The 72,089-nt window shown below is 38.4% G+C and overlaps 1 protein-coding gene and 1 pseudogene across 1 annotated transcript; one reads left to right on the top strand and one right to left on the bottom strand.

Annotated features, from left to right (window-relative positions):
- The first annotated feature begins 13,244 nt into the window (after positions 1-13,244).
- On the top strand, positions 13,245-15,775 carry GSPT2 (G1 to S phase transition 2). The gene is made up of 2 exons (XM_081794174.1): positions 13,245-13,349; positions 13,456-15,775. The coding sequence occupies exon 2, from the start codon at positions 13,467-13,469 to the stop codon at positions 15,348-15,350; it is 1,884 nt and encodes a 627-aa protein (XP_081650300.1). The 5' UTR covers positions 13,245-13,349; positions 13,456-13,466; the 3' UTR covers positions 15,351-15,775.
- A 47,600-nt stretch (positions 15,776-63,375) lies between these two features.
- LOC145713792 (pleckstrin homology domain-containing family A member 1-like) lies at positions 63,376-71,045 on the bottom strand (annotated as a pseudogene).
- Positions 71,046-72,089: the final 1,044 nt, after the last annotated feature.

Here is a 72,089-nt window from a genome sequence, read left to right as displayed (position 1 = left end):
ATTGCTGGAGATGTCTCTAGTAGCAGAAAAAAATGCTTCCATGGGCCATGGATGTCATTAGGTGGGGGTGTGGGATTCAGGACCTAAGGAACATAGAGCATTTCCCCCTTGCCTGTTCTTCAGTCAGTCAGTACCACTGGCTTTCCTACTCTATATCTGCCAGTATACCCAGGGGAGGGAGGCATCTACCACGGCACGAACCGCTGCTGTTGGGAGGACTAGGAGCCCTGGCTCTTAATTAAACCACCTGGCACAACAACGCCTGGCACTTAATTAAACCACCAGACATATCAAGAAACAGATTAAGAGAAAGAGGAAGAGAAAAACATCCCCAGAATATCCCAATAGCATAATTGTCAGACATGGGCTGTGAAATAATTATCATTAATATGTTCAAGAATATGGCTGACAAAATTGAGATTTCATCAGAAAACTAGAACTTCAAAATCAACCAAATGGATACACCAAGAAATGAAAAACTAAAAAAAAAAAAATACAAATCACTGACATTAAGAATCGTACATTGGAGTGTAAAAGCATATCAGAATCAGCAGAATGGAGGGGAGAAAGGGAGAAAAGGTCAGGGAAAGGCCAAGCAGAAGGCTGACAGGTGCATAGGTTTGTCCATGAGACCTCAGAGATACAACTTCCGCATGAAAGGAAAGGGACAGACAGTAGTTTAAGTAGCAGCTAATACCTATGGAACCCTTGCTGGATACTGGGCCCTCTGCCTGGCTCTGCAATTGTTATCCAGAGACAGACTTAGAATCCCCTTCTAGATGGCTGCCTCTGGCCCTTAAGAGAGATTTCTGCCTCCTGATCAAATGCCCTCACCATTTTTTATTGTGGTAATATATATATATATATATATATATATATATATATATATATGTATAGTGTGAAATGGTCATTTGAATCACTTTACGTGTACAATTCAGTGGCATTAATTAGGTTCACAATATTGTGCAACTATCACCACTCCTGTCAAAGTTCTTATTAGTATGAACAGAAACTCTGTACGCATTGAACAGTAGCTCCCCCCTCTACTCCTCCCACCCCATCCCTGATATCCTCTAATCTACCTTCAGTCTCTATGATTTTGCCTAGTATAGACTTTCCATATCTGTAAAATCATGTGATAGGTGTCCTTTTGTGTCTGGGTTATTTCACTTACCATAAAGTTTTCAAGGTTAACCACCCTTGTAGCATGTATCCTGAAGACACTTTAAAGGTTAGAAGTAACAAGGTTTCCATTTCTTTCAGTTTGGTAAGAAAAACTTGGAACTAACCTCTGTCATCTCACTGTCGGCATGTGCATGATTCCCCGCATGCCTCTTCAGGCACAGCTCTGAGAGTTTAGGGGAGAGTTTAGGCAAAGATCAAGTAACATTCCCCTTCCTCGGCAAGGTGCCAGTAATAGATGTGTTGTTCCAATAAACGAGTGAGTGAAGTGTTCTCAATTCTATAAGACAGAAAAGAATTAAAAGGGTTCTTCACCACAGACCCTTTATTTTCTATTCAAGATTAAACTAAGTGAGGTAAGAAATTATCTACACCGGTTTCTCAGACCTCTCATGGTGAAGTTTCATTTCTTAGTGGATGAATTACTTCAAGATTACAGCAGAGAAATTGTACACTCTTTTCTAACTTTCAGCAAAGAAACCGAGCCATCTTAGATGGGAATGAAAAACAAACAAACAAACAACAATAACAACAAAATGTTTATTTTCCCAGGGTCAGTGTTTGTGGACACAACCTGTTCACTGTTTCTTTCACGTTAGATGACTCTTTTCTGGCACACACACGCAAGTATAATTGACAGAGATAGCACCCAGCCAGCACACTACTTCTCCTTTCTCATTTGGATATCTGAAGGGTTTGCTTCATCTATTGCAAAACAGATTTTATAACTAATTGGCAAGCATGGGACAATCAACAGGGTGATAATAGGATTAATAACGATGGGGCATCCTGCTGTGTCCTCGCTCTTACTTGCCTACAGTATCTACTTTGAGCAGGTAGGTTTCATACTTTCAGTGCCTTGATTTTCCAGGAAGAGTTGAGTAAATCTACAATAAGTTTTCAGAGGAAAGAGGAAATGTCACATGTTAACAGGTGAGTCTTCAGGATTATGATGTCTCAATTGAGTTTCACATGACATATGAAAACATGATCGAAATTTTTTTTTTAATTTTTAAAATGTCTATTTATTTTGAGAGTGAGAGAGACAGGGCATGAGCAGGGGAAGTGCAGAGAGAGAGGGAGACACAGAATCCAAAGCAAGATCCAGGCTCTGAGCTGTCAGCACAGTACGTGATGTTGAGGCTCGAACTCACAAGCTGTGAGATCATGACCTGAGCCGAAGTCAGAGGATTAACTGACTGAGCTGCCCAGACACCCCAGATGGAATATTTTTCAATCATCCGAAGACTAGATCCTGAGGTGTTTACATAATGGGAATTTCCCTCTCCCTGGTACTCTTCACACAAGAACCCATCAATCTACAAATGCTGTTGAGCCACATGCATCTACCTAGCTAGAAAATAGTGAGCGTCCAGATGGCAGGATCTGCATCTCAGGAAACATGAGTCTTAAAGGATGGACATTAAGGACAGATGAGAATTGAGTCACAACCTTCTGGCATTGGGTAAAACATGGTAGGGTAGCAAAGTTGACATTAAAAAGAACATCTATTTTCCTTCCTGAATGGAAACGTATTATTAGCCCGAAATGGCACATGGGGTTTAAGAAAGGCCTTCTAGGAAGTTTCTTTGATTCTCTGGCAGGACATCAGCAGGCTTATGATGTTAATGTCATGGCAGGGGCTCATGGAACCAAACGCACATCAGACTCATTCTTTGTGATTACGGCCCGACGTGCTGGCAACACAACCAGTGTGGCAGCTACCTCTGAGTATGGTAAGATTGCTAAGACTCTAACACAGTTTCCGTGGTAGTTTGTTAGGCCTTGAACTCTGATGTCAGTGTGTGGCTGAGTTCATGTGATCCCACACATCACCTTTGATCAAGATGTGCAGATGCGTTGCAAGGAGAGCATGGGGTAGTGCATTAGTTTACAAGAGCTGCCATAACAAAATGTCACCCACTGGGTGGCTTTAAAAGTAAAAGTTTATTTTCTCACAGTTTCAGAATTAGAAAGGCCAAGATTAAGGTACTGATATGGTTGGTTTCCCTTGAAACCACTCTCTTGGGCTTGCACATGGACAGCCTCTCGCTGCCTCTTCACATGCTGTCCCTCCGTGTTCACACACCTCTATTTTCTTACCGTGTGTCCTAATCTCCTCTTCTCACAAGGACACCAGTCAGATTGGAGTAGGAACCTCCCTAACAGCTTCATTTCAACCTAATGACACATTCAAGAGCCTGATCTTCAAATACAGCCGTATTCTGAGGTACTGGGGGTTAAAGTCTTAATATATGTATATTGAGGGTACACAATTCAGCCCATAAGAGGCAGGATCATCTCTGAGACACCCTGTCAGCCCCATTTGGGCCACCATCTCCCATCATCAGAGAAGTGGCCAGAGTTAAAAGTATGCCCCCTTCCTGACATGCAATATGCCTTGTGCTGTGCTGAGGCGATAGTGGACCTCTTTCTCTTCCCCCTGTTTATGTGTCCCATGCTAAATGTAGTAAGTCAGAGATGGAACAATGATCCATGACAGAGGGAAAATAATGTGTCATAGAGGGACTAGTCAGTACCCTGAACAAGCCACCTCAACCCTTCTCTAGGGGTCTGTGTTCCCTCATCATAACATGGAGATAATTCTGGCTACCTGTGTTATAGGACAGAACAAGGTGGCAGTTATGCAAGTGCCTGGAAATGGAATGTGGCTCAATCTTTATGAGTTTATCCCTTCCAGTGCATAGTCAATCCTTACTCTTGATTATGTTTTTTGGTCCTAGGAGCCCTGCCTCTCCTTCTCACTGGATTTGTTGATTTCTGATCCAAGAGTCTTTCTTACCAATACCCTATGGTAAGAAAAACTGATTTTGCTTTAAAAAAGTATATTCTCCTAAAAGGCTTCCGCACAGGGAAGGAAACAATCAACAAAACTAAAAGGCAGACTATGGAATGGGAGAAGGTATTTTCAAATGACATATCTGATAAAGGGTTAGCATTCAAAATCTATAAAGAACTCATCAGGGTGCCTGGGTGGCTCAGTTGTTTAAGCACCTGACTTTGGCTTAGCTCATGATCTCACTGTTTGTGAGTTCAAGTCTTGCATTGGGTCAGCTCAAGCCCCACTTTGAGTGAGCATGAGCCCCACGTCGGGTGAGCTTGAGCCCCACTTCAGGTGAGCAGGAGCCCCGCTTTGGGTGAACTCAAGCACCCTACTGGTGAGCCCCACTTCACTCTCCCTCTCTCTCTGCCCCTTGGTCACCTACGTCCCATCTCTCTCTCTCTCTGTCTCTGTCTCTCTCTCTTTCTCTCTCTCTCAAAAAAGAACTTATCAAACTCAACGTGCAATAAAACAAACAACACAGTGAAGAAATGGGGAGAAGACATGAATAGACACTTTTGTAAAGAAGACATCCAGATGGTGAACAGACTCAGGTAAAGATGCTCAACAATACTCATCATCAGAGAAACACAAATCAAAACCATGATGAAATATTCCCTCACACCTGTCATAATGGCTAAAATTAACAACAGAAGAAACAACGCATATTGGCGAGAATGCGGAGATATGACAACACTCTTGCACTGCTGGCGGGAATGCAAACTGGTGCAGCCATTCTGGAGAACAGTTTGGGGGTTCCTCAAAAAACTAAAAAAAGAACTACCCAAATGATCCAGAAATTCCACTATTAGGTATTCACCAAAAGGATACAAAAATACAGATTTAAAGGAGTACATGCACCCCAATATTTATAGCTGCATTATCAACAATAGCCAAACTATGCAGAGCCCAAATGTCCATCGACTGATGAACGGATAAAGAAGAAGTATTATATGTATATATAAGGGAACATTACTCAGCCATCAAAATCAATGAAAGCTTGCCATTTGCAACAACATGGATGGAGCTAGAATGTATTAGGCTAAGCGAAATAAGTGTATCAATGAAAGAGAAATATATGATTTCACTCATATGTGGAATTTAAGAAACAAAAGAGATAAAATTGTGGGAAGGGAGGGGAAGAGAAGAAAGGGAAACAAACCACAAGAGATTCTCAACAATAGAGAACAAACTGAGGGTTCATGGGGGCAGGTGGGTGGGTGATGCGCTAGATGGGTGATGGGTATTAAGAAAGGCACTTGTTGTGGTGAGCACTGGGTGTTGTATGTAAGTGATGAATCACTGAATTCTACTCCTGAAGCCAATATTGCACTGAATTATTAACTAATTGAAATTTAAATAAAAAAAAATATACCTAATCCCAAAAATGGGACTCTGGACTTCTCCAATGCAGTCATGGCTCTCTCATTCTCCTCTGCCGGGTGATGGTATTTTCAACCTCCCCTACACCTAACAGTGGTGGTCATGTGACCAAGTTCTGCCCACTAAAGTTGATGGGGCATATGTAGGGGTCCCCTGTGAAAGATTCTGTTTCTTGATAAAAAGGACATATGTGCAGAGGAATGTTAATTCAGCCATGAGAAAGAAGGATATCCTGCCATCTGTGACAGGGAATTAGAGGTAGAGTCTTCTTCTGGGTCAGTCTTCATATTTTAGCAAAAAAGCCTCAGAGGAGTGTTGCATTATTCCCTGAGGAGGCACATACTGTATGCCTGTCCCTCTTTTTATATTGCCAGCATAGATCGCTGGTGTCCTTTGAAGCTTAAAGTTGAGATATTTTGGGGTGCCCGGGTGGCTCAGTCAGTTAAGCTTCTGACTTTGGCTCAGGTCATGATCTCACGGTTCATGGGTTCGAGTCCCACGTCAGGGTCTGTGCTGATAGCTCAGACCCTGGAGCCTGCTTTAGACACGCTCTCTCTCTCTCTCTCTCTCACTCACTCAAAACTAAATAAACATCAAAAAATTAAAGTTGAGATATTTTACTTCTATTTACCCTTCTTTGTTTACTGGATGGAATTCTTCTCTGATGAGCAGCTTCCCTCATCCACTCTTTGGGAACCAATGTTACAGTTCATGTGCCAAACATGGCATGGGATAATTGTTTCATTATTTGTCTCTGCTCACCCAATTTCAAAATAACGAGTTTATTTCATAGCATTTCATAATAGTGACTAGGAAGTCTTTGTTTCTTTAGAGTCGCTATGGACTCGATATTTAACCACACTTGATGTGTTTAGGTCCATCTTAGTTCTCATTCTCACTGACACTCACTTTGGCCCTAAGTGATGCAGACTCAATCTGAATCTGCCTACACAGGAGTGAACACAAGCAGGTGCTTAGTAAATGTGTGCTTTAAGTATGTCAAATAACTGAGTGAGGTGTATTGCTATCATAACTTGATTGTTTTGTCATAACAATATATTTCTGTGCCCGCCTCGCCATCAGATGTTTGAAATTGACACTATGCCTTTGCCCTCTTTGGTGTTATTCAAGTATTACTACACTGGGATTCAGAAAATGTAACACTCACTCTCCTTCATTGGATACTTCTAGTTTCATGGGGTGTGGTGGGAGACAAGTGACCTCAACTCATGAATTTCATTATCTTTTGGCTTCCAAAATTCATTCCCTCACATGACCATTAATCCTCACTCACGCTGTTTTCTCTGTGCTCATCTGTGCCATCACCTGCTATTGCTCTACTTCCCAGAAACTTGCAGAGCCCAAATTTCCCTCTTTCCCTAACACAGCTCCTCCTTACCGCTGTCCCAGCACTCTTATGGAAGTACCTTGTCAGCACATCAACAAGTGTCTTTCTTTATTCTGCTTCTTCATCTCAGTAGTTTGTCCAATTATGTCCGTGCATCTTGGATGCTGTTTGGACTTGGTCACATCAAAGACCATCTGGCGACCGGCCTCCTTTTCCTCAAACTTCAATTTTCTGATTTCAAACATGGGGCCAAGAGCTAGCTCTCCTATGTCGATGTGAAATGAGTTCCGCAAAAGATTGTTAGAACATTATAAATCATACAACGTCCGGATGTGTAAATTTTTGTACCCACAATTACTTGAATACAGGCTGCTGTATAATAAATGTTGGATTAAGTGTAGGGGAATTAGATGACACCTTGAACTTATTCCATTACTCTTAGAAATGACAGTAATATTTACACATGGATCACTGGATTATATGCAGGAATTGGTTGGCCATCATGTTTACATATAGGGAAACTTTTTTTTTTTTATCCCTTTTACCCCCATGGTGGGCTCTTTTCAAGGTGGCGGGAGGCTACTATGGCAATTGACTATCAGGGAATTCAATTCTAGCTGAGGGTGATTCCCCAAATTTTATTTTATTTTTTGCTTTTAATTGAGATAATAGATGTATAATATTGTGTAAATTTAAGATGGGTGTGTTTATTTGATGCATATGTATATGATTTATGTGTACATACACATATATGATTACAACCTATTGTTAACTAACATCTACATGATGTCACGTAATTATAGTATTATTTGTACGCTTCACCAAATTTTACTGTAGCAGTTATTACTACCGGTGTAAAATCAGTAACACTGAGTGCATAATATCCTAGTTTTTGGAGTTCTTCAGATTCCCATAATTGTGTTCAAAATATTCTAAAAATAACAGGATTACCTCATTAGCTTTGGTTTTGTACTTCTGTTCTCACCTAGTATTTGAAACATTGGAGAAATAACTTCCCAGTGTGTGGTATGGACATTGCAGGCAATAGAAACTGCCTTAGCATGGAGATATGTTTTTCCCAGTTTAACCTCAAAATTAGGCTATTTTCTCTGTGCATACTCCAAGGCCTGGCTAGTAGGCATTTTAACCCGGATTGATGTTGCTGTCCCATACTTTATATAGTAGTGGTATATGAGTAATAATGAATCTGCTGAAGTATTTTGTAATTTCATTCTCTGTGTTTCTTTGTACCCATCATGCATCCTTGCACCTAGCAACCCAAGGTGTACATATGAATGTGGATTCATCTCCACTTATCAAATAAGGAAACTGAGGCACAGAGCAGTTAAAGAAATTTAACAAAGAATTAGTTTCAAATGCTAGGCCTTGAAATGAGCCTCAGCTATTTGGCACTTCTACTATTCGGTGTTTGGCTGTTGTTAACAGAAAACAGTCTATGTTAATTAGGGCAGGGATAATTGGGGAGTTAGGGGCTTTTAAATACTGTCCTTCTATAGGGCCTGGATATACAGGTCTATTCATGGCCTCCCAGAATTATTATTGCATACAGCAGAATTGGCTCCCAAGGGGATTTGTCACTGCTGCCACATTTTGGGAGCAGGGAAATGAGTATGTTTTCAGTGCAACTGTGGCTTTAGGCCTATGGTACCTTAGTTGCCTACCTGGATGCGGGAAAGTTTACCAAACTGTTAGCTCAATGAAGATACTTCTTCAGCTGGATTCACAACTCCAAATCAAGCCTGCCTTACCCCACATCTCTCTACATTTAAATGGGCTTTAAAATAAATCTGATCTGTGTGTGTCAGATTGGCAGGAGGTAAAGAGCATCTGAAATCTTAGTAGCAAAAACTTTAGGAAGTGGAGTGGCTTTCCATCTTCCTTAGAAGAGAGAGTCAAATTTATGTACAGAGCTCAAAGACATCCTGAGAGAACAAATATGAGGCTCCAACACAGTCTTCTTAACCCTGTGTTCACTAGCTCCTAGATATTTTTCTGTTCTCATTTTAGCCAATCTAATACTACTATTCCTCGACTGTAGATGAATTTTAAGACTCTGTTTGTGCTCCAGCCTGCTCAGTTATGCTAAGCATATGTTGGGAGGAAAGGGGAATCTCAAAACCTGGAGTACTGTATTATGTTTTCCAGTCTAAACTGTTTTTGTTTAATTGGTATTTTTTTATTTTTATTTATTTTTTATTTAAGATAAAGAGAGAGTGAAAGAGAGCTCATGAGTGGGGGAGAGAGGCACAGAGAAAGAGAGAGAGAGAGAGAGAGAGAGAGAGAGAGAGAATCCTGAGCAGACTCCATGCTGAGCTGATATCGGGCTTGATCCCACGACCTGAGATAATGACCTGAGTTTAAATCAAGAGTCAGATGCTTAACTGACTGGGCCACCCAGGTGCCCTAATTGGAATTCTAAAAAAAAAAAAAAAAAAAAAAAAAAATGATGTTACTACTCCCAAGTTAGCCACCTTAACTATACTCCAAAAGTCTATTCTGTATCTTCCCCCATTCCCCATTTTTAATATTGCAATCTGCAATCTTCCCTCAGAATCTCCACAGGATTATCTCTTACTTCGGGAAAAAAAACATAAGTCCTCATAAAGGAACTCAACTGCATTATCCTTTCTCTCAAGTTCATCCATATTTCCGTTCTCTGCAAATAACCTAAGACTTTATCCTCTTCTTCCATTTGTGACTTACACCCACCAAATCTCCCAATTCCTTTCTTAATATATAATAGATGCTACAAGTCAGTATGGCCTTAGCATCTTTTTGTCCGTGTTTGAACTCCAAGTCCACTATTTACTAGCTATGTGACCTTGGATAATCCAATCAGCTCCTCTAAACATCCATTTCTTATCTATAAAAGAGTGATAGATTACCTTCTTCACAGAATGGTAGGGAAAACAAAATGAGAGAATCCATAGAAAATAATTGAAATATGACCTGCTACTAAAAAACACTCAACAAAAGTGAATTATTATCAGATAGATGTAGTTTAACTATAATGTACTGGATGATAACATGGAGAACATGAAAAAATCTGTTTTCTCTATCATATTAGTTCTGGTAGTACTGACACTACTATATGTACAGATAGTATAAGTCATATGAGTAATTATTTTATTTTCTAATTTTATTATCCCCTGTTCTCATTGAGAACCAGTATTCCTGGTTTCATAGAAATGTATAAAATTGAGCTGGTACATTTTGTCATACCAGATAATGAATAAACCATCAAGGACTACTAGCATAGTCTCAAAACGATTCAGAACTCATCCTGAAGTGGCTTCCACTGGCCAATGAAGGACCATCTTAACATCAATAAGTATAGTAAGGAAATGTTCAAAACACATCAAATATATATAAATCCAATAATTCATAATTATTCTTTTGAAATATCCTTATTTGTCATCTGTGAACAATTATAGGCAACCAAGTCATTGTTTTGAAAACTCAAATAAATAGAAATAATCAATCACTTCCATGTGTTTCTGTTACAATTCATACCTCAGAGTAACAAAATTGCTGATGAAGGAAAATTGTTTTAAAACTATATTACAGTTAATAAAGAAAAAAGGGCACCTGGGTGGCTCAGTTGGTTAAGCATCTGACTTGGGCTCAGGTCATGATCTCACAGCTCATGGGTTCGAGCCCAGGGTCGGGCTCTGTAGCTGAGAGCTCGGAGCCTGGAGCCTGCTTCAGATTCTTTGCCTCCTTCTCTCTGTCTCTGCCTCTCCCCCGTTTGCACTGTGTCTCTCTCAAAAATAATAAACATTAAAACAAAGAAATGACAGAAGTACAATATCACGTTTTGCAACCTCTAATGACATGTTTCTACACAATCATCATTAATTCCTTCTAACTGTAAAACAGCCTGATCTTATCTGAAACGTTTTGAAAATACTCAAAATGCGAAAAAAAATTGTACCTATCTCTGATCAAGCTCATAGATCCAATTATTGATATACAAGAAATAGAAAAATATTCTAAACTATACTACAGAAATATAATCAGCAAACTCAAGAATGCAGAAAATTCCACAATTCACATCATTCATTTTCCCATTAATGTGATAAAGCTATACAGGAAATCATGGATAAACCATAAATGTCATGATAGTGGTTACATTTAAGGTTAGCGGGAGTAGGTTGTGACTGGAGAGGGTACTGAAAAGTCTTTTGGGTTGACCAGCAAATTTCTAATTATTGATTTGTGTGGTGGTTACAAGTGCGTTTCCCTTATTTAAAACAAAAAAAGTTTATTTATTTATTTTGAAAGCAAGGGAAGAGAGGCATTAAGGGAGGGAGAGAGAAAATTCTAAGCAGGTTCTGTGCTGTCAGCATGGAGCCCAACTCAGGGCTTGAACTCACTAACCATGAGATCATGACCTCAGTTGAAACCAAGAATTGAACGCTTAATTGACTGAGCCACACAGGTGCCCCACATGTGTTTTCCTTCTAAGTCAATAAACAATAATTTTTTGTTATGCAATTTTCTATATTTGTGTTATATTTCACCAAAAAAATTTTAAGAAGAAATGATTAGGCAATGGCCAAATATTGCCTACACTTAAAAAAAAATGGTGAAGACATTTCTCTCATTTATTGATACACTCTTTCAAAGTTCTAAGTAGATAATCTTGAGACATTCACCCCATCACACAAACTAAATTAATTTTGTCCAAAATTAGTTTCTGTCTATATAGCCCTGTCAATGTTTCTCTCTCTTGGGTGGACCTGCCTCCCCCTAAACCCCAAGGGTGTGGGCTTGTCAGGACATTCTCTCACTGTTTCTCATTTCTTCTTTAAGGTTTTAAAAGTGAAGCATCCTCTGTTCTAAGTAGCAGTCATGTTAGCATTCTCATGATCTCATGTTAGCAATTGACCTAGGCAAAGGAAACATCCCAGGTCTGTCCTGCTTCCTTGCTAATGCTAACCTTATGTGAACACATCTGCCTATCCCTTGATTAGCTCTCTCAGAGACATTTTAGAAAGTCTATCCTAGGTTTATAGAATGCTGGAGAAAGGCTCTAGCATATGTATGCAGTATTGTCCAAGGGTTTCTGCACATTCAAACTCTCAATTGTTACTATTCATTGTGAATAAGCATGCACATTCTTTTTATGTGACAAAAAATAATTAAGCCATTACCACAGGCAAAAAACAATGAAGGGGTTTGATATCTAATGGCTTGGAAATAGCACAGAAGTAGTAAAATAGTGGCAGCCTCAGACTGAAACCATGAACGTCCAGGTCTATTAGACATAGAACATCTTTTCTACTCCTAAAGTCTGGAGAACAAAATTGTTAAGTTATAAACCAGTGACCAATTTTTCAAGTATTTTGAGTTGTTGGATTTATTTAATATCCAACTTTATGACCTCATCTTGTACTAGCAAATTGTATTTTCCCAAGATCTTTTTTTCTATTTCAGTTTGATCTAAATTAAGATAATTTACAGACTAACTCTTCTAAGCTTTGGGTCAAATATTATAAAGTCTTTCTGAAGGTGAGATTCTATTGATTAGTATCTATGGACTTTGTTCATCTCAGAGGTCTCAATCAGTTTAAATAGGCTGACATCCACACCCTGTCATTACCACTAACTGGGGAAGGTTCCAACATGACACTGATTTGTCCTTAGACAAACCCAGTGCCAGAAGTATGAGCAGTGAATAGGGTTCTAAGCCTCCAGAATGGGACAGGAAATACTGAGGACCCGGGGTGTATTCTGAGGAGGTGCTGGTGAGTGAGGCAGGAATACTCAGAATATAAATTGGTTAGAAGAATACAAGTGATCTGGGGCCAGTGCCTGTCTATGTGATCCATCACAGAATTTTGGGCTAGCCATTGTTCAGGCACCAGCACAACTACTGTAAGTTGGGCAGGTTCAGTGGGACAATGTTCTCCTTGGCAATTCCTTTCATGGACACAGTCAGAGTACTTAACATGAAAACAAGTTATAACCCCATCCTTACACCACAGAAGTCATCAACAAAAGTTACAGGCTTATGGGGTCCTCTGGATGAGGGAAAATCAAAAAGCCTCTGGGTTTCAAATTAAATGAGTGATTTCAAGTTGCATTTCCTGGGTTCAACTACATCTTCATGTATTTCATGAGTGCCTTTCTAGTCAGTAATTTCTTCCTTTGGTTGCTGGGTTTCTGGGTAGTTAACCCATCTCCTGCTTCCATTTGTCCAATAGCAATTCTCATTTTTACTTGAATCTTTGAGTAGAATTGTAAATCAGCCGTGCCAGTCTAGGTTTAATTATTACACTGTCAAATTGCTCTTCCAGATCCTGTGAACAAAAATGAATGGACAATTTCTTTTTACAAATCCTACTTTCGGACTTGGTCCATGGCTGAGAACTAAGCAGGCCCAGCGTACGGATGGCAGCGAGGGGTCAATCCACGCCCCGCGTTGGGTCGGCTGTGGAGGAGTCGGAAGTGGTTGGGGTTTGGGGGAGGAGATCCGCTCACACACAAGAGGAGAGGGTTGAGCCGCCATATCTGCTGCTGCTGCCGCAGTTGCGAATGCGGTGTTGGGACTTAGCTGCTGCCGCTAAGGTTCGTGTCGCTCCCCCTTGCCCCTTCGCTCTTGCAGCCTTACCCCTGGCGGCGTAGCCCGCTCTTTCTGGCGTGTTAATCCCGCTCCCTCCCCGCCACCCATCAGGTCCTCAGACCATGGATCTGGGCAGCAGCAGCAGCGATTCCGCGCCCGACTGCTGGGACCAGGTGGACATGGAAACCCCGGGTTTGGCCCCAAGCGGAGACGGAGCCTCCTCCGCGGTGGCTGAGGCCCAACGGGAGCATCTCAGCTCGGCATTCAGCCGTCAGCTCAACGTCAACGCCAAACCCTTCGTGCCTAATGTACACGCCGCGGAGTTCGTGCCGTCCTTTCTGCGGGGCCCGGCCCAGCCGCAGACCCCCCTGGCCGACATCACCAGCATCGATGAAACCTGCACCGGCGCGGGCGACCCTCAAGGTAAAAGGCTGGGACGGGAGGCACCTGTGGAACATTCCAAAGAGGAACAGTTAGTGTGGCGTGAAGGTTCCAATTCAGCCATTACTATGGAACTTTCAGAACCTGTTGTAGAAAATGGAGAGGTGGAAATGGTCCTAGAAGAATCATGGGAACACAATAAAGAAGTAAGTGAAGCTGAGCCAGGGGGTAGTTCCTTGGGAGATTCAGGGCCCCCAGAAGACAGTGGCCAAGAAATGATGGAGAAAGAGGAAGTGAGAAAATCTAAATCTGTGGTTATGCCCTCAGGTGCTCCTAAAAAAGAACATGTAAATGTGGTATTCATTGGGCATGTAGATGCTGGAAAGTCAACCATTGGAGGACAAATTATGTTTTTGACAGGAATGGTTGACAAAAGGACACTTGAGAAATATGAGAGAGAAGCTAAAGAAAAAAACAGAGAAACTTGGTATTTGTCCTGGGCCTTAGATACAAATCAGGAAGAACGAGACAAGGGTAAAACAGTAGAAGTGGGTCGTGCCTATTTTGAAACAGAAAAGAAACATTTCACCATTTTAGATGCTCCTGGCCACAAGAGTTTTGTCCCAAATATGATTGGTGGTGCTTCTCAAGCTGATTTGGCTGTACTGGTAATCTCTGCCAGGAAAGGAGAATTTGAAACTGGATTTGAGAAAGGTGGACAGACAAGGGAACATGCGATGTTGGCAAAAACAGCAGGGGTAAAACATTTAGTAGTGCTTATCAATAAGATGGATGATCCCACGGTAAATTGGAGCAGTGAGAGATATGAAGAATGTAAAGAAAAACTGGTGCCCTTTTTGAAAAAAGTCGGCTTTAGTCCCAAAAAGGACATTCACTTTATGCCCTGCTCAGGGCTGACTGGGGCAAATATTAAAGAGCAATCAGATTTTTGCCCTTGGTACACTGGATTACCATTTATTCCATATTTGGATAATATGCCAAACTTCAGCAGATCAATTGATGGACCAATTAGACTGCCAATTGTGGATAAGTACAAGGATATGGGTACTGTGGTCCTGGGAAAGCTGGAATCAGGATCCATTTTTAAAGGCCAGCAGCTTGTGATGATGCCGAACAAGCACAATGTGGAAGTTCTTGGAATTCTTTCTGATGATGCTGAAACTGATTATGTAGCCCCAGGTGAAAACCTTAAAATCAGACTGAAGGGAATTGAAGAAGAAGAGATTCTTCCTGGATTCATACTTTGTGACCCTAATAATCTGTGCCATTCTGGACGCACATTTGATGTTCAGATAGTGATTATTGAGCACAAGTCTATCATCTGCCCAGGCTATAATGCGGTGCTGCACATTCATACTTGTATTGAGGAAGTTGAGATAACAGCCTTAATCTCCTTGGTAGACAAAAAATCAGGAGAGAAAAGTAAGACACGACCCCGCTTTGTGAAACAAGATCAAGTGTGCATTGCCCGTTTAAGGACAGCAGGAACTATCTGCCTCGAAACATTCAAGGATTTTCCTCAGATGGGTCGTTTTACTTTAAGAGATGAGGGTAAGACCATTGCGATTGGAAAAGTTCTGAAACTGGTCCCAGAGAAGGACTGAGCAGTTTTCTTGATGCCCCTGCACAATACTGTGAGAATTGACTAAAGAAGTTCACCATCTTCTCTTATTTACTGCCCACTGACAGACTTTTCTTCATATTTTGCAAAGAAATTTCACAGCAAAAATTCATGTTTTGTCAGCTTTCTCATGTTGAGATTTCAGTTATGTCACTATTGAATTACCCACAACTTTCCTCCTCCTATGCCATTTTGCTTCCTTGGACAGAACCAGTAATAGCTTTGTAGGTGATGTGGGTGTAATTGTCTATAACAATGAAAAATTAATATATTTTTTAATTTTTCATTTTCCCTTAGGATATTTAGTCAACCTTTGTTCCACACAGATCAATCAGAGTGTGTCAGTGTGTGTGTACATGTTAAAAAGACAACTAACATGTCAATAAAATATTCCATTTGAAACTCTTACTGGTATCCAAAATGCTTTTGAATATTTTTTAAAGTTTGTACGTAATAGTTTTCAATTAGCTTTTTTTTTACTTTCTCAGATAATTAAATACATTTTATTACTTGGGGTTTCAAAAACTGTCCTCCACTCACTGTTTTAAATGAGGCATTTGCAAACAATGCACAGGTTCATATTAAAGGAAACATTTTCACTTTGAAAAAATATCTCTTTGAGGGCTCTTCCCAGTGAACTTTGTTTTCTCCAATTTGAATCAATAATGGAGCTCTTCTGTTTCCCCACTTGTAATTTGAAAAAGAAAGGCTCAGACCATCTTTCAGGTCCCATAATGTTGAGCATTGCCAAATTACAAATATACCTGGGGATTCAGATCATATGTTGACTAGATTGTTATCCATACCCCATCATCTTAATATACCCCTTTGCTTTGTTCACCACCAGACTTGTAATGGGGGACACAACACAGTAAGGGGCATGACTATCGACAAGATAAATGCTTGCAATAGGGCTGTAAGTCATTTAGTAAAAATTAAGGGTTAGTGTGGGTCCTGAGCTGGGAAATGAGACTATTCCACCCTTGTATCCTTCAGTGCTGGGGGTTAGTAGGAAAGCTACACGGTCATTTTTACAATCAGATCAAAACACATTTTTGGGCCAGAGAACACCCAACTCTCGATCCTGAGCTGGCTACTTTTATTGCCAGGATATTGAGTTTATAACCTGCGTAGCTATCAACAGCTGAAAGAACCTTTAGTCCTGGTAAGTGGGTAGTGACCCAGTGTAAACACCTGCCCAATGGTGGGCAGTGCCAGTTTCTCACACTTGTGGGCTGGTTGGACAGGAGTGGAGACTGGCTGCCAGAACATCCTGTACTCTGCTTAAGCAGAGACCGTGTCCCCTTCTTCATGGTCCATTTATTTGTGTACCCATTTACCTCCAGGGTTTCTAACCTGTCAAAGATAGCCACTGGTCTTATCATAGCATCAACAGCATGGTTCTGTGAATCATTCATCATAGATCTTCAGGGCACCCACATGGGAAACCAGGATTTTTATTTTGTCCTGTGTCAGCTAACAGGGATACACCTGATGTCATCTTGGGCCCAGGCCTTTAATAATACAATGTCAGTGGCAAGAGTTTCATCTTTATTTTAGAGTTCCTTCTCTTGCTTCTGTGCTTTGTATTTTGTACAAAATACAGGCCAATTCAGTGTTTCCCAGAAGTTTTGCCCTGCAGCCACTTAAAAAGGGCGCCTGGGAGGCTCAGCCGGTTGAGTGTCCGACTTCGGCTCAGGTCAAGATCTCACAGTTTGTAGGTTCAAGCCCTGCATTGGGCTCTGTGCTGACAGCTCAGGGCCTGGAACTTGCTTTGGATTCTGTGTCTTCTTCTCTCTCTGCCCCTCCCCCACTCACCCTCTGTCTCTCTCTCCCAAAAATAAACATTTAAATTAAAAAAAATATTTCTGATGCTGAATTAGTCTCATTTTTTTCCACAATTTTAGTAACTTACCAATAGGATTATTGTGGATCTCTTTCACTAATAGGCCAAAGCCACAAGGCAGGACAGAATTCTTAAAGGCCAGCAGCTTGTGATGGATAATTGTGATGGATAATTTCCCATCAAAAACTGGCTCTTAAATGTCTCTCTTTTTTTAATTAAAAAAGTAAAAGAGAGAAACAGAGTGTGAGAAGGGTAGAGGCAGAGAGAGAGGGACACACAGAATCCAAAACAGGCTCCAGGCTCTGAGCTGTCAGCATGGAGCCCCACATGGGGCTTGAACCCACAAACTGTGAGATCATTACCTGAGCCGAAGTCAGATGCTTCACCAACTGAGCCACCCAGGCACCCCCTAAATGTATTTCTCAATAGCCAGTTATATAGCAATTTCTCCACCAGGAGCTCTGGACTGTGTGTGTGTGTGTGAGTGTGTGTGTGTGTATGTGTGTGTGTGTGTGTGTGTGTGTGTGTGTGTGCGTCTTTAGAGAGCAGGACATACATCTTTTGAAGTAGATTTTAGAAACTAATTCTTTTCATTTCAGTGAGAAACAGATGGAGTGATTGGAGGCACCAGACTCTGGCTCTTTAGGAAACTGGATGTAAACTCATGGTAACATTTCTTTTTAACTTCCTGAATACCTTCCTTTATAAGTCTTAATGTCTGATGGTGGTCTCCAATACTGCAAACTTGGGATGTTCACAAACACAGTACTAGTTTTCCCTAGGCCACACAGAGCATTGTCCTTTCAGAAGTCCCATATTGCCTCCATTTCATGCCAGTTTAACCTAACAGTCTTCAGAGTTTTATCTGGCAACTAGAATAATGTAGAATCTCCCCATGTCAGGCTGAATGCTGTAAATACATTATGAACTTCCTGTTTAAGACTTTCTCAATAAATGTCTACCCATTGGCTGTTGCAACTTTTCTCCCAAGCCTCTTCCTTTGGTTCTTTGGTCATTATGGGGCAAATCTGAAATTCAGAGAAAGGGGCCAACTTATTCTGTATTTCAGCAAAGACCCCGAAAGGAAAGAAAAGGGGAAGTTTGGACTGGGTCGAAGCTAGCAGACCTCCACTTGACTCACTTTGACCATCTTTCTCTGGTACCCAGAACAAACTGCCAGTGCTTTTAAAACCTACTACAGTTACTGTTCCTGTATTCAAAAGACATATCCTTTTTCAAATTAGACATTCGTTTCACAATATCCTGATTCTGGTTTACTACAATGCAAGAACCTCTCTTTATAAAGTTTACTTATAAACATTTTGCAGTAGAAATAGTCCATTTTAGTTAAAATAACCATTAAAAAGGAAACTCCAACAACCACAGAAGTTCTGCTAAAACCTGAGCATTTGAACATGTTCACATTGATCCAGATTTTATGTTCAATAGGGTTCTGTCTGTATTTTCTGTTGAGACTGGTAGCATATTTCCATTTGTTCTAGTTTTCAGTTACAATATTTATTCATGGTTGTCTGGTGGAGGATGGGGGAGGAAAATTTGATCCAAAGTTTCTCATCAGAACATCACTATTTCCACAGAGTGGAGAAAGTGGACTTGCCTTAGGATATAGGAGAGGCTTCAAATGTCCATCAACTGATGAATGGATAAAGAAGATGTGGTTTATATATACAATGGAATACTACTTGGCAATGAGAAAGAATGAAATCATGCCATTTGCAGCAGCGCAGATGGAACTGGAAGGTATTATGCTGAGTGAAATAAGTCAGTCAGAGAAGGACAGATATCATATGTTTTCACTCATATGTGGAACTTGAGAAACTTAACAGAAGTCCATGGGAGGAGGGAAGGGGAAAAAATAGTTACAAACAGAAAGGGAGGGAGGCAAACCACAAGAGACTCTTAAATACAGAGAACAAACTGAGGGTGGATGGGGGGTGGGGGAGGGGGAAAATAGGTGATGGGCATTGAGGAGGGCACTTGTTGGGATGAGCACTGGGTGTTGTATGTAAGCCTATTTGACAATATATTGTATTAAAAAAAATAAAAGGTCACCCTCAAAAAAGATTTAGGAGAGGCTTTTTCAAAACACACTGTGTTTTTAATGTTCAACAGATCACTTAAATCAGCAGGGGAAAGGGAAAAGAAGAAAGAACTTGCCATGTAACATGCCATGCACAAGGGAAAAAAAGAAAAAAAAATGTTTATATCCAAGAGGGCACAGTTTATGATTTGACACCATAGCCTGTAAAATATTCAATATTGGCTTTCCTCATAGTTACATCCTGCACTCAATAATGTCAGATTGTTCCAGATGTAGTTTGTCTAAATTCTAGGGGATTCTCTTTTCCTTCACTTAGCCTCAAAAATATTGTATAGTTTCTTTTCTTTTTTTCTTTTCCTTTTCTTTTCTTTTTTCTTTTCTTTTCTATTTAACTTATTTTTTAAATTTACATCCGAGTTAGCATAGTGCAACAATGATTTCAAGAGTAGATTCCTTAATGCCCCTTACCCATTTAGCCCATCCCCCCTCCCACAACCCCTCCAGCAACCCTGTGTTTGTTCTCCATATTTGAGTCTCTACTGTTTTGTCCTCCTCCCTGTTTTTATATTCTTTTTGTTTCCCTTCCTTTATGTCCATCTGTTTTGTATCTTAAAGTCCTCATCTGAGTGAAGTCATATGATATTTGTCTTTCTCTGACTAATTTCGCTTAGCATAATACCCTCCAGTTCCATCCACGTAGTTGTATAGTTTCTTTTATAAATCAGTGGATGAAAGGTTCAAGCTCTAAGAATCAGACATCAATAAAAAGTTCAGCAAAGCCCTTTATTTTCTATAGATTAATATTAAACAACCAGAATTTACATACACAGATAATTTGCAGACATTTCTCAGCCATCCCATGAAGGTATCCCTTTCTGATTGGTGAACTTCAAAAGCGTGAACAGAGAATATTAAGACTTGTCCCTCAGTTTTAACATGAGAGGACAAAAATAAGAAAAAGAGACCTGTCCATAGTCAGGCTGCTGTACACAATTGTGTCACTGTATCTCTCACTTGATGCAATATTTATCCAATATGTATCCAATTATAGCTCTTTTTTCACATTTGGAGCACTGAGTAAAAGGCTTCCTCAAGTCTCTGACATTAACTTAGATGAATCATCTCCTCTAGAGACTGCTCTTACTAGCTCTACTACAATCTATCAGTGACCTTTTGCCACACCAATCAATTCCCAGAAGAATACGTTGTCATATGACAAATGACTAAGAAAGATCCCAAATGGCTTCTGCAGGTTTAACTGGCAGTCCCTGGATTAAAGGTTAGTGTTTGATTTCTACCTTTGTATTTCTTTTGGCACACTGCTTTAACTGATGTTCACGTAGCATATATTATTTAGCTTTCTAAACTGCTTTAGCCTCTTTTGCCAAGTTGCTGGGGTATAAGTCAATATGTGAAATAAAATGTATTAATACATTTTTTAAACATCTAAAGGCTTAGCTCTGAGTGGTGCTAATGACAGAATGCTCCATTCACACCCATGTTCCTCAGTGCATACTAAACCAAAAAGAACTGTGGTCTGAAATAGTAGACGAGCTGCGACTATGCATTTGACATATTTAAGAAGGGAATACAGAGGGTTTGAAGGGCAGGAGATATATCTAAGGAGGCCCTAACTTTAAAGGATGGTGATTCAGGATGGATGAGAAGTGGCTTCATAAAATCCTGGTGGTGAGTAAAACATTGCATTTACCACAACTTAATGTAATTCAAGAACTGTTTGCCTCTATGGATAGCACCCTATTTGAGGCCTGGAGGGAAGTAGGGGGCATGAGAAATCAGAAAATTCATAGCAGAATCTGAGCTGGGCCTGCAGGTATCTGGGGGGATGAATGCACATCAGATTCATTCTGTAAGATGAAAAGGTCAAAACTGCCGGCAATACCGGCAGGAAGGAAGCCAACTCTGAGAATGGTAACATTGCCAAGACCCCCAGGTATAAGTGTTAGGCTCCACACCATCTATCAATGCCTAACTGAGTTAGTGGGATCCAAGATAACACATATGACCTAAGTGTGCAGACTGTGAACAGCTACAATGAAGGGAAGTTCTGCTCTAGGTCACTCTAATGCTTCCACCTCTGCCAGAAGACTCCATCATCAGAGAAGTGGCCAACATCAAAATGTCTGCTTTTTGCCTAGGAAGTAGTGGACCTCTTTTTCTTCCCCCTTTTATGTTTCAGAAAGTGATCTTGGTAAGCCAGAGAAGGAACTATGACCTGTGGCAGAGGGGTAAAGCAATGTGCTGTAGAGGCACCAATAAGACCCCCAAACAAGCCACCTCATCCCTTTTCTATGAGTCTCTGGTCCCCCATGAATAACATGGGGATAACACTGGCTCCCTGTGTTATGGGATTCTTGTGAGGCCTGAACAAGGTAGCAGTTATGAAAATGCCTGGAAATAGTATATGGCTCAATGCTTATGAGTTTATTCCCCTCGGGGCATATTCAATACTTACCCTTGACTGTGTTTTGACCCTAGTACCTCTGCTTCTCTTTTTCTTTCTTTTTTTTTTTAATATATGAAATTTATTGTCAAATTGGTTTCCATACAACACCCAGTGCTGATCCCAAAAGATGCCCTCTTCAATACGCATCACCTACCCTCCCCTCTCTCCCACCCCCCATCAACCCTCGGTTTGTTCTCAGTTTTTAAGAGTCTCTTATGCTTTGGCTCTCTCCCACTCTAACCTCTTTTTTTTTTTTTCCTTCCCCTCCCGCATGGGTTTCTGTTAAGTTTCTCAGGATCCACATAAGAGTGAAAACATATGGTATCTATCTTTCTCTTCCTGACTTATTTCACTTAGCATCACATTCTCCAGTTCCATCCACGTTGCTACAAAAGGCCATATTTCATTCTTTCTCATTGCTACGTAGTACACCATTGTGTATATAAACCACAATTTCTTTATCCATTCATCAGTTGATGGACATTTAGGCTCTTTCCAAAATTTGACTATTGTTGAGAGTGCTGCTATAAACATTGGGGTAAAAGTGCCCCTATGCATCAGTACTCCTGTATGCCTTGGGTAAATTCCTAGCAGTGCTACTGCTGGGTCATAGGGTAGGTTTATTTTTTTTTTTTAACTTTTTTAACATTTTTTTTTTATTATTTTATTTTTATTTTTTTATTTTCTTTAAATATATGAAGTTTATTGTCAAATTGGTTTCCATACAACACTCAGTGCTCATCCCAAAAGGTGCCCTCCTCAATACCCATCACCCACCCTCCCCACCCTCCCACCCCCCATCAACCCTCAGTTTGTTCTCAGTTTTTAAGAGTCTCTTATGCTTTGGCTCTCTTCCACTCTAACCTCTTTTTTTTTCCTTCCCCTCCCCCATGGGTTTCTGTTAAGTTTCTCAGGATCCACATAAGAGTGAAACCATATGGTATCTGTCTTTCTCTGTATGGCTTATTTCACTTAGCATCACACTCTCCAGTTCCATCCACGTTGCTACAAAGGGTCATATTTCGTTCTTTCTCATTGCCGTGTAGTACTCCATTGTCTATATAAACCACAATTTCTTTATCCATTCATCAGTTGATGGACATTTAGGCTCTTTCCACAATTTGGCTATTGTTGAGAGTGCTGCTATAAACATTGGGGTACAAGTGCCCCTATGCATCAGTACTCCTGTATCCCTTGGATAAATTCCTAGCAGTGCTATTGCTGGGTCATAGGGTAGGTCTATTTTTAATTTTCTGAGGAACCTCCACACTGTTTTCTAGAGAGGCTGCACCAGTTTGCTTTCCCACCAACACTGCAAGAGGTTTCCCGTTTCTCCACATACTCTCCAGCATCTACAGTCTCCTGATTTGTTCATTTTGGCCACTCTGATGGGCGTGAGGTGATATCTGAGTGTGGTTTTGATTTGTATTTCCGTGATGAGGAGCGACGTTGAGCATCTTTTCATGTGCCTGTTGGCCATCCGGATGTCTTCTTTAGAGAAGTGTCTATTCATGTTTTCTGCCCATTTCTTCACTGGGTTCTTTGTTTTTCAGGTGTGGAGTTTGATGAGCTCTTTATAGATTTTGGATACTAGCCCTTTGTCCGATATGTCATTTGCAAATATCTTTTCCCATTCCGTTGGTTGCCTTTTAGTTTTGTTGGTTGTTTCCTTTGCTGTGCAGAAGCTTTTTATCTTCATAAGGTCCCAGTAATTCACTTTTGCTTTTAATTCCCTTGCCTTTGGGGATGTGCCGAGTAAGAGATTGCTACGGCTGAGGTCAGAGAGGTCTTTTCCTGCTTTCTCCTCTAGGGTTTTGATGGTTTCCTGTCTCACATTCAGGTCCTTTATCCATTTTGAGTTTATTTTTGTGAATGGTGTGAGAAAGTGGTCTAGTTTCAACCCTCTGCATGTTGCTGTCCAGTTCTCCCAGCACCATTTGTTAAAGAGACTGTCTTTTTTCCATTGGATGTTCTTTCCTGCTTTGTCAAAGATGAGTTGGCCATACATTTGTGGGTCTAGTTCTGGGGTTTCTATTCTATTCCATTGGTCTATGTGTCTGTTTTTGTGCCAATACCATGCTGTCTTGATGATGACAGCTTTGTAGTAGAGGGTAAAGTCTGGGATTGTGATGCCTCCTGCTTTGGTCTTCTTCTTCAAAATTACTTTGGCTATTCGGGGCCTTTTGTGTTTCCATATGAATTTTAGAATTGCTTGTTCTAGCTTCAAGAAGAATGCTGGTGCAATTTTGATTGGGATTACATTGAATGTGTAGATAGCTTTGGGTAGTATTGACATTTTGACAATATTTATTCTTCCAATCCATGAGCAGGGAATGTCTTTCCATTTCTTTATATCTCCTTCAATTACCTTCATAAGCTTTCTATAGTTTTCAGCATACCTATCTTTTACATCTTTGGTTAGATTTACTCCTAGGTATTTTATGCTTCTTGGTGCAATTGTGAATGGGATCAGTTTCTCTATTTGTCTTTCTGTTTCTTCATTGTTAGTGTATAAGAATGCAACTGATTTCTGTACATTGATTTTGTATCCTGCAACTTTGCTAAGTTCATGTATCAGTTCTAGCAGAGTTTTGGTGGAGTCTATCGGATTTTCCATGTATAATATCATGTCATCTGCAAAAAGCGAAAGCTTGACTTCATCTTTGCCAATTTGGATGCCTTTGATCTCCTTTTGTTGTCTGATTGCTGATGGTAGAACTTCCAACACTATGTTAAACAACAGCGGTGAGAGTGGGCATCTCTGTCGTGTTCCTGATCTCAAGGAAAAAGCTCTCAGTTTTTCCCCATTGAGGATGATGTTAGCTGTGGGCTTTTCATAAATGGCTTTGATGATGTTTAAGTATGTTCCTTCTATCCCAACTTTCTCAAGGGTTTTTATTAAGAAAGGGTGCTGAATGTTGTCAAAGGCCTTTTCTGCATCAATTGACAGGATCATATGGTTCTTATCTTTTCTTTTATTAATGTGATGTATCACGTTGATTGATTTGCAAATGTTGAACCAGCCCTGCATCCCAGGAATGAATCCCACTTGATCATGGTGAAGAATTCTTTTTATATGCTGTTGAATTCGATTTGCTACTATCTTATTGAGAATTTTTGCATCCATATTCATCAGGGATATTGGCCTGTAGTTCTCTTTTTTTACTGGGTCTCTGTCTGGTTTAGGAATCAAAGTAATACTGGCTTCATAGAATGAGTCTGGAAGTTTTCCTTCCCTTTCTATTCCTTGGAATAGCTTGAGAAGGATAGGTATTATCTCTGCTTTAAACGTCTGTTAGAACTCCCCTGGGAAGCCATCTGGTCCTGGACTCTTATTTGTTGGGAGATTTTTGATAACCGATTCAATTTCTTCACTGGTTATGGGTCTGTTCAAGCTTTTTATTTCCTCCTGATTGAGTTTTGGAAGAGTGTGGGTGTTTAGGAATTTGTCCATTTCTTCCAGGTTTCCAGTTTGTTGGTATCTAATTTTTCACAGTATTCCCTGATAATTGTTTGTATCTCTGAGGGATTGGCTGTAATAATTCCATTTTCATTCATGATTTTATTTATTTGGGTCATCTCCCTTTTCTTTTTGAGAAGCCTGGCTAGAGGTTTGTCAATTTTGTTTATTTTTTCAAAAAACCAACTCTTGGTTTCGTTGATCTGCTCTAAAGTTTTTTTTACATCCTATATTGTTTATTTCTGCTCTGATCTTTATTATTTCTCTTCTTCTGCTGGGTGTAGGCTGCCTTTTCTGTTCTGCTTCTATTTCCTTTAGGTGTGCTGTTAGATTTTGTATTTGGGATTTTTCTTGTTTCTTGAGATAGGCCTGGATTGCAATGTATTTTCCTCTCAGGACTCCCTTCGCTGCGTCCCAACGCGTTTGGATTATTGTATTTTCATTTTCATTTGTTTCCATATATTTTTTAATTTCTTCTCTAATTGCCTGGTTGACCCATTCATTCTTTACTAGGGTGTTCTTTAACATCCATGCTTTTGGAGGTTTTCTATACTTTTTCCTGTGGTTGATTTCTAGCTTCATGGCATTGTGGTCTGAAAGTATGCATGGTATAATTTCAATTCTTGTATACTTATGAAGGGCTGTTTTGTGACCCAGTATATGATCTATCTTGGAGAATGTTCCATGTAAACTCGAAAAGAAAGTATATTCTGTTGCTTTGGGATGCAGAGTTCTAAATATATCTGTCAAGCCCATCTGATCCAATGTGTCATTCCGGGCCCTTGTTTCTTTATTGACCGTGTGTCTAGATGATCTATCCATTTCTGTAAGTGGAGTGTTAAAGTCCCCTGCAATGACCACATTCTTATCAATAAGGTTGCTTATGTTTATGAGTAATTGTTTTATATATTTGGGGGCTCCGGTATTCGGCGCATAGACATTTATAATTGTTAGCTCTTCCTGATGGATAGACCCTGTGATTATTATATAATGCTCTTCTTCATCTCTTGTTACAGCCTTTAACTTAAAGTCTAGTTTGTCTGATATAAGTATGGCTACTCCAGCTTTCTTTTGGCTTCCAGTAGCATGATAAATAGTTCTCCATCCCCTGACTCTCAATCTAAAGGTGTCCTCATATCTAAAATGAGTCTCTTATAGACAGCAAATAGATGGGTCTTGTTTTTTTATCCATTCAGATACCCTATGTCTTTTGGTTGGCGCATTTAATCCATTTACATTCAGTGTTATTATAGAAAGATATGGGTTTAGAGTCATTGTGATGTCTGTATGTTTTATGCTTGTAGCAATGTCTCTGGTACTTTGTCTCACAGGATCCCCCTTAGGAATGCCTTCAGTTTTTGTTTGTTTGGGAAGACCTTTATCTCTTCTTCTATTCTAAATGACAGACTTGCTGGATAATGGATTCTTGGCTGCATATTTTTTCTGTTCAATACATGAAGATCTTGTGCCAATCCTTTCTGGCCTGCCAAGTTTCAAAAGAGAGATCAGTCATGAGTCTTATAGGTCTCCCTTTATAAGTTAGGACACGTTTATCCCTTGCTGCTTTCAGAATTTTCTCTTTATCCTTGTATTTTTCCAGTTTGACTATGATATGTCGTGCAGAAGATCGATTCAAGTTACGGTTGAAGGTAGTTCTCTGTGCCTCTTGGATTTCAATGCCTTTTTCCTTCCCCAGATCAGGGAAGTTCTCAGCTATTATTTCTTCAAGTACACCTTCAGCACCTTTCCCTCTCTCTTCCTCCTCTGGGATACCAATTATGCGTATATTATTTCTTTTTAGTGTGTCACTTAGTTCTCTAATTTTCCCCTCATACTCCTGGATTTTTTTATCTCTCTTTTTCTCAGCTTCCTCTTTTTCCATAACTTTATCTTCTAGTTCACCTATTCTCTCCTCTGCCTCTTCAATCTGAGCCGTCGTTGTTTCCATTTTGTTTTGCATTTCATTTAAAGCGTTTTTCAGCTCCTCCTGACTGTTCCTTAGTCCCTTGATCTCTGTAGCAAGAGATTCTCTCCTGTCCTCTATACTGTTTTCAAGCCCAGCAATTAATTTTATGACTATTATTGTAAATTAACTTTCTGTTATATTATTTAAATCCTTTTTGATCAGTTCATTAGCTGTTGTTATTTCCTGGAGATTCTTCTGAGGGGAATTCTTCCGTTTGGTCATTTTGGATAGTCCCTGGAATGGTGCGGACCTGCAGGGCACTTCCCCTGTGCTGTGGTGTATAACTGGAGCTGGTGGGTGGAGTCGCAGTCAGACCTGACGTCTGCCCCCGGCCCACCGCTGGGGCCGCAGTCAGGCTGGTGTGTGCCTTCTCTTCCCCTCTCCTAGGGGTGGGATTCTTTGTGGGGTGGCATGGCCCGTCTGGGCTACTTGCACACTGCCAGGCTTGTGTTGCTGGGGATCTGGCGTATTAGCTGGGGTGGGTAGGCAACGTGCACGGGGGCAGGAGGGGCAGGCTTAGCTCGCTTCTCCTTAGGTGATCCACTTCAGGAGGGGCCCTGTGGCAGTGGGTGGGAGTCAGACCCACTGTCGGAAGGGTGGCCCCACAGAAGCACAGCGCTGGGTGTTTGCCCAGAGCGAGCAAGTTCCCTGGCAGGAACTGGTTCCCTTTGGGATTTTGGCTGGGGGATGGTCGAGGGAGATGGCGCTGGTGAGCACCTAGTTCACCACCAAACTGAGCTCTGTAGTCCCGGGGCTCAGCAACTCTCCCTCCTGTTGTCCTCCATCCTTCCTGCTTTCGAGCAGAGCTGGTCACTTATGACCTCCCAGATGCTAAGTCCCGCTTGCTGTTGGAACACACTCCGTCCAGCCCTTCCGCTTTTGCGAGCCAGACTGGGGGTCTCTGCTTGGCCGGCGGGCCGCCCCTCCACCCTGGCTCCCTCCCGCCAGTCTGTGGAGCGCGCACCACCTCTCCGCCCTTCATACCCTCTTCCGTGGGCCTCTCTTCTGCGCTTGGCTCCGGAGACTCCGTTCTGCTGGTTTCTAGTGGTTTTCTGGGTTATTTAGGCAGGTGTAGGTGGAATCTAAGTGATCAGCAGGATGCGTGGTGAGCCCAGCATCCTCCTATGCTGCCATCTTCCGGTCCATCCTGAAGACTGTGTCTTAATAAAAAGGATAGAAGTGAGAAAAGAGGATGACGGTACTTGGAATGTGATAGAGATACCTGGAGTTGTTGCAGACATGTTGTGACAAGCATGTTATAGAGTCAGCCTGCTAAAAATTGTTGAGTAGGAGGTTGGAAGCTTTGGTATACTTGTGGCATCTTTGAGTAGCTGAACCAATGAAAGTGTAGTTCCATAGTTCTTAATCCAAGGAAGGTGAGGTAAGGCCCTATTTATTTGTCCTATTGTCTCTAAACTTTAGCTGCATAGTAGACTCATTGAAAGTAGTTTTTAGAAATACCAATGCCCTGGCTCCATACCCAGAAATGCTGATTTATTAGTCTGTATTGTGGCTTTCGATATTTTAAAAAAAAGCTTTTTGTTATAAGTAGTGTGAGATACATGACAAGAAGTAATATTATAAAGAAATCAGGTAGGTCTCACACAGCTTCAACAATTAAGAATTCTTGGTTAATCTTATTTCATCTATACTCCCTCATACTTCTCTCCACTCACAGTTTATTTTGAAGCTAATTCTAAACATCATATAACTTAAAAGATTATTTCGGTATGTATCTCTAAAAGATATAGACATTAAAAAAAATATAAGCACAATAGCATTATTGTATTTTAAAAATGAATTATAATTCCTAAATATCTTCAAATATTCATTCCTAGCTTAAAATTTTCCAATTGTTTGATAGTTTTTCTTGTTTAATTTTTAATTGAAGTATAGTTGTTATACAACGTTATATTAGTTTCAGGTGTATAGCACAGCAATTCAGCATCTCTATACATTACTCAATGCTTACCATGATAAGTGTAGCCACCATCTGTCACCATACAACGTTATTACAATATTATTGACTGCATTCCTTATGCTGTGCTTTTCATCTCCATGACTTATTTTGTAACTGGAAGTTTGTATCTCTTAGTCCCCTTCATTTATGTTGCCCATCCTTCAACTCTCTCCCCTCTGGCAACCAGTTTGTTCTCTGTATTTATGATTCTGTTTTTGTATTTTAGATTCCACATATAATTAAATCATATGGTAGTCATATTTCTCTGTCTGACTCTGTCTATATTTCACTTAGCATTATACCCTCTAGATCCATCCATGTTGTTGCAAATGGCAAGATCTCAATCTTTTTTTATGGCTGAGTAATATTCCTGTGTGTGTGTGTATATGTATGTGTATATACATATATATCTCACATCTTTATCCATTCATCCATCAACAGACACTTATGTATTTCCAAATAAAATCACACAGCACTACCTGTGAGGTATACTTTCCAAAAAGGAGGAGGAAGTGGAGGAGGAGGAACAAGAAGAAGAAAAATCTAACTTGAATCTAATAAAAGCTATGTCTCTGATTTGAAAATCAGATTTCATAAGTCACTCAGAGAAGGACAAATACCGCATGATTTCGCTCACATGTGAAATTCAAGAAACAAAACAAATGAACAAAGGGAAAAAAAGAGAGAGACAAACCAAGAAACAAACTCTTAACTATTGAGAACAAACTGATAGTTATCAGAGGGGATGTAGGGGAGCATGGGTGGAATAGATGACCGGGATTTAAGAGTACATTTATCTTTTTTTTTAATTTTTTAATTTTTATTTATTTTTGAGAGAGACAGAAACAGAATGCGAGTGGTTTAGGGGCAGAGAGAGAGGGAGACACAGAATCCGAAGCAGGCTCCAGACTCGAGCTGTCAACACAGAGCCTGATGCGGGGGTCAAACTCACAAGCTATGAGATCATGACCTGAGCTGAAGTCGGTCGTTCAACTGACTGAGCCACCCAGGCGCCCCAAGAGTACATTTATCTTGATGAGCACTGAGTAATGTATAGAATTGTTGAATCATTATATTGTATACCTGAAACTAATATGATACCGTATGTTAACTATACTGGAATTAAAATTTAAAAACTTAATAAAAAAAGAAAATCAGATTTCAAATATTTATTTAAAAGTAAATATTTATTTCAACTCGGGATCCAGTTTACTATCATGCATTATAATTTCTTAATATGCTTATTAGGTTTATTTCAATCTATAGGTTCTTCCTTTCTTTTGCCTTTCTTGAAATTTATGAATTGAATAATTTGGGTATTTTACTCTCTAGAGGTTCATAGATTTACTGATGTCTTCCCTTTATCATTGTTAACATGTCCATCTGTCTCCTGGCTTACCTATAAATTGATTGTTAGAGACAGAGCCTTTATTAGATCCAAGTTCTTTTTTTCTTTTTCCTTTTTTTTTTCTTTTAGCAAGAATGCCTCACAGTTAGTACTGTATATTTCCATCTGGAGACACATAATGTCTAGTTGTCTCTTTTTTTATGATGTGAGCAGACACTGATGATTAACACCTAGATCTAATATTTCATTACAGATTATAGAATAAAGATATTTTATTTATCCTTCTCATTTATTGGCTAGAATATTCTCTAAAGAGAATTTTCCCCACTTTAATTATGTAGTAGCACAGTAGGTATACAAATGGAAGGATCATTATTTGATCTTTTCCTTCTATTTACCAGTTTAAAATCATGAATTTATTCCCTTAGTGCCTTTAAAGGTTATCACACAGTATATTTTCAGAATCACTATGAATATAATATTTAAGGGCACTTAATGTGTTTAAATATATTTAATAACTATTCTTATAGATGCTCAAATTGTTTCATTTTTAGGCAGATAGGCTCTTCAGATTAGCTCTTGAATCCTTTTTACATGACGACAGTAGTCCTTCCTTCTTTCTGGTACATCAAATTGTTCTAGTGTTACCTTATACATTTCCTGAAATTAGCTAATTCATCATGTAATCTTGATGTATTTTTGAGTGTAAAGTGCTTTGTAGAGAGCTAAATCATGGTGTTTGGCTGCATGCTACCAGGTTCATCACAGTTTCTAGTGTTTTGTAGGGGGCAGAACTAAGAAATATGTATTTTTGAAGTAAAATATAACACAACTTTGTATTGATATCTCCCATTCAGATTCAGGGCTCCAGTGTATATACTTTATGTCATTGAACTTTCATCAGTACATCCTTTCCCTAAGACACAAATCCTGATTCCCAGTGACACCAACAAAATTATTCATTACTGTTATTCTGGAATTCACAACCAAATATATATATATATACATATATGTATATATATATAGAACATGCCAAATATATATATATATACATATATGTATATATATATAGAATATGCCAACAATACCAATCACAATACTGAATCTGAAAATAGTTTAAAATTTTCATCTGATTCTTTTGATTCTCAGGTTGTATTCCACTAGGAATTTACAGGACAAATGACTATATTTTATAATCATTCAAAATAGTTTCTGTGTTGTAATGCCACCAACTGGATGCACGATAAAGTCTATTAGATTCATTTTTCTTTTCATTGCTTTTATCTTATTTAATTAGGTTTTTTAAATTTTTTTCAATGTTTATTTATTTTTGAGAGACAGAGGCAGAGTGTGAACGGGCAAGGGGCAGAGAGAAAAGGAGACACAGAATCCAAAGCAGGATCCAGGCTCTGAGCTGTCAGCACAGAGCCCGACGTGGGGCTTGAACTCACGAACCATGAGATCATGACCTGAGCCGAAGTCAGACACTTAACCAACAGGTGCCCCATTATTTAATTAGTTTTTACAAACATGTAGAAAGTTTGCATAATGCCAAAGTCAAACCTACTAAAGAACATATTTTAGCAAAGTCTAGCTTGTCTTCTTGTCCCTCCCAGTCTACACCTTCTGTGCCATGTGTACATTTTTATAGTTTGTTGAATATAATTCCACATATATTCATACTCATCATGTGTTATAAGTGATAATGTAATGTACAACTTTCCTCATCTTGATTTTTTCACTCATTAATATATCCTGGAGAGCATTCTAAATCAATGTGTAGAAATAGTCATCATTCCTTTATGTAGCTGCATAATATTCAATTATTTTATTTTTTGAGTCCTCTATTCATGGATATTTAATTATTCCAGTTCTTGTTATAACACATATTGTTGCAATCAACAATACTTTCATATCTTCCAAGTGTTTCTTTGATTTTGAGAACTGGGATTTATGGCACAACAGGTATATGCTAAATATTGCTAAATTCTCCTCCATAAAAATTTTACCATTTTGCACAGACTTTGTCTTTTTAGAAAATGTCCCAATTGATTCTGAGGTTCTGGATGGATTGAGAACCACTGGCTTATGTTGTCATTAGTTGTATTTTATTCTCGTTGTGGTTTGATTGTTGTTGTTGTTGTTGTTGTTATCATTATGGAGCTGCTAAGTGCATAACAACCTAATGCACACATTATCATTGGATGTTCCTACTGGATTTGATACTAGTGGAGATCAAGGACTGTGCTGAATTCCTTTCTACATTCATAGTGGTTAGCACAGGGGCAAGAACAAAGCAGGGACTTATATATATGTGTGTTGGATATTAAGTGAGGTAGTGAAGTATAGTGACATCATATTGGATTGTTTTCTTATAAAAATATATTACTGTCCCTGCCCCTGTATCAGATGTTTCATTCTCTGAAAGCATGGAGGTTGTATTATTCATACATCATGGAGCAAACACTTAGAGTGTACCATGTGACCAGCAGTGTTCTAGGTGCTGTAGACAGAATAGAAAACTAAACAAGTAAATGTCTGTGCCCCTGTGGAGTTTATATTTTAGTGGGGAGGGAGGTATTAAAAACAAAATAAGAATCGAGTATCAGCAGAGGAGGACTAAGCGTTAAGAAAATTAAAGCAGTGTAACAATGAAACTGACAGGGATTTTTGCTGTGGTTAGACCTGCCTGTGCCTTTTAATCAGAAACTGGAACTAAGTGAAAGATGGCTTGTCATAGAGAGCATTTTCGAATATTTATTGACTAAATGAATGCTTATGATTGCCAAGAGAATCTTAGATCTCTGGCTATGTTTCAGTCCCCAGGTCAGTGCACCCTTCCTTATTCCTGTGTGCTAAACTCCTCCCTTTCAATCCCTCTAAGATGGCCTACAAAGTCTGCCTGGGAGACACTGAACCTGATTCTACATAATCAATGAAGATATATTGGATATATATCAAACTTTACAATGAGACAATAGAAAAATACCATCTCAAGCATACAAGGAGATTCATCAAATTTTACTACATGTCAAATCACAAAGAAAGTATCATCAAATTCAATAAAGCATAAATACAACCAGTATTCTTTTATAATAAAATCAAGGTAATTTTTAAAAAGTTTTTCCATCAGAAGACTTTAAAAATCTATTAGGGACAGCAGAGTTGTACAGCAAAATCACAGTGGGCCCATATAACTCTCTATTAAAAGCTCTTGAGTGAAAGGGGAAAGACAAACCAAAATTGCAGCATTAAAAAAAATAATAATGGAAACCCTACATGTTATGTGGGAAATATATAAGCAGTTATAGAGGAAATGTAATTTAATATTTAAATTTAAACTTAATTTAATGCATAAATTTAAATTTAACTTAATATGTAAATTTAATATTTAAGTTAAAAATAAATTTAATATTTAATTTAAATTAAATTAAATTTAAATTTAATTTTGTATCAGTAAAATTTAAAATAAAATTGGGGTTCCTGGGTGGCTCAGTAGGCGAAGCATCTGACTCTTGATATCAGCTCAGGTCATGATCTTGAGTTTGTGAGATCAACCTTAGGTCAGCATGTCAAGTTCCATGCTGACAGCACAGAGCCTGCTTAGGATTCACTCTCTCTCTCATTCTCTCTCTGCCCCTTTCCTGCTCATGCTCTCTCTCTCCAAATAAATAAACAAGCATTAAAAAATAAAAAAAATATAATAAAATTAATGAATTGATTCCAACTCCTAAATTCCAAATTAATTCTAACTCCTAAAGTTAGGCAAAAAAAAAAAACAAAGTAAATCAAAAGAAAACACAAAAAACAATGATGAAGATTACAAAAAACATTAAAAATATAGGAAACAAAAATAGTGGAACTAAATAAATCAAATTACTGATTTTTAAAATAAATTAATAATAAGAAATCAACCACTAGTTAATGTAATAAATAAATAGAACACACAGATACACAAAATAAGAAATGAATACAGAAAATAACCAGTAAAAGAGAAAAATTTAAAAATAATAACAAAATAATTCTTTGCACAATAAATTGAAAACCTAGATAAATATAGTTTGTCAAAAATATACTCCAATTGAGATGGACATCTTAAATAAACCAATTTCCATAGAAGACACGGGGAGACTTACTAAAGAAATTTTTCACAGAAAAACACCAAGCCTTCGATTTTTCACAGAATTTTACTAAAAACTTAATCACCAACTAATCACAATGCTACATAACTTATTAACCCTAATGCTACACAATATATTCTAAAACATAGAAGATAAATACAAATTCAAATTATTGTTATGAAATGAGAATAATATTGATACCAAAACCTAATAAAAATAATATAAGTTATAAAACAATTTCAATTATGCACATTGTTGCAAATCTTCTAGATATAAAGTCAGTAGACAGACTCTAACACCCCATTAAGAAAATAATATACCATGAGGGCGCCTGGGTGGCTCAGTAGGTTGAGTGTCTGACTTCGGCTCAGGTCATGATCTCACGGTCTGGAGTTCAAGCCCCGCGTCAGGCTCTGTGCTGACATCTCAGAGCCTGGAGCTTGCTTCAGATTCTGTGTCTCCCTGTCTCTCTGCCCTCCCCCACCCATGCTCGCTCTCTCTCTCTCTCTTTCTGTCAAAAATAAATAAACATTAAAAAATTAAAAAAAGAAAATAATATACCATGAACAAGTAGGATTTATGGTAGGCAATCAGGAATTATTCAATAGTGAGGAAATATATTAGTATTATTCACCTTACGATAGGCCTACGGAGAAAAATCATATACAAATCTCCAGAAATTCTGAAAAACAATCCAATGCAAACCAACACTTATTCTAAAAAATTCAAAACAAAACAAAATAAAATTTTAAAAGCTCAACAAAATAGGATATGGATACTTCCCATATATATATATATATATATATATATATAATAGAGTATATATTTGTGTGTGTATCTAGAGATCCAGATACCCAAACACACACACAAAAGAAGTGTCTATTTTATATCAATACTAAAGTAAATACTAAAATTCATAATGAGAATCACAAATGACCTTCCTGCTAAGGTCAAGAACAAAGAAAAAGTTGTCCATACTCTTTCAACTATTTCAACTTTCACTATTCAAACTTGTAGTGGAGCTATTAGCTAACACAATTAAAAAACTAACACTAAAAAAGAAACCCAAAAAACAATTTATAGGCATATGAATTACAAACATAATTGAATTATATGATAGATTATATGATATTTGGACAAGTTGAGAAATATAGTGCTAGAACTACACAAATAATAACAGATTTGGTAAATTTAGAAGGATATAAATTAATATATAAAACTCAATGACTTTTTATACATATAAACAATAATCAGAAATAAGATGTAATGGAAGATTAAAATCTCATTTATAATAGCATCAAATGAGATAACATTGTTAGGAATAAACTTGATAAAAAATGTGGAAAAGCTATATGAGGAAAAGTTTAAAGACTCCTGAAAACTATAAAAGTTGAAAAAATATATTTTGTTTTTGAATGGGAAGGCTCAACATCAGTAAAATATAATTAGTTTACAAAGTTAATGCTTTCTCAATATAAATATACTAGCAAGTTGTTTCCTAAAGACAAGTTGATTCTAAAGTTTCTCTGGAGGAAAAAAAAAACATTCAAGAATAGCTACAACACACTGTGAAAAAAAAGTAATGAGGGAAGACTAACAAAAAAACAAGCAAGGGATGCCTGGGTGGCTCAGTTGGTTAAGTGTTTGGCTCTTGGTTTTGGCTCAGGTCATGATCTTGAGATGCGTGGTATCAGGCCCCATGTCAGGCTCTGCAGAGCCTGCTTGGGATTCTCTCTCTCTCTGACTCTCTGCCCCTCATCCATTCATGCTCTTGCACTCTCTCTCTTTCCAAATAAATAAATAAAGACATTTTTAAAAAGATAATCAAATATAAATTGAGTAATCAACTGGGAGAAAATATTTTCCCCCAAATATATAAAAGATAACTTAATATTCCAAATAAATGTACTTTTTAAAGTCAAGTAAAAAAGACCATAAATCCATTACAAAATGGCAAAAGACCACAACAAATAGTTTAGAAAAAGAAGTACAAATGGCCTTTAAATATATGAAAAGATGTCAAATCTACTGATAGTAACAGAAATGTAAATTAAAATTAATTTGAAAAACCATTTCTCATCTATCGGGTTGTTCTGTTCCTATCTGTTGTGATTCATGTACCATTATGCATATATGATTTTAGGTTTATTACACATTGAATACAAAGCCAATGTTAATCAAGCTACCTTTAGAGGATAAGGAGTTGAGCTTCGTAGATAGATAATACTCAATAAGCACTAGCTAACTTTGTTTCACTTCATTACAATCATAAATAATACAAGAGCTGGGTGCCCCTCCAACACTTTGGAAAGCAATTGGTTTGCTTTATCCAGGATTTCACCTTGTACAAATGAGCTATATGTACATACACCTGCTTACAATAATAAAAATTATAAAAGCAATCTGTCCCAATCAATTATGCAACCAAATTACTTATGTGCCAGTGAATTCATTGGGAAAGTAATTCCGTTGACTCTACTTTCTCATTCTGAACTGACAAAGGAGATGGTGCTGGCAGCTGAGGAAAAGCTAACTTTGGTGTGTCAGGTCTGAACAAGACTGGGTCAAGTGCATGGTTACCATGGCGACAATACAATCAGGATGCATATCTCCCATAGCAACAGCATTGAGGGGGCCTAATGTCTGAGTAAAAGCTTTCTCTCCATGTCAGGCCCTGTTTGAATCCATACTATACCTACACCCTGGGGTGCTAGTTGCAAGGATAGAGAGAGGCCACAAAGAGCCACAGAGGCTATCATTATAAGGCATTTCAGCAGATTCATCAATTTTCAGACACCACTGCCCACCACTATTACAGTAAGGTATGGGAGAGCCAAGCATGGGAATAGCCCACTCAGAAAAAAACCACTTTTTTTAGGTTAAAACAGAAAAAAAGTGTATCTACATTTTAAGGCAGCCCCCATTACCTGCAATTTCCACAGCACATTCTCAGAAGGTAATCATCAAATGTGTCCAAGGTTAAGTGAGGACAGAACTAAAAAACCAAAATTGACACTAAAATACTGTTGCCTTCAAACTTGCACACAATTAAGGAATACGAAAACTCCCCAAAACTAGAGCATTTAACCCAGCCTTCATGATTTCCTACCAGCACCCACAACTTCTACCAAAAAATATGTGAAGCATCCTCAGATAGAATGGAATTCCCTGATAGTCAATTGCCATAGTAGCCTCCCGCCACCTTGAAAAGAGCCCACCATGGGGGTAAAAGGGATAAAAAAAAAAAAAAGGTTCCCTATATGTAAACATGATGGCCAACCAATTCCTGCATATAATCCAGTGATCCATGTGTAAATATTACTGTCATTTCTAAGAGTAATGGAATAAGTTCAAGGTGTCATCTAATTCCCCTACACTTAATCCAACATTTATTATACAGCAGCCTGTATTCAAGTAATTGTGGGTACAAAAATTTACACATCCGGACGTTGTATGATTTATAATGTTCTAACAATCTTTTGCGGAACTCATTTCACATCGACATAGGAGAGCTAGCTCTTGGCCCCATGTTTGAAATCAGAAAATTGAAGTTTGAGGAAAAGGAGGCCGGTCGCCAGATGGTCTTTGATGTGACCAAGTCCAAACAGCATCCAAGATGCACGGACATAATTGGACAAACTACTGAGATGAAGAAGCAGAATAAAGAAAGACACTTGTTGATGTGCTGACAAGGTACTTCCATAAGAGTGCTGGGACAGCGGTAAGGAGGAGCTGTGTTAGGGAAAGAGGGAAATTTGGGCTCTGCAAGTTTCTGGGAAGTAGAGCAATAGCAGGTGATGGCACAGATGAGCACAGAGAAAACAGCGTGAGTGAGGATTAATGGTCATGTGAGGGAATGAATTTTGGAAGCCAAAAGATAATGAAATTCATGAGTTGAGGTCACTTGTCTCCCACCACACCCCATGAAACTAGAAGTATCCAATGAAGGAGAGTGAGTGTTACATTTTCTGAATCCCAGTGTAGTAATACTTGAATAACACCAAAGAGGGCAAAGGCATAGTGTCAATTTCAAACATCTGATGGCGAGGCGGGCACAGAAATATATTGTTATGACAAAACAATCAAGTTATGATAGCAATACACCTCACTCAGTTATTTGACATACTTAAAGCACACATTTACTAAGCACCTGCTTGTGTTCACTCCTGTGTAGGCAGATTCAGATTGAGTCTGCATCACTTAGGGCCAAAGTGAGTGTCAGTGAGAATGAGAACTAAGATGGACCTAAACACATCAAGTGTGGTTAAATATCGAGTCCATAGCGACTCTAAAGAAACAAAGACTTCCTAGTCACTATTATGAAATGCTATGAAATAAACTCGTTATTTTGAAATTGGGTGAGCAGAGACAAATAATGAAACAATTATCCCATGCCATGTTTGGCACATGAACTGTAACATTGGTTCCCAAAGAGTGGATGAGGGAAGCTGCTCATCAGAGAAGAATTCCATCCAGTAAACAAAGAAGGGTAAATAGAAGTAAAATATCTCAACTTTAATTTTTTGATGTTTATTTAGTTTTGAGTGAGTGAGAGAGAGAGAGAGAGAGAGCGTGTCTAAAGCAGGCTCCAGGGTCTGAGCTATCAGCACAGACCCTGACGTGGGACTCGAACCCATGAACCGTGAGATCATGACCTGAGCCAAAGTCAGAAGCTTAACTGACTGAGCCACCCGGGCACCCCAAAATATCTCAACTTTAAGCTTCAAAGGACACCAGCGATCTATGCTGGCAATATAAAAAGAGGGACAGGCATACAGTATGTGCCTCCTCAGGGAATAATGCAACACTCCTCTGAGGCTTTTTTGCTAAAATATGAAGACTGACCCAGAAGAAGACTCTACCTCTAATTCCCTGTCACAGATGGCAGGATATCCTTCTTTCTCATGGCTGAATTAACATTCCTCTGCACATATGTCCTTTTTATCAAGAAACAGAATCTTTCACAGGGGACCCCTACATATGCCCCATCAACTTTAGTGGGCAGAACTTGGTCACATGACCACCACTGTTAGGTGTAGGGGAGGTTGAAAATACCATCACCCGGCAGAGGAGAATGAGAGAGCCATGACTGCATTGGAGAAGTCCAGAGTCCCATTTTTGGGATTAGGTATATTTTTTTTTATTTAAATTTCAATTAGTTAATAATTCAGTGCAATATTGGCTTCAGGAGTAGAATTCAGTGATTCATCACTTACATACAACACCCAGTGCTCACCACAACAAGTGCCTTTCTTAATACCCATCACCCATCTAGCGCATCACCCACCCACCTGCCCCCATGAACCCTCAGTTTGTTCTCTATTGTTGAGAATCTCTTGTGGTTTGTTTCCCTTTCTTCTCTTCCCCTCCCTTCCCACAATTTTATCTCTTTTGTTTCTTAAATTCCACATATGAGTGAAATCATATATTTCTCTTTCATTGATACACTTATTTCGCTTAGCCTAATACATTCTAGCTCCATCCATGTTGTTGCAAATGGCAAGCTTTCATTGATTTTGATGGCTGAGTAATGTTCCCTTATATATACATATAATACTTCTTCTTTATCCGTTCATCAGTCGATGGACATTTGGGCTCTGCATAGTTTGGCTATTGTTGATAATGCAGCTATAAATATTGGGGTGCATGTACTCCTTTAAATCTGTATTTTTGTATCCTTTTGGTGAATACCTAATAGTGGAATTTCTGGATCATTTGGGTAGTTCTTTTTTTAGTTTTTTGAGGAACCCCCAAACTGTTCTCCAGAATGGCTGCACCAGTTTGCATTCCCGCCAGCAGTGCAAGAGTGTTGTCATATCTCCGCATTCTCGCCAATATGCGTTGTTTCTTCTGTTGTTAATTTTAGCCATTATGACAGGTGTGAGGGAATATTTCATCATGGTTTTGATTTGTGTTTCTCTGATGATGAGTATTGTTGAGCATCTTTACCTGAGTCTGTTCACCATCTGGATGTCTTCTTTACAAAAGTGTCTATTCATGTCTTCTCCCCATTTCTTCACTGTGTTGTTTGTTTTATTGCACGTTGAGTTTGATAAGTTCTTTTTTGAGAGAGAGAGAAAGAGAGAGAGACAGAGACAGAGAGAGAGAGAGATGGGACGTAGGTGACCAAGGGGCAGAGAGAGAGGGAGAGTGAAGTGGGGCTCACCAGTAGGGTGCTTGAGTTCACCCAAAGCGGGGCTCCTGCTCACCTGAAGTGGGGCTCAAGCTCACCCGACGTGGGGCTCATGCTCACTCAAAGTGGGGCTTGAGCTGACCCAATGCAAGACTTGAACTCACAAACAGTGAGATCATGAGCTAAGCCAAAGTCAGGTGCTTAAACAACTGAGCCACCCAGGCACCCTGATGAGTTCTTTATAGATTTTGAATGCTAACCCTTTATCAGATATGTCATTTGAAAATACCTTCTCCCATTCCATAGTCTGCCTTTTAGTTTTGTTGATTGTTTCCTTCCCTGTGCGGAAGCCTTTTAGGAGAATATACTTTTTTAAAGCAAAATCAGTTTTTCTTACCATAGGGTATTGGTAAGAAAGACTCTTGGATCAGAAATCAACAAATCCAGTGAGAAGGAGAGGCAGGGCTCCTAGGACCAAAAAACATAATCAAGAGTAAGGATTGACTATGCACTGGAAGGGATAAACTCATAAAGATTGAGCCACATTCCATTTCCAGGCACTTGCATAACTGCCACCTTGTTCTGTCCTATAACACAGGTAGCCAGAATTATCTCCATGTTATGATGAGGGAACACAGACCCCTAGAGAAGGGTTGAGGTGGCTTGTTCAGGGTACTGACTAGTCCCTCTATGACACATTATTTTCCCTCTGTCATGGATCATTGTTCCATCTCTGACTTACTACATTTAGCATGGGACACATAAACAGGGGGAAGAGAAAGAGGTCCACTATCGCCTCAGCACAGCACAAGGCATATTGCATGTCAGGAAGGGGGCATACTTTTAACTCTGGCCACTTCTCTGATGATGGGAGATGGTGGCCCAAATGGGGCTGACAGGGTGTCTCAGAGATGATCCTGCCTCTTATGGGCTGAATTGTGTACCCTCAATATACATATATTAAGACTTTAACCCCCAGTACCTCAGAATACGGCTGTATTTGAAGATCAGGCTCTTGAATGTGTCATTAGGTTGAAATGAAGCTGTTAGGGAGGTTCCTACTCCAATCTGACTGGTGTCCTTGTGAGAAGAGGAGATTAGGACACACGGTAAGAAAATAGAGGTGTGTGAACACGGAGGGACAGCATGTGAAGAGGCAGCGAGAGGCTGTCCATGTGCAAGCCCAAGAGAGTGGTTTCAAGGGAAACCAACCATATCAGTACCTTAATCTTGGCCTTTCTAATTCTGAAACTGTGAGAAAATAAACTTTTACTTTTAAAGCCACCCAGTGGGTGACATTTTGTTATGGCAGCTCTTGTAAACTAATGCACTACCCCATGCTCTCCTTGCAACGCATCTGCACATCTTGATCAAAGGTGATGTGTGGGATCACATGAACTCAGCCACACACTGACATCAGAGTTCAAGGCCTAACAAACTACCACGGAAACTGTGTTAGAGTCTTAGCAATCTTACCATACTCAGAGGTAGCTGCCACACTGGTTGTGTTGCCAGCACGTCGGGCCGTAATCACAAAGAATGAGTCTGATGTGCGTTTGGTTCCATGAGCCCCTGCCATGACATTAACATCATAAGCCTGCTGATGTCCTGCCAGAGAATCAAAGAAACTTCCTAGAAGGCCTTTCTTAAACCCCATGTGCCATTTCGGGCTAATAATACGTTTCCATTCAGGAAGGAAAATAGATGTTCTTTTTAATGTCAACTTTGCTACCCTACCATGTTTTACCCAATGCCAGAAGGTTGTGACTCAATTCTCATCTGTCCTTAATGTCCATCCTTTAAGACTCATGTTTCCTGAGATGCAGATCCTGCCATCTGGACGCTCACTATTTTCTAGCTAGGTAGATGCATGTGGCTCAACAGCATTTGTAGATTGATGGGTTCTTGTGTGAAGAGTACCAGGGAGAGGGAAATTCCCATTATGTAAACACCTCAGGATCTAGTCTTCGGATGATTGAAAAATATTCCATCTGGGGTGTCTGGGCAGCTCAGTCAGTTAATCCTCTGACTTCGGCTCAGGTCATGATCTCACAGCTTGTGAGTTCGAGCCTCAACATCACGTACTGTGCTGACAGCTCAGAGCCTGGATCTTGCTTTGGATTCTGTGTCTCCCTCTCTCTCTGCACTTCCCCTGCTCATGCCCTGTCTCTCTCACTCTCAAAATAAATAGACATTTTAAAAATTAAAAAAAAAATTTCGATCATGTTTTCATATGTCATGTGAAACTCAATTGAGACATCATAATCCTGAAGACTCACCTGTTAACATGTGACATTTCCTCTTTCCTCTGAAAACTTATTGTAGATTTACTCAACTCTTCCTGGAAAATCAAGGCACTGAAAGTATGAAACCTACCTGCTCAAAGTAGATACTGTAGGCAAGTAAGAGCGAGGACACAGCAGGATGCCCCATCGTTATTAATCCTATTATCACCCTGTTGATTGTCCCATGCTTGCCAATTAGTTATAAAATCTGTTTTGCAATAGATGAAGCAAACCCTTCAGATATCCAAATGAGAAAGGAGAAGTAGTGTGCTGGCTGGGTGCTATCTCTGTCAATTATACTTGCGTGTGTGTGCCAGAAAAGAGTCATCTAACGTGAAAGAAACAGTGAACAGGTTGTGTCCACAAACACTGACCCTGGGAAAATAAACATTTTGTTGTTATTGTTGTTTGTTTGTTTGTTTTTCATTCCCATCTAAGATGGCTCGGTTTCTTTGCTGAAAGTTAGAAAAGAGTGTACAATTTCTCTGCTGTAATCTTGAAGTAATTCATCCACTAAGAAATGAAACTTCACCATGAGAGGTCTGAGAAACCGGTGTAGATAATTTCTTACCTCACTTAGTTTAATCTTGAATAGAAAATAAAGGGTCTGTGGTGAAGAACCCTTTTAATTCTTTTCTGTCTTATAGAATTGAGAACACTTCACTCACTCGTTTATTGGAACAACACATCTATTACTGGCACCTTGCCGAGGAAGGGGAATGTTACTTGATCTTTGCCTAAACTCTCCCCTAAACTCTCAGAGCTGTGCCTGAAGAGGCATGCGGGGAATCATGCACATGCCGACAGTGAGATGACAGAGGTTAGTTCCAAGTTTTTCTTACCAAACTGAAAGAAATGGAAACCTTGTTACTTCTAACCTTTAAAGTGTCTTCAGGATACATGCTACAAGGGTGGTTAACCTTGAAAACTTTATGGTAAGTGAAATAACCCAGACACAAAAGGACACCTATCACATGATTTTACAGATATGGAAAGTCTATACTAGGCAAAATCATAGAGACTGAAGGTAGATTAGAGGATATCAGGGATGGGGTGGGAGGAGTAGAGGGGGGAGCTACTGTTCAATGCGTACAGAGTTTCTGTTCATACTAATAAGAACTTTGACAGGAGTGGTGATAGTTGCACAATATTGTGAACCTAATTAATGCCACTGAATTGTACACGTAAAGTGATTCAAATGACCATTTCACACTATACATATATATATATATATATATATATATATATATTACCACAATAAAAAATGGTGAGGGCATTTGATCAGGAGGCAGAAATCTCTCTTAAGGGCCAGAGGCAGCCATCTAGAAGGGGATTCTAAGTCTGTCTCTGGATAACAATTGCAGAGCCAGGCAGAGGGCCCAGTATCCAGCAAGGGTTCCATAGGTATTAGCTGCTACTTAAACTACTGTCTGTCCCTTTCCTTTCATGCGGAAGTTGTATCTCTGAGGTCTCATGGACAAACCTATGCACCTGTCAGCCTTCTGCTTGGCCTTTCCCTGACCTTTTCTCCCTTTCTCCCCTCCATTCTGCTGATTCTGATATGCTTTTACACTCCAATGTACGATTCTTAATGTCAGTGATTTGTATTTTTTTTTTTTTAGTTTTTCATTTCTTGGTGTATCCATTTGGTTGATTTTGAAGTTCTAGTTTTCTGATGAAATCTCAATTTTGTCAGCCATATTCTTGAACATATTAATGATAATTATTTCACAGCCCATGTCTGACAATTATGCTATTGGGATATTCTGGGGATGTTTTTCTCTTCCTCTTTCTCTTAATCTGTTTCTTGATATGTCTGGTGGTTTAATTAAGTGCCAGGCGTTGTTGTGCCAGGTGGTTTAATTAAGAGCCAGGGCTCCTAGTCCTCCCAACAGCAGCGGTTCGTGCCGTGGTAGATGCCTCCCTCCCCTGGGTATACTGGCAGATATAGAGTAGGAAAGCCAGTGGTACTGACTGACTGAAGAACAGGCAAGGGGGAAATGCTCTATGTTCCTTAGGTCCTGAATCCCACACCCCCACCTAATGACATCCATGGCCCATGGAAGCATTTTTTTCTGCTACTAGAGACATCTCCAGCAATCATCCATCAGAAAATCAGGTGGACTCAGAAAAATGTAGTTCAGGATAGCTTTGCAAAAGCCCATTAAACTAAATGACTATGGAACAACAGTCCACCAAAGTAGCTCAGAACAGACAGGCCAAACCTTAAAACTGGGCAACTTACTGGGGAAGAATGAAGACTCCTTTTGTATAATATCCAAAATATGCAGGACAGGGAAAAAATAATTCTTTATATGCAGAACCAGGAAAGTTAAAACTTAAATGAGCAATGGCAATGCCCTGACAACAACAGAGAAGACTCAGATGTTGGGACTAGTTTGCAATGATTTTAACATAGCCAATATAAAATTTCTTGAAGGAGTAATTATGGATTACTGTGAAATTAAAACATAGTAAACCTCTGTCAAGTTACAGATATGATATAAAAAGTACCAAATGGAAATTAAAAATTAAAAAATACAGTGTAAAAAATAAAAACTTGCTGGCTGGCATCCATTGTAGAATATAGATGACAGAAGATGAAAGCAGTGAATTTGAGTACAGATCAACAGAATATACTCCTTGGGAAAAAAAAAAAAGGGCAAGCAAACAAACATGGGCAGAGAGGTGGGAGCTGTGGGACTAAAGCTAAAGAGCTAACATTTGTATCATCTGAGTTCCAGGAAGGACAAATAGTCGAAGCAATATACATCCAATCCTGATATGACACAGAAGCAGTGGAATAATCAGACAGGGAAGATAAACCATAATGATAAATATGTTCTACGATAAATTGATTTCTAATGGGAAGCATAGACAATGTGCAGCAATAGATAGATAACGTAGGTAGATAGATGGAAACTGTAAAAGAGAATAAAAGGAGAATGCCAGCATTCATACTAGTTCAATAGCTATGAAAAATGTCTCTGTTTGGGTCATCAGTAGTTGTGACCTTGAAGAAAGGCCAACGAGGGCTTCCCAAAGTGAAACACAAGTAGAGAAAAGATGAAAAAACGCAGAGTACAACATCCAAAAACTGGAACAATTTCAAAGTATGTGACATACGCATGAATGGAATACCCAAAGTGGAAGTCAGAGCAGAAAAATATATTTAGAAAATGACGACTGTGAAATTTCCAAATTACTGATAGGCACTGAATCATACATCCAGATGTTCACAGCTATCAAAACAAAACAAACAAACCAACAAACAAGCAAACGAGCAAACAAAAAAGCTACCTGGTGGCCTATAAATTTGAATTAAAGAAGAGACAAAACAAAGAAGAGATCTTGAAGAAAGCCAGACCAATGCACCCCCCCCACACACACACACACCAAGAAGAGAAAGAACTACAATAACAAAAACTGCTTACTGATAGAGGAACAAGAAGAAAATTACAATGGAGTCATGTCAGTAGCCATGCAAGCAGGAAGAGAGTATAGGAGATCTTGTTAAGGTGCCAAAAGATAAATAACTCACCCACCTATGATCATTTATGTGTCTAGTAAACAATATTTTGTAAAAAGGGTTGGTAAATAAAGTCTTTTCTTTCAGATAAAGAAAAAATGGAATCATCACCATTAGACCTATCCTGCAAAAAGTGGAAAAGATTTTATTGAGGAAATAAGAAAAATGATACAGGTCAAAAATGTGGATTTATATAAAAAAGGAAGTGCATCAGAGAAGAAATGCATAAAGGTAAATAAAGTTAATTTTTATCGTTTTTAAGAGATCAAAAGTAACTTGTTTATATCATTAAATTTATTTATCTTTTTCTTAATAAATGGCAAATAAATGTTTAAATAATGAGCTATAATGTATCTGGTGATTATAGCATATGAAAAAGTGAAAAGAACGGCATTCATGTAAAAAGGGGAAGAAATAGTGTCATTTACCTGCCCGATTTGTCATTTGCAGGTGTCATTTGAATGTGGTCTTACATTAGTTTAAAATCTATGTGTAACCTCTAAGGAAAGCTCTAAAATGTTTTTAAAGATCTATAATTGATGCACTAAGAAGTGAAAAAAACTGGCTTTATATAAAATGTTCAATTAAAACCAGAGAAGGCAGGAAAGTAAGCCTCTTGTAATGAGTAGAAAACAGCTATAAACATGGTTGATATCAATGCAAGTGTTTCAATAAGCACTTTAAATAGGAATGGTGTACAAACAATAGCAATCAATAGTCACAGTAAATTTTAAAATTCACAAGTGTAGGGACACCTGGGTGGCTTTGTTGGTTAAGCGTCAGACTCTTGGTTTTGGCTCAGGTCATGTTCTCATGTTTTCTGAATTTGGGCCCCCTGAGGCTCTGTGCTGAGGGTATAGAGCCTGCTTGGGATTCTGTCTCTCTCTCTATGTCCCTCCCCTACTCACTCTCTGTCCCTCTCTCAAAAATAAACTTCAAAAATAAATAAAATAAAATTCACAAGTATATAGTGTCCTCAAGCACCTATTTGCAATTCAGTGATTCTGATACGGTAAAGTAAAAGTATGGAGAAAGACACACCATGCTAACAGTAAGCTAAAGAAGTCTAGATAATTGATGTTAATTTCAAACTGTCAGGGAGCTTAAAACTCACAGAAATTGGCAGAACTGTCACAACCAGAAGAAGCCTAAGATGGTACAACTACTAAATATGAGTTAGTATCCTTGATGGGATCTTAGAACACAAAAGGAACATTAGCGAAAACCTGAGAAAGTCTGAATGAAGTATAGTCTTTGGTTAATGATAATGTATCAATATCAGTTTTGTTAATGTTGTAAATGTGCCTCACTAACATAAAATCATAGTAATAGGGAAATGAGATTTTGGGGTATATGGGAATTGTCTTTACTCTCTTCATAGTAATTATGCAAATGTGAAATTTTTAAAATGTAAGATTTATTTTTAAGATTCTCTTATGATTTGTTTCTCTCTCTCTCTTTTTCCCCCTCCTGTATGGTCATCTGTTTGGTTTCTTAAATTCCGCATATGAGTGAAATCATATGATTGTGGTGAACACTGGGTGTTGTATGTATGGAATAAATCACTGAATTCTACTCCTGAAACCAATATTGCACTATATGTTAACTAACTACAATTAAATAAAAATTTAAAAATTAAAAAAATTAAAAATAAATAAAAGTAAAATGTGACGTTTATTTCCAAAAAGCACATTGCTATCATATTGCAGTAGTTGCAGCTATCTTGATGATCTCTGGACAGATTTAAGACATAAAATGTCACTTTTTATAAAAGTATACCGAACCCTACTACTGCAACAAGTCTGCGGCCAACAGTGTTTGAGCAGCTGAATTGTAAATGGATGAATCTAAAGAGGTCTACTACCATTACAATCTCTCTTGTTCCCGCTTGGAACCCTTTGGGGATGTGACAGAGAGGAGGCAGCTGTGTATAAAGCTTCAGTGTAAGGACTTCAAGTGTTTCTTGGGCACTTTCTTGTGTACCCAGAATTGCATGTGCCTAAAGATGAACCTGGCTTCTTTGGGGTGTTCCAGATCAAAGGACTGGCATATTACTGCTTTGACTATAACCCTCCCAGTGAAAACCAAATCTGGGACACCAGGACCTTCTGTACCTCTGTCATGGAGTGGGTGAGAACCAGTTTTTCAAGTACATGTCCCAGAATGAAATAGGTTATAACACCCACCAGCCAATTGATTTGTAAATGTTGAAAGATTAACACTTAAAAGAACAAACTACACCAAGTATTGACATTTGTATTATTGCACAAAATATTCACTGCCACACCCTGATGTGACTTTCCCTAGTGGAAGCATTGTACATCCCTGATGAACACATGCATGTCCACGTGACTTAGCCTGGTTTATGGCATATTTAATCCAAGTGGAATGTCTTTTTTGTGTATGTGTATGGTATGATATATTTATTATTTAATTTTTAGCATACAGTGTTTTATTAGTTTCAAGTGTACAACATAGTGATTCAAGAATGCCATACATCACCTAGTGCTCATCTCGGTAAGTGCACTCCTTAATCCACAGCACCTATTTAACCCATTCCCTCACCCTCCTCCCTCTGGTAACCATCAGTTTGTTCTCTATAATTAAGAGTCCTTTTCTTGATATGTCTTTCTTTTTCTCCTTTGCTCATCTGTTTTATTTCTTAAGTTCCACATATGAGTGAAATCATATATTATGTGTCTTTCTGTGATTGATTTATTTGGCTTAGCATTATACTCTCTAGCTTCATCTATTGTCATTGCAAATGGCAAGATTTCATTCTTTTTAGGTCTGAATAATATTCCATTGTATATATACACTACTGCTTCTTTATTGATTCATCTATTGTTGGGCATTTGAACTGCTTCCATAATTTGACTATTGTAAATAATGCTGATATAAACATAGGGGTGCATGTGTCCCTTTGAACTAGTGTTTCAGTATTCCTTGGGTAAATACCCAATAGTGTGATTGCTGGACCTATGGTAGTCTATTTTGAACTTTTTGAAGATCCTCCATGCTATTTTGCAGAGAGGCTGCTCCAGTTTGCATTTTCACCAACAGTGTAAGAGGTTTCTCCTTTCTCTGCATCCTCACCAACACCTGTTGTTTCTTGTGGTGTTGATTTTAGCCATTGTAACAGGTGTGAGCTGATAGCTCATTGTAGTTTTGATTTGCATCTCCTTAATGCTACATGATGATGAACATCTTTTCATGTGTCTGTTGGCCATGTGTATATCTTACTTGGAGAAACGTGTGTTCATATCTTCTGCCCATTTTTAATTGGATTTTTCGTGTTTTGTGGTGTTGAGTTTTATAAGTTCATTATATATTTTAGATATTAACTCCTTATCAGATATGTCATTTGCAAATATATTCACCCATCCCATAAGTTTTGCCGTTTAGTTTTTTTTTAATTTTTTTTAACGTTTATTTATTTTTGAGACAGAGAGAGACAGAGCATGAATGGGGGAGGGGCAGAGAGAGAGGGAGACACAGAATCTGAAACAGGCTCCAGGCTTTGAGCCGTCAGCACAGAGCCTGACGCGTGGCTCGAACTCATGGACCGTGAGATCATGACCTGAGCCGAAGTCGGATGCTTAACAGACTGAGCCACCCAGGCGCCCCTTGCCGTTTAGTTTTGATTGTTTCCTAAGCTGTGCAGAAGCTTTCCATTTTGATGAAGCCCCAGTTTTTATTTTTGCTTTTGTTTCCCTTGCCTCAGGAGACATTCTAGAAAGAAGTTGCCAAGACCAGTTTCAAAGTGAGTACTACCCATGTACTCCTCTAGGATTTTTATGGTTTCAGGTCTCACATTTAAGTCTTTCATCCACTTTGAATGTATTTTTGTGAATGCTTTAATAAACTTGTCCAGTTTCGTTCTTCTGCATGTTGCTGTCCCATTTCCCCAACACCGTTTCTTGAAGAGGCTGTCTTTTTCCCATTGGATATTCTTTCCTGCTTTGTTGAATATTAATTTACCATACAGTTGTAAGTTCATTTCTGGGTTTTCTATTTTATTCCATTGATCTATGTATCTGTTTTGTGCCAGGACCATACTGTCTTGATCACTACAGCTTTGTAATATAACTTGAAGTCTGGAATCATGATGGCTCCAGCTTTTCTTTTCTTTTTCAAGGTTTCTTTGGCTATTCGGGATCTTTCGTGGTTTCATATAAACTTTAGGATTGCTTGTTCTAGCTCTGTGAAAATTTCTGGTGGTATTTTCACAGGAATTGTATTAAATGTATAGATTGCTTCAGGTAGTATAGACATTTTAACAAGATTTGTTCTTCCAATCCATAACATGGAATGTCTTTTCATTCCTTTGTATCCTCTTCAAGTTCTTTCATCAGTGTTTTATAGTTTTCAGAATACAGGCCTTTCACGTGTTTTGTTACGTTTATTCCCTGGTGTCTCACGGTTTTTGGTGCAATTTTTAAAGAAATTTTTATGTTTATTTATTTTTGAGAGAGACAGAGAGACAGAGTGCGAGCAGGGGCGGGGCAGAGAGAGAGGGAGATACAGGAACCGAAGCAGGCTCCAGGCTCTAAGCTGTCAGCACAGAGCCCGATGTGGAGCTTGAACCCACAAACCGTCAGATCATGACCTGAGCTGAAGTCTGGCACTTAACAAACTGAGCCACCCAGGTGCCCCTGGTGCAATTTTAAATGGGATTGCTTCCTTAATTTCTTTTTCTGCTATTTCCTTATTGATGTATAGAAATGCAACAGATTTCTGTACATTGCTTTTGTACTCTGTGACTTTACTGAATTCATGTATCAGTTCTAGCAATTTTTTTGGTGTAACTTTTGGGTTTTCTATATCATGCCATCTACAAATAGTGAAAGTTTTACTTCTTTCTTGTTGATTTGGATACTTTTATATCTTTTTGTTGTCTTATTGCTGTGGCTAGGATTTCCAGTACTATGTTAAATAACAGTGGTGAGAGTAGACATCTCTGCATTGTTCCTGATCATAGAAAGAAAAGCTCTCTGTTTTCCCCATTTATAATGATATTAGCTATTAGCTTAATGATATTAAAGGTATATGACCTTTATTATGTTGAAGTATGTTCTTTCTAACCACACTTTTTTGAGGATTTTTATCATGCATGGGTGTTGCACTTTGTCAAATGCTTTTTCTGCATCTATTAAAAGCATCATATGGTTCCTACCATTACTTTTATTAATGTAGTGTATCACATTGATTGATTTGTGAATATTGAACCAGTCCTGCAGCCTAGGAAAGAGCCCAACCACCATTGCAATCCAGGAGTAAATCCCACTTGATTGTGGTAAGTGATTCTTTGAATGTACTATTGGATTTGCTTTGCTAGTATTGTATTGCGAATGTTTGCATTCATGTTCCTTAGATATATTGGCTTGTAGTTCTCTTTTTTGGTGGAGTCTTTATCTGGTTTTGGAATCAGAGTGATGCTAGCCTCACAGAATAAGTTTGGAAGTTTTCCTTCTTTTCCTATTTTTTTTTAATAATTTGAGAAGAATAGGTATAATCTCTTCTTTAAATGTTTGGTATAATTTACCTGTGAAGCCATCTCTTCCTGGACTTTTGTTTGTTGGGAAAATTTTCTTAACCAATTCAATTTCTTTCCTAGTTATCAGTCCGTTGAAGTTTTCTATTTTTCCTGTTTCAATTTTGGTGGTTTATATGCTTCTAAAATTTATCCATTTTTTCTAGGTTGTCTAATTTGTTGGCATATAGTTATTCATAATATTCTCTTAGAATTGTATTTCTGTTGTGCTGGTTGTTATTTCTTCTCTCTCATTTGTCATTTTATTTATGTGGGTTCTTTCTCTTGTTGATAAGTCTGGCTAGAAGTTTATCAATTTTATTAATTTTTTCTAAGAACCATTTTGTGGTTTCTTTGATCTATTGGTTTTTTTTTTTTTAGTTTCTATATCAGTTATTTCTGCTCTGATCTTTATTATTTCCTTCCTTCTGCTGGCTTTGGGCTTCATTTGTTGTTCTTTTTCTAGCTTCTTTAGGTGGAAGCTTGGCTGTTTATTTGAAATTTCACTTGCTTCAGGTAGGCCTCTATTTCTGTATATTTCCCTCCCAGTACAACTTTTGCTGCATCCCAAAGGCTTTGGACCACTGTGTTTTAATTTGTCTCCATGTATTTTTTATTTCTTCTTTGATTTCATATTTGACCCATTCATCCTTTAGTAGCATGTTATTTAACCTGCATATATTTGTGTTCTTTCTAGATATTTTTTCTTGTGGTTGACCAAGTTTCAAAGCATGGTGGTAAGAAAATATGCATGGTATGATCAATCTTTTTGTGTTTGTTGAGACCTGTTTTGTGACCTGTTTGTGATCTATTCTGGAGAATATCCGTGTGCATTGAAAAGAACGTGTAGTCTGCTGTTGTAGTATAGAATGTTCTGAATATATCTATTAAGTCCATCTGGTCCACTATGGCATGCAAAGCCGTTGTTTCCTTCCTTATTTTTCTGTTTAGATGATCTATCCTTTGCTGTGAGTAGAGTGTTAAAGCCCCCTACTACTATTGTATTATATCAATTAGTTCCTTCATGTTTGTCATTAATTGTTTTATATATTTGGATGCTGTCATGTTGGATGCATTAGTATTCACAATTGTTATATCTTGTTGTGTTTTCTCCTTTATTATGATATAGTGTCCTAATCATCTCTTGTTAGAGTCTTTGTTTAAAGTCTAGTTTTTCTTATGTAAGTATTGCAACTCCACCTTTATTTTGATGTCCAGTTGCATGATAAGTGTTTCCCCATCCCCTCACTTTCAATCTGCAGGTGTCTTTAGGTCTAAAATGAGTCTTTTCTGGCAGCATATAGATGAGTCTTGTTTTTTTCATCCATTCTGACATCCTATGTCTTTTGAGTGGAACATTTAGTCCATTTACATTCAAAGTAATTATTAAATTATTTGTCATTATTTCTGGAGATATTCTCTGTTCCTTCCTTGTCTTTGTCACTTTTGGTCTGTCCCTTCCACTCAGAGTCCTCTTAATATTTCTTGCATTGCTGGTTTAGTGGTCACGAATTCATTCTGTTTTTGTTTGTCTGGGAAACTCTATCTCTCCTTCTATTCTGAATGATAGCCTTCCTGGATAGAGTGCTCTTGGCTGCAGATTTTTCCCAATTCAGCACTTTGAGAATATTATGCCACTCCTTTCTGGCTTGCCAAGCTTCTGTTGAGAAATCTCTAGCTAGACTTATTGGTCTTCTTTTTTTTTTTTTTTTTTTTTTTTTTTTTACTTTTTTTTTTTTAACGTTTATTAATTTTTTGAGACAGAGAGAGACAGAGCATGAACGGGGGAGGGTCAGAGAGAGAGGGAGACACAGAATCGGAAACAGGCTCCAGGCTCTGAGCTGTCAGCACAGAGCCCGACGCGGGGCTCGAACTCACGGACCGCGAGATCGTGACCTGAGCCGAAGTCGGACGCCCAACCGACAGAGCCACCCAGGCGCCCCGACTTATTGGTCTTCTTTTGTAAGTTAAGGACTTCTTTTGTATGGCTGCTTTTATGATTTTTTTTAAATTTATCACTATATTTTGCAATTTTAATTACAATATGTCTTGGTGTGCTGCTTTTGTTGATTTTGATGGAGTTCTCTGTGCCTCCTGGATCTGGATGTCTATTTCATTTCCCAAATTAGGGAAATTTTCAGCTATTATTTCCTCAAAAATGTTTTCTGCCCCTCTTTTCTCTCTTCTTCTTCTGGGACTCTTATAACATGAATGTTATTATGTTTGATGGAGTCAATGAGTTCTGTAAGTCTATTCTTATGTTCCATAATTCCTCTTTCTCTCTTTTGTTCAGCTTCATTATTTTGTCTTCTATATCACTTATTTGTTTCTCTGCTTCTTCCAGATGTGTGTTCGTTTCATCAAGCCTGTTTCTAATCTCAGTTATTGCATTCTTCATTTCTGACTGATTCTTTTTTTAACTCATTTATCGTTATAGTAGGGGTCTCCCTGATGTCTTCCATTCTTTTCTCAAGTCCAGAGAGTATTCTTATGATCATGGCTTTTTTTTTTCTTTTTTTCAACTTTCTTTTTTATTTTTAAAAATTTACATCCAAATTAGTTAGCATATAGTGCAACAATGATTTCAGGAGTAGATTCCTTAGTGCCCCTTACCCATTTAGCCCATCTCCCCTCCCACAACCCTTGCAGGCACCCTCAGTTTGTTCTCTATATTTATGAGTCTCTTCTGTTTTGTCCCCCTCCCTATTTTTATATTATTTTTGTTTCCCTTCCCTTATGTTCATCTGTTTTGTCTCTTAAAGTCCTCATATGAGTGAAGTTATATGATTTTTGTCTTTCTCTGACTAATTTCACTTAGTCACCTTCCAGTTCCAGCCACGTAGTTGCAAATGGCAAGATTTCATTCTTTTTGATTGCTGAGTAATACTCCGTTGTATGTATGTGTATATATATATATATATATATATATATATATATATATATACCACATCTTCTTTTTTTTTAATATATGAAATTTATTGTCAAATTGGTTTCCATACAACACCCAGTGCTCATCCCAAAATGTGCCCTCCTCAATACCCATCACCCACCCTCCCCTCCCTCCCACCCCCCATCAACCCTCAGTTTGTTCTCAGTTTTTAACAGTCTCTTATGCTTTGGCTCTCTCCCACTCTAACCTCTTTTTTTTTTTCCTTCCCCTCCTCCATGGGTTTCTGTTAAGTTTCTCAAGATCCACATAAGAGTGAAACCATATGGTATCTGTCTTTCTCTGTATGGCTTATTTCACTTAGCATCACACTCTCCAGTTCCATCCACGTTGCTACAAAAGGCCATATTTCATTCTTTCTCATTGCCACATAGTATTCCATTGTGTATATAAACCACAATTTCTTTATCCATTCATCAGTTGATGGACATTTAGGCTCTTTCCATAATTTGACTATTGTTGAGAGTGCTGCTATAAACATTGGGGTACAAGTGCCCCTATGCATCAGCATTCCTGTATCCCTTGGGTAAATTCCTAGCAGTGCTACTGCTGGGTCATAGGGTAGGTCTATTTTTAATTTTCTGAGGAACCTCCACACTGCTTTCCAGAGCGGCTGCACCAATTTGCATTCCCACCAACAGGGCAAGAGGGTTCCCGTTTCTCCACATCCTCTCCAGCATCTATACTCTCCTGATTTGTTCATTTTGGCCACTCTGACTGGCGTGAGGTGATATCTGAGTGTGGTTTTGATTTGTATTTCCCTGACGGGAGCAACGTTGAGCTTCTTTTCATGTGCCTGTTGGCCATCCGGATGTCTTCTTTAGAGAAGTGTCTATTCATGTTTTCTGCCCATTTCTTCACTGGGTTCTTTGTTTTTCAAGTGTGGAGTTTGGTGAGCTCTTTATAGATTTTGGATACTAGCCCTTTGTCCGATATGTCATTTGCAAATATCTTTTCCCATTCCGTTGGTTGCCTTTTAGTTTTGTTGGTTGTTTCCTTTGCTGTGCAGAAGCTTTTTATCTTCATAAAGTCCCAGTAATTCATTTTTGCTTTTAATTCCCTTGCCTTTGGGGATTGATCATAGCTTTTAAACCCCCTATCAGTTATGTTACTTATATCTGTTTCACTTAGATCTCTGACCCAGCCTTATCTTGGTCTTTCATTTGGGATTAATGCCTCCATCTTGGTATTTTGTCTAAGTCTCTGCCTTCTTTGGTGTGTTAAAAAAGCCACTTATGTCCTGCTCCTGAGAATAATGGATTTGTAAAGAGGAAGTCATGTTTGTCTAGAGCTTGGAACTTCACAGAGTGTCTCTGGTATGTGCTGTATGCACACTCTTCTGTTGTGCTTTAGCTGCTCTATCCTTTAAGCCAGTCATCCACAGAGCCTCTCTTTGCCTGCAGTGGCAGTGTTTGGTCCTTCACCAGAGTGTGATGAGTTTTAAGTAGGTGTGCTCTGGTCTGCTTGTTAAATGAGACCTGATACTACTTCCACTAGAACTGAAGCCCTGCTGAACTCTCTGGTCGGGAGATATAGTGTGTGCCAGAGTCTCTGCTGGTTTTCTGGGAAACATGCCCGTTGCTCTGGGACTGAGGCAAGCTTGAATGAAAATGGCAGTCCCACCAGAGCATGAGGTTGCTGATCTTGGTGTAAGCATGTTAGGCAGCCAGTGTGGGCACTGCACTGCTTTCCACTGGTGTCTCTGTGTTTATGCTGAGGGTCAGGGGAGGGAAATGGTGCCAGTCAGCTCTTTTGTTCCCAGAAAGGCATCTCCATGAATGCTGCACTCCAAGAGGAGTGAATAGTCTCCCCATTGTGTGTCCCACTGTTTTTTCAGATCGCTTTTTCTGTACTGTCTACCTTCAGGTTGTTTGCCTGTCTTCTCTCCAGGAGCAGCGCAGTTGCTTCCAGGCTCTATCCCAGCCAACCATGCTGACTTTTAAAACTCTAGGCTTTAGGGACATGGTGTGGGAAGGGATTTGTGCCTGTCTTCCGAATGAGGGACCTGCTGTACTGGAACTGGGACAAGCTTGAGCAAGAAGGAAACTTGGGTCAGAGTGCTGGGGTGTGGGGCTTGGTATAAGCAAGTTAGGCAGCCAGTGTCGGTGAGCCAATTCCTTTTAAGAAATCTCTGGTTCTGTTGCTTGGAGAGCAGTTACAAATATACTCTGCAATGTAATTTTTGCACTCTTAACTTCATCTTAGCATCTGTTTTCTGAAATCTCATCTGTGACAGAGATTAATATTGCAGGAGATGAGAAGTGGACAGATTCAGGATACAGTTTGAAGGTAGAGTTGACAGAGTTTGCTGATGGATTACATATGCCATATAAGGCAAATACTTATTAATATTTATTTTAATTAAATATACAGTAAATATTACTACTATTCATTAACTTCAAATCTGAGAAATTCTATGCAATGGGGTGTGTCACATTTCCTTGCCCTCTTGAAATTAGACATAGCTATGTTCCTTTCGCTGATAAATGAAATATAAAAGGAAATAAAAAGTGTCACTTATGTTGGAGGCAATTAAGAATTGATTAATGTTTCCCATGCTTTCTTCTTCCTGCTGCTGTAACTGGTGAGGATTCAGAAGTTATAGCCTCCATTATCTTATGTCCCCAAATAGGGATAATGTAGAGAAAATATCCCATCTGATCCATGAAAAACATGTACAATGAGCAAGAAATAAATGTTAAACCACTGAGATTTTTGTGTATTTTATTACTACAATCTAATATTGCTCAGCCTGACTAAAATAGCTACTGGTACTGGAAGTGGATTGCCACAGAAACAAAACTCACAAACAAAACAGAGGGCTTGCTGTCCAGTACCACCTGCATCCATAGCCCTGGCTCCACCAGCACTAAGAAATAGACCAATTTTGACAAGATGTAGTGCTGTAGTGTGCCTGATGGGATACATTCAGTCATGACATCTGAATTTTCCAAAACGCCTTGCTCAGAAGATTCCACTTGGTCCCCTGTAAAGCTCCAATGTTTGGATCTTAGTGACAATGCCTTAAACATTATTTGCCCAAAATTTTGTCATAGAGCTTTGTGTCATTTTTGATTAGCTAATAACCAACTGCAACACCTACCTCTAGTACTCACTGTGGACCCAAATCGTCTATGGTGTGTGCCTCAACATCTCTTCCAGTTGCCTAGTCTCAATGAGCTCTTTATGGCTGGAAGCCATCTTGCATGTTTGCCACTTGGCAGAGACAACAAGAACAAAAATAAGCAAATGGGACTACATCAAACTAAACAGCTTCTGTGCAGTTAAGGAAACAAAATGAAACCAAAAAGCAACCTACTGAGTGGGAGAAGATATTTGCAAATGATGTATCCAATAAGAGGCTAACATCCAAAATATATAAATAACTCATAAAACTCAAATCAAATTAGTCAGTCAGAGAAAGACGAATATATGACTTCACTTATATGAAGACTTTAAGAGACAAAACAGATGAACATAAGGGAAACAAAAATAATATAAAAACAAGGAGGGGGACAAAACATAAGGGACTCATAAATATGGAGAACAAACAGAGGATTACTGGAGGGGGTATGGGAGGGGGGATGGGCTAAATGGATAAGGGGAATTAAGGAATCTACTCCTGAAATAATCATTGCACTATATACTAACTAATTTGGAGTAAATTAAAAAATAAAATTAAACAAAAGACAGTAAAATAAATAAATAAATAAACTGATTAAAAAATGGACAGAGGACCTGAATAGACTTTTCCAAGGAAGACATACACATGGTCAACAGACACATGAAAAGATGTTCAACATTACTAACCATCAGGGAAATACAAGTCAAAACCACAATTTGATATATCACCTCACCTATCAGAATGGCAAGGATGTGGAGAAAAAGGATCCTTCATATACTGTTGGTGGGAATGCAAATTGGTGCAATCACTATGGAAGACAGTATGGAGGTTTCTCAAAAAATTAAAAATAGAACTATATTACGACCCAGCAACTCCACTTCTAAATATTTATCCAAAGAAAATGAAAACACTAATTCAAAAAGGCACATGTACCCCTAAATTTATTGCAGCATTATTTACAGTAGTTAAGATATGGGAGCCACCTAAATGTCCATTGATATATAAATGAATGAGGAAGATGTAGTATATGCATACAATGGAATATTAGTCATAAATAATGAAATCTTGCTATTTGCGACATTGATGGACCTAGAGGGTATTATACTAAGTGAAATAAGTCAAATAGAGAAATTCTGTATGACTTCACTTATATGTAGAATCTAAAAAACAAGACTAACAATCTAACAAACTTACAAACTATCTAGGAGTTTTGGTCATAGATACAGAGAACATAGATAGCTATAGAGAACAAACTCAAACAATGGTTGCCAGAGTTGAGGGGGTAGAAGGGCGCATGAAATAGGTAAAGGGGATTAAGGGGTGCATTCTTCCAGTTATAAAATCAATAATGCACAGTGATGTAATGTATAGCATAGAGAATATAGGGATAAAAGGTATAGATGTGAAATTTAGAAAAATAAATTGTATGAGAGCTAGATCTTTGAGCAGGATTTTGCCAGCTAAGTTTTCAATTTGGTTTTGGATCTCAAAGTTTTTAAAATAGAGACAAGAATGTGCAGTACTAGGGAAATCTGGAAGATGTTGTTAGTTGACTTTAAAGCAAAAATCTGGAGTTTCTACCATAGTTTTCAATAAAGTTCTTCAGTTTTGGGGGAGGGGAGAAAAAAATCAGGTATAAGTCTGGCTAGGCAACAGATCAAGATGAAATGCAGAATGAAGACATTGTGCTCTCCTTCATGCTGGCTATTACAGCACTGGAAGACACACTGTTGTAATTCCTGAGCCTGTGCTTGATGGTCGGCATGAAGTCTCCTTCGTTAGGACCTTCTCTTAGGGAACTCTTGGTATTTCTTGAGATTACTACTGTAAATCTCTAAGTCAGAGCTACCTCACCAGTTTTTTGATCTTTTAAAGGAAGCACAGGGATATTTTGTTCATCATGTGTCTCCTTGGCAGTGTCTCCTGACATCATACCTGGATGCTTGGGCACAGCGCCTGTCCTCTGGCACTCACAGCATCCATGCAGCTTGTTAGGTAGCATCACCTCCTACATTATGTGGGAGTTCCCTGCTGATATTGAAATGACGTGTTTTGAAAGACTAACATCATGATGAACCAGGCCAATGTGCTTTTAAATTCCAGCTCTGCCATTTGATAGCTGTGTGATTTGGGGCTTATAAAGGTTATTTAATTTGTCTAAATCTCAGTAACAGGGTGAAATTAATACTAATTCGTAGCACTATTGTGAAAATTAAATAAGGTCCATTTAAAATACTTCTATCACTCATAAATAAGTCATAGACATGGAGTCAATGTGAATTATTTTTATTGTTTCACTAGACTGTTAGAAAAGATTGGGACTATGTGTGTCTTCACTTTTGTACCCCAAGCATGTAGCACAATGTCTAGCCTATTGCTCATAATTGGTTTGTTACCTGAACTATGTAATAGAAATAGAGATGCCGATGCTTGAATATTTAAACCCAACAGAAAAGGAAGCCTGCATTCAAATTCATTAAAATCAATTTATTTTAATTCTTAAAAAATGTATACAGAATTGCACAATGTAACCCATGCACCCACCATCCAGCCTAATAAAATAAACTATATTTATGTTAATGTTTTGTGTTCTTTGAATCATTATTATGGTTCTGCAATTTTTTTAGTAACTCAGTGTGGGACTTTATTCTCTGAAAAACAAATAAGACATACACACACAGAGCAGAAGCATGAGCCATGCAGCATACATGTGAAAGTTCCTTCCTAAATCAATGCATTTTAATTTTATTGTTTTTTCTTTAAATTTTTTGAGTATAGTTGACACACAGTTACATTATTTTCAGGTGTAAAACATAGTGATTCAAAAAGTTTTTACATTTTGTTATGTTCACCACAAGTGTAGCTACCATCTGTCACCATACAACACTATTATAATATCATTGACTATATTCCTTATGCTGTGCTTTTTATTGCCATGACTTATTCATTCCATAACTGGAAACCTTTATCTCCCACTTCCCTTCACCCATTTTGACCATTCCCCCCACCCTCCTCCACCTGGCAACCTTTACTTTGCTCTTTGTATTTATAAGTTTGATCCTGCTTTTTGTTTGTTTACTCAATTGTCTTTTTTTAGATTCCTCATATTAGTAAAATCATATGGTATTTGTCATTCTCAGTCCAAAACAATGAATTTTTAGGAGTGAGTTTAGAAGTCCAATGCGCTATCCATTGTGCTATGGAGCCTAGGAGTGAGTTTAAAGCAATGACAGTCAACAATCATGTCCACTAAGAAACCAGTTCTTGTCAACAAAGCCAAATTTGGCGACTTTGCCACCTGAAGATTCAGTCAGCCTAAACTGGAATGCAATATTCCAATTCCAACTAAGCTGTGTTAAAAGGGGCCTACCCATTTTATCCCTTTATTTCAGTGTATATTCTCAATCAACACTAAGAATTATCCAACATATTTTAAAAAGATAAGAAAATTAAAACGCAGAAAATGAAAATAAAGGCCATATTTCTTTTTTAATTTTTTATTGTTTATTTCTGAGAGAAACAGAGAAAGACAGAGCGCAAGTGGGGGAGAGACAGAGAGAGGGAGACACAGAATCTAAAGTAGGCTCCAGGCTCTGAGCTGTCAACACAGAGCCCTATGTGGAGCTCAAACTCATGAAACATGAGATCATGACCTGAGCTGAAGTGACACTTAACCGGCTGAACCACCCAGGCACCCCCAAATGTCATATTTCTTTTTTTATATATGAAATTTATTGTCAAAATGGTTTCCATACAACACCCAGTGCTCATCCCAACAGGTGCTTTCCTCAATACCCCTCACCCACCCTTCTCTCCCTCCCACCCCCCATCAACCCTCAGTTTATTCTCAGTTTTTAAGAGTCTCTTATGTTTTGGCTCCCTCCCTCTCTAACCTTTTTTTTTCCTTCCCCTCCCCCATGGTCTTCTGTTAAGTTTCTCAGGATCCACACAGGAGTGAAAACATATGGTATCTGTCTTTCTCTGTATGACTTATTTCACTTAGCATCACACTCTCCAGTTCCATCCACGTTGCTACAAAAGGCCATATTTCATTCTTTCTCATTGCCATGTAGTATTCCATTGTCATATTTCTTTAATCAACAGAACTCAACATTTTTCACACCTATTCTTTTGCCTGGCAGTCTGAAAAACTTAGTTATTCTTCCCTGAATTTCATTGTAACCAATAATAGCATAGTCTTCTCACCTTTCATTTTAATTATATTTATTTAGTTTTGAATATCTCACACATTCACATGACTTAAGATTTTAAATGTAGCAAAGGGTACATATTTAATCATTTATTAAAACTGTGGTGAAAAAAACTTCAGTGAAATAACTATCAGTTGTAAATAGTAATTTTAATTTGCTTCCAACTAAATCAAATATAAATATTTCCTTAAATATGACCATTCCAAATGCACTGTCATACAGTTCCTAGTGTATTGTATTTATTTATGACACTAGTGACTTTGAAAACAAAATGGTACAAATTAACAAAACACAAGATTCCTATGAGGTGGCTAAATTTCACCTGAGATTTAAAACTCCATGCAAACCGGGCGCCTGGGTGGCTCAGCTGGTTAAGCGTCCGACTTTGGCTCAAGTCATGGTCGCATGGTTTGTGAATTCAAGCAAGTCCTGTGTGGGGCTCTGGTGCTGACAGCTCAGAGCTTGGAGCCTGCTTTGGATTTTGTGTCTCCCTTTCTCGCTGGCCCTCCCCTGCTCATGCTCTGTCTTTGTCTCTGTCTCTCTCTCTCAAAACTAAAATTAAAACATTAAAAATATTTCTAAACTTCCATGCAAACTATAGTAATGTAAAGTTTATCCAATGCTTATGCATGCATGAGTTTGCACATACTATTAGAACAAATGTACATTACAAGTGGTATGGTATTAAAAATTTGAAAATACATAAAACATAGAAGTTGAAACTCTAAGGCTAATTCAGTAAATTAATCTTTAGAAAACAGCCTAATGTGATTTTTCCAATTAAGAAAGTTGCATTTATTCATAATTTATATATTTTTTAAAAATATACATATACAACCTGATTACTGTAGCGAAATAGTTTGCATTAGTGTTAACAAAGTCAGTTACCATAACTGTTAAAAGGCAGTTTGGTTAATTCAACTTTCTATGATCAGTTGTAAGTACTAAGTCCCAGATCTCTAGTAAAAAAGCACATTTGCATGACAACCCACATACATGCTTCCTTCACTGGTTCTTCATGTATAACCTTGTATGCAAGGATTCAACAGTGTTCCAGTCTTCTGCATAGAAGATGCTGATTGGCAAGGTCCTTACAGTGCTACAGTGGCAACAGAGATTTTTTTTAATACAACTATGCATCTCTTCAGGGCTCTTAGCCTGCACATAGAAAGTTCAAGATGATATTACAATTTCAAAGAAATTGCCCCTTATCATTACATTGCTTTTCTTACATTCTTGTACTTCATGATCCTCTTTAAGTGGTATTGTCAGGAAAATTTCCTTCTCCAGTCAAGATTTGAAATAGCCTATTGTGTTTTTATCCAATAGAAAAAAAATCTTCTCTTCCAGTTGTTTCATCACTACTCCATGATTAGCACAATATTCAGCTTTGATAACTGCACTATCTGAAGGTGGTTTCAGAGTAAAGCAAAGAAAGCTTCATGACCACTTCAAATTATTTGTCATACTTTCACATTTACTTACTTCTTACTGAGTTGGAGTAACGATGGGTACATCACTAACATCAGTTTTCTAAGACACTTACTTCTTCCCACATTCACCCTGGCAACTTAGGTTATCAGAATGAAGCTGTGAATCTGACTGCCTTTGAAATTTAATTTTTATAGCTTAGTTTAACACATTTACCCCTTCTACTAGATCCTGCTGATTGTTAGCTTGTAAGGAAATATTTCCTCATCCATGTATTTACAACAAAACAGAACTTCGGCCTTTGATCTTAGCTTAGTTGCATTGCTAACATTTGAAATGTACAAAATATTAATGGTTCCAATGCATGATGATCCAGAATATAGGTTGTGTGTATTATCCATACAAAACAATCTTCTCTGGACAGAGGAAGATGGTGATGGAGTAGGAGGTCACCTTGTCCATGAGCACAACTAGATAACTATCAGTTTCTCCTACTAAATACCCAAGAAATAAACCAGAAAACCTACATTAAAAAACTCTACAAATAAAGGAAGAGAAGGGGCCACATAAAAGAAAGTAAGAAGTATGGAGACCTGATTTAGGGGAGAAATGGATTGTGGGAGCTGCAGAGAGGAGGAAGACTAAGTTATGGAGAAGGGCAAGAGAGAAAGAGAGGAGCACATGGGGAAGCACATAAAAGGAATGTTTCCCCAAAGCCATTGGCTTGGAAAATGAGAAGGGCTAAATTTCATGAGTTCTTGCAACCAGCAGGGCATAAAGCCTGGAGTCTTAAAGGTCAGCAGGTTTGGGGAGGATAGAAGCCAGAGGGCATGGTGATGTTCCTGGAAAGAAGGCAGGCAAACAACACAGGGTCAGACAGCATGGAAACAGCAATCTGAATAATGCTTGGGAAACATAGTGGGGAGACTGTTCTTCTCATAGAGTGTCCCTGAGAGGCAGCATTCATGGAAATGCTTCTCCAGGAAAAAAGGAGCTAGCTGACCCATTTTCCTATCCTGTCCCTCAACATCAACAGAGAGCCATCTGTGGGAAAGTAGCACAGCATCAATACCCGATGCCTAACTGGCTTAAACTAAGCCTCATCACCCTGCATTCTAGTAGGACTGCCCTTTAAGTCATGCTTGTCTCAGGCTCAACATGGCAGGTCCCTCCCCCAGAAGACCAGCACAAACCACTACCCACACCAAATACCTCAACCAGAGTTCTGCAGGGCTTCAGTTCTGGTGGAGATGGTGCCAAATCTCTTTTCACAAGCAGACCAGAGAACACCTATTAAAACTTGCCACATTCAGGCCAGGGACCAAATGCTGCCTGCAGCAGACAAGGAGAGCCTCTGCAGATGATTGGTCTGAAGGACAGAGCAACCACAACACAACAGCAGAGTGCACACAGCATACACCAGAGGCATTCCCTGAAGTGGTAAGCCCTAAGCATTACATGACCTCTTCTTCAAAGACCATTACTTTCAGGAGCTGTAGACAAGACTGGCTTTTCTAACACAGAAAAGAAGACAGAGACTTAGACAAAATGTGAAGATGGAGGAATTTATCCCAAATGAAAGACTAAGATAAGTCCATTGTCAGAGATCTAAGTGAAACAGATATAAGTAACATGCCTGATGGAGAATTTAAAGCAAAAATCATAAGGATATTCACTCAAGAGAAAAATGGAAGACATCAGGGAGTCCCTTACCACAAAGATAAAAGAGTTAAAAAAGAATCAATCGGAATGAAGTGCAATATTACATAAAGAATGCAATAAGTGAGACTGGAAACAGGTCTGACGCAATGAACAGCAGGCTGGAAAAAACAGAGGAATGAATTATTGACACAGAAGAAAAAATAATGGAAAATAACATAGCAGAACAAAGATAGAAAGAATTATGCACCACAAGACTAGACTTAGGGAATTCAGTGACTCCATCAAACATAATAATATTCGTATTATAGAAGTCCCAGAAGAAGAAGAGAAAAGGGGCCAGAAAATTTATTTGAAGAAATAATAGCTGCAAATTTCCCTAATCTGGGGAAGGGCACAGATATATAGATCCAGGAGGCACAGAGAACCCCCACCAAAATCAGCAAAAGAAGGCCAAAACTAACATATACTGTAATTAAATTTGCAAAATATAGTGATAAAGAAAAAACGTTAAAAGCAGGAAGACAAAGGAAGTCCTTAACTTACAAGGGAAGACCCATAAGTCTAGCTGGAAATTTCTCAACAGAAATTTGACAAACCAGAAGAGAGTGACATGATATAGTCAATGTGGTGAATGGGAAAAATCTACAGCCAAGTATACTCCTTCCAACAAGGCTATCATTTAGAATAGAAGGGGAGATAAAGAGTTTCCCAGACAATCAAAAACTAAGTTCATGACCACTAAACCAGCCATGCAAGAAATATTAAAAGGGACTCTTTGAATAGAAAGGAAATACCAAAAGTGACAAAGACAAAAAAGGATCAGGGAAATCTCCATAAACAATGATAAAACAAGTAATAAAATGGCTCTAAATACGTATCTATCGATATTACTTTGAATGTAAATGAACTAAATGCTCCAATCAAAAGACATAGGGTGTCAGAATGGATAAAAAAAGACCCATCTATATGCTACCTACAAGAGACTCATTTTAGACATAAAGACACATGCAGATTGAAAATGAGGGGGTGAAGAAACATTTATCAAGTAAATGCATGTCAAAAGAAAGCCAGAGTAGCAAAACATTTTTCAGACAAAGTAGACTTTAAAACAAAGCTGTAATAAGAGACAAAGAAGAGCACTCTATAATCATAAAGGAGACAGCCCAACAAGAAAATATAATAATTATAAATATTTATGTACCCAACATGAGAGCACTCAAATATATTAAACAATTAATAACAAATATAAAGGATTTAATTGATAATAGTGCAATAATAGTAGAGGACTTTAACACTCCATTTACATCAATGGACAGATCATCTAAACACAACATCAACAAAGAAACAATGGCTTTGAATGACACACTGGACCAGATGGACTTAACAGATATATTTAGAACATTGCATCCTGAAACAACAGAATATACATTCTTTTCAAGTTCACATGGCACATTATCCAGAACAGATCACATAGTAGGTCACAAAACAGGTCTCAACAAATACAAAAAGATTGACACCACACCATTCACCTTTTCTGATGACAACACTATGAAACTAGAAGTCAACCACAAGAAAAATTTTGGAAAGATCACAAATATATGGAGATTAAACAACATGCTAAAACAATGAAGGAATCAAAAATACATAGAAACAAATGAAAATGAAAACACAGTGGTCCAAAACCTTTGGGATGCAGCAAAAGTGGTCCTAGGAGGGAAGTATATAGCAATACAGGCCTATATAAAGAAGTAAGTAAAATCTGAAATAAACAGCCTAACCTTCCACCTAAAGAAGCTAGAAAAAGAACAACAAACAAAGCCTAAAGCCAGTGGAAGGAAGGAAATAATAAGGATCAGAGCAGAAATAAATGATATAGAAAGTAAAAACAAAAAACAAAAAACAAAAAACAAACAAACAAAAAAAAAACAATAGAACAGATCAAGGAAACCAGGGCCTGGTTCTTCGAAAAAACTTAATAACATTGATAAACCTCTGGCCAGACTTATCAAAAAGAAAAGAGAAAGGATCCAAATAAAGAAAATGACAAATGAGAGAGGAGAAATAACAACCAACACCTCAGAAATATAAACATTTATAAGAAAATATAATGAAAAACTATATGTCAACAAATTAGACAACCTAGAAGAAATGGATACATTCATAGAACCATATAAACTACCAAAACTTAAATGGGAAGAAATAGAAAACTTGAACACACTGATAACCAGCAAAGAAATTGAATCAGTAATCAGAAAACTCCCAACAAACAAAAGCTTGGGGCCAGATAACTTCACAGGTGAATTCTACCACACTTTTAAAGAACAGTTAATACCTATTTTTCTGAAACTATTCCAAAAAATAGAAACGGAAGAAAAACTTCCACATTCATTCTATGAGGCTAGCATTACCCTGATACCAAACCCAGATAAAGACTCCACTAAAAAACATAAATATAGGTCAATATTCCCAATGAACAAGGGTACAAACATTCCCAATAAAAACAGGGAGGGGGACAAAACATAAGAGATGCTTAAATATGGAGAACAAACAGAGGGTTACTGGAGGGGTTGTGGGAGGAGGATGGGGTAAACGGGTAAGGGACATTAAGGAATCTACTCCTGAAATCATCGTTGCACTATATGCTAACTAACTTGGATATAAATTTAAATAAATAAGTAAGTAAATAAATAAGTAAATAAATAAATAACAGAATCCAACAGCACGTTAAAAGAATCATTCACCACAGGCAAGTGGGATTTATTCCTGGGTTGCAAGTCTGGTTCAATATTCTCAAATCAATCAATGTGATATACCACATTAGTAAAAGAAAAGATAAGAACTATATGATCCTTTCAATAGATGCAGAAAAAGCATTTGGCAAAGTTCAATATCCATTCATGCTAAAAACACTCAACAAAGTGTGGTTAGAGGGAATATACCTCAACATAATAAAAGTTATACATGAAAAGAATCACAGCTAATACCATTCTCAATGGGGAAAAACAGAGATTTTACTCTATGGTCAGGAACGTGACAAGGATGTCCACTCTCACCACTGTTATTTAATATTATACTTGAAGTCCTAGCCAGAGCAATCATGCAAAGCCAAAGAAAAAAATGGCATCCAAATTGGCAAAGAGGAAATCAAACTTTCACTCTTCAAAGATGATATGATACTCTATGTGAAAAATCCAAAAGACTCCACCCAAAAACTGCTAGAACTAATACATGAGTTCTGTAAAGTCACAGGACACAAGGTCAATGTACATAAATCTGTTGCATTCTTATGCACAAATAATGAAGCAGGAGAAAGAGAAATTAAAAAATCAACACCATTTACAATTGCACCAAAAACCGTAAGACACCTAGGAATAAACCTAACCAAACACGTGAAAGATCTGTATTCTGAAAACTATAAAACACTAATGAAAGAAATTGAAGAGGACACAAAGAAATGGAAACACATTCCATGCTTATGGATTGGAAGAATAAATATTGCTAAAATGCCTATACTATTCAAAGCAATCTACACATTGAATGCAATCCCTATAATAAATGATCCTAAAATTTGTGTGGAACCACTAAAGACCCCAAATAACCAAAGCAACCTTGAAAAAGAAAAGCAATGCTGGAGCCATCGCAATTCCAGACTTCAAGTTATATTACAAAGCTGTAGTGATCCAAACATTATGCTGCTGGCACAAAAACAGATACATTGTTCAATAGAACAGAACAGAAAACCGAGAAATAAACCCACGACTATACAGTCAATTAATCTTTGACAAAGCAGGAAATAATATCTAAAGGGAACAGGACAATCTCTTCAACAAATGGTGTTGGGAAAACTGGACAGCAACATGCAGAAGAATTAAACTGGATCACTTCCTTACACCATACCCCAAAATAACTCAAAATATATTAAGACCTAAATGTGAGACCTGAAGCCATAAAAATTTTAGAGAACATAGGTAATGACCTCTTTGACATCAGCCATAGCAACTTCTTGCTAGATATATCTCCTGAGGCAAGGGAAACAAAAGCAAAAATAAACTATTGGGACTTCACCAAAATAAAAACTTCTGCACAGCAAAGGAAATAACCAAAAAACTAAAAGGCAATCTACAGAATTGCAGAAGATATTTGCAAATGACATATCCAGTAAGGGACTAGTATCTAATATATATAAAGAACTCATAAAACTCAACACCCCAAAAAAAAACAAATAATACAATTTAAAAATCGGCAAAATACATGAAAAGACATTTTTCCAAAGACATATAGATGGCCAACAGACACACGAAAAGATGCTGAAAATCACTGATCAGGGAAATACAAATCAAAACTACAATGAGGTATCCCCTCACACCTGTCAGACTTGCTCAACACCAACAGCACAAGAAACTACAGGTGTTGGCGATGATGTAGAGAAAGGAAACCCTCTTTCAGTGTTGGTGGGAATGCAAACTGGTGCCCCCACTGTAGAAAACAGTATGGAGATTCCTCAGAAAATTAAAAATAGAACTTTCCTAATATCCAGCAATTGTACTAGTAGGTATTTATTCAAAGAATAAAAAAATACTAATTCAAAGGGATACATGTACCCTGCATGTTCTATGGTAAGTGAAATAAGTTAGAGGAAGACAAATACCATATGATTTCACTCACATGTGGGATTTAAGAAACAAAATGAGCAAAGGGAAAAAAACAGAGAGAGGCAAACCAAGAGATAGACTCTTAATTATAGTGAACAAACTTATGGTTACCAGAAGGGAGGTGGGTGAGGTATGTGTTAAATAGGTGATGGGGATTAGGGAGTACACTTGTGATGAACACTGGGTACTGGGTGAAGTTTTCAATCGCTATATTGGACACATGAATGTATTACACTCTACACTAACTGGAATTTTTAATGTTTATTTATTTATTTATTTATTTATTTATTTATTTATTTAGAGAGCACAGGCAGGGGAGGGGCAGGGAGAAAGAGAGACAGAATTCCAAGCAGCCTCTGCACCATTAGTGCAGAGACTGATGCAGGGCTGGTACTCACAAACCGTGAGATCATGACCTAAGCCGATCAAGAGTTGTATGCTTAACCAACTGTGCCACTAAGGAGCCCCAACTAACTGGAATTTAAGTAAAAACTTAAAAAAAAATTCTTCTCTGGTATCCATTATGAAGTACCTTTGAAGAAATTTCACTGTTATCATTTTCCTCAATGTCATATAAAATCACAAATGTGATTCTGACATTTCACTTAGGTACTCATGAGCCTGAATATTACACTGGGTGACCTTGTGCAAGTCACTTTCAACTCTTGCACCGGTCATCTGCACCATTAAAGTATGATGATTCTATGGCACAGGGCAGAATCCACTTCTGACTCAGCGAGCCCAGTGCCCGCTGACTCCTCAGCAGACCCACAGTCACCTCACACCTTGCCTGTCTGCTCTTCATGCCAAACTGCATTGCAGTCCTCCGCCCATCCACAGGCTTCCAGCCACCACAGTTCCCATGCAGTTGTGGCTTCGCTTTCACAGGCATGAACTGCTGGCACTACACATGCATTTCTGGGCTGCCTCAGCCCACACATGGTGACAGAGATTCTAGAGCCCTCATTCCCAGTCCATGAAGTCTCGTGGTTCTGCAAATTTTGAGTACAGCATAAAGATCATGGATATTGATGTCAGGCCTAGGTTCTAGTCCACGTTTCACCTTTTAGTTAATTGACCTGGACAAGTCATTTAACCTCCCTGAGTCTTATTTTACTCATCTGTAATACTGGGGTAAGGATAAGCGCCCATTGTACTAGGTAGTTGTGACAGTTAAATGAGATCATTTTGTTAATTAAGATGCTTTATAACAGTGCCTGGCACCCAATAAATTTAGTTTCTTTTTAAAAATTTTTAAAAAATGTTTATTTATTTTTGAGAGAGAGAGAGTGGGGAAGGGGCAGAGAGAGAGGGAAACACAGAATCTGAAGCAGGTCCCAGGCTCTGAGCTGTCAGCACAGAGCCTGACACAGGACCCGAACCCATGAACCGTGCGATCATGACCTGAGCCAAGTTGGATGCTTAACCGACTGAGCCACCCAGGTGTCCCTTAATTTAGTTTCTATTGCCATTTTTGTGTCATCCCAAGCAGCGGAAGGGAAACAGAAGTAAAACATAGTTCTTGTCTTCAAGGAGCTTGTCAAAACTTAAGAAGGATAAAGTGGATACACAAATAGCTACTCTAAGAGCTATAATATGATAAATGCCATAGGGGTACAGTTACCAAAATGCTCTGAGTTTAAAGACTTGAAATGTGGTAGCTGATGTCAGAATTTTGTATCTAATTGTTACATGTGTGATTTTGTTATGCTGATTCTGGAAATACAGCGTTAAACCAAAGAGGGCAAGTATGCTACCACCCCCTTTCCCATATCCATTGGCAGACACTACTACTTTAAGATAGAGCCTTAAAATTTTTGACATACTGATTCAGACATCATTACTAATCAATTGAAGTTGTCCTTGAAATAAAGTATGGTACCTAAAGTATGATGCTCCTGGGAGGACAGCAAGAAGCGGACATAGGCTAATTGTACCAAATAGTAGAGATAAAAGAGATAGAAAAGTATCAATTTTGAAGAAAA

The sequence above is a fragment of the Panthera onca genome, chromosome X (genome assembly GCF_046562875.1).
Source record: "Panthera onca isolate mPanOnc1 chromosome X, mPanOnc1 haplotype 2, whole genome shotgun sequence".
Taxonomy (NCBI): domain Eukaryota; kingdom Metazoa; phylum Chordata; class Mammalia; order Carnivora; family Felidae; genus Panthera; species Panthera onca.
This window is presented reverse-complemented; position numbering and strand designations above follow the sequence as displayed.

Coding starts and splice junctions, on each gene's coding strand:
- GSPT2 (XM_081794174.1), top strand. CDS start 13,467: ATGGATCTGGGCAGCAGCAGCAGCGATTCCGCGCCCGACTGCTGGGAC.